The sequence below is a fragment of the Akebia trifoliata genome, chromosome 10 (assembly GCF_017979445.1).
Source record: "Akebia trifoliata isolate Shusen 1 chromosome 10, ASM1797944v1, whole genome shotgun sequence".
NCBI lineage: Eukaryota > Viridiplantae > Streptophyta > Magnoliopsida > Ranunculales > Lardizabalaceae > Akebia > Akebia trifoliata.
Window position 1 is genome coordinate 866,538 of NC_141384.1, and position 69,849 is coordinate 936,386.

Genomic DNA, 69,849 nt, shown 5'->3' on the forward strand with positions numbered 1-69,849 from the left:
CTCTTTTTCTTTTCTATGCTCAATTTATGATCATGTTGTTTCTTGATTGCACAACATTCGGCTCCATTAAGCATGGTTGGTTTTATTGTCGTCTTATAAAAAATTTCTTTTAATTTGATTAGGATGTATTGATCACGTAACTCTCTACGAGCATACCTCTACTTTAACTATCCAGCTCTAATTCTATGAACATCTCTCCCATTTTTCATCCTTATGGCTTATAATACCAAGGTAACAAAAATGTTTCATAGAGGTATTTCCTTGTCATTAATTTCATTGGCTCTTTTGTTTCTCTTTGCGCCACTCCACTCCATATGCTTTGTCTCTTGGTCGTAATTATTCTGAAGCTTTTAGAATCCAAATTAATGCACTAGAGTTCTATTTTTTCCTTGACTGCTTTTATAGTCTCATCAACTAGTACTATATTATTTGCAAATAACATACGCCAATGGGCGTACTCTTGAATATGATTTAATTCATCTATAAATCGAGCAAACATATGTGGACTGAAATTGATCCCCGATGTAAATTAATTGTAATTGGGAACTTATTGGTCTCCAAATATTTTGTTTTAATTCTAGTCCTAACTCTTTTATGCATTTCCTTAATTATGTTAGTCCATTCACTTACCCATCAACTTGGTACACTATCATATGCTTTGTCTAAGTAAAAAAAATCATATGTAGATTCTCTCTCTTTTTTCTGAACTTCCCTATAATTTTTCCGAGTTGAAAAACTGCCTTGATGATTGACTCTCTTGGCATGAAACCAAATTTGTTAATTGATATCTTTGTTTTTTGGCTTAGTCTATATTCCATCACTATTTCCCATGATTTCATTATGTGACTCCTAAGTTTGATCCCCCGATTGTATTTCTCTTCAAATCGTAGGGAATTTTAGCCCATATTAATCATTCGTTTGAAATTGTGTCTGGCATCAATGCACACAACAGAAGTCCAAAAGAGGTTGTCATAAACAACGAACAAGAAAGGAGTAAAAATTTTTTAGAGTCCAGTGAATAGCTGAGATTAGAAGAGATTCCTTATGGATTCAATTGGAAAACTGATCTGTCTTTCAATTTGAATCGCAAGAGAATTTCTTCTCATCAGAGTTGTTTATCAGACACACTTTGTCCAAACATTGTTGTAAGCTAGACAATTTTAAAAACTAATGACTAAATAGATCATTTAAGCTTCTTTTAGTCAGAAACTCCAAAGGGATGTATATATATATATATATATATATATATATATATATATATATATATATAGTTGGGGCAATTTTGCATATTTTTTTATCACATAATCCATTATCTTCCCTAATATCTTTAAGGATTGGAATATTTGATGAGTAGTTTATGGACCCTTAGCCCTTTTTTCTTAATACATTGTTTCCTAAGGTCTATATTTTCTCCTTTGAAGGGGAAAACCTTGAACCCTTGCTTGTGTTTAGTTAGAAGCTTGTGGGTTGTGGTTTCCCTTTTTTTTTAAAGAAATAAAAAACAAACCACAACCCACAAGCTTCTAACTAGACACAAGTATGGGTTCAAGGTTTTCCCCCTCAAAGGATGATGGGGAACCTTACATTAATGCGATTTTTTGGGGAATTCAGAGTTCAAGGAACTAAATGGTCCTTACAATGGTCGACATTAGGGGCAGTCTTGGCTTCTATTGATCTTCTTCAAGAAACTCTCAATATTAGTAATGAAATTTCCTCGTAATTGGGATTGGAAGAAACTTGAATGATTGGGAATTGGAATCTGTTGAAATGCTGATTGACCTCCTTTTGAACATCCTGTTTTCCCTAAAAAAATTCCACCAATAGTTATGTTCTTTGTATGGTGTGCTATCACCACTTTTTTTTTGTGGTGTGCTGTGCATCAAGCCTCATGGATGGTTCATTTTTTAGCTAGGAAAGGAGTCATTGTTGATTTCTGTGTCGTGTAAAGAAAGTGGTGATAGCATCAATCATCTTCAAATTCTTCATTCCAGAGCCACTAGTATTTTGTTCTCACGTCTTTTCCTTATTCAGAATTTTATGGATTCTTCCTTCTTTGAATCCTCGTTGATTTTAGTAGTGGGTCCTCTCTTTTGTTCAATGCTAACAGTGAGATTCTCTATGGTGAAAGCAAATTTGTTGGCTTCTGCAAAGATTCATAAAGATTTCAAAGGAATTTTCTTTGGGGATTTTGTCTTTATGTAGGATTTATCGTCTCAAATCCAATTCCCTTGAAATGTCATGGAATGTAAGGGTTCGGTTAGTAGAGATGGAAGACCTCGTAAAAAAACTTGATTAGGTGGTGCCAACGTTCTAGGGTTTGCAGGAATCGAAATTAGAAAAATGGAGAATGATATAGTAGGGAAACTTTGGGGGGTATAGGAGATTTTGGGTGGAACATTCTTCCGAATTTGGGAACATTAAGAGGGCTACTTATTGTATGTGGGATAAGAAATCTATAGAGGAAAACCCAAAGAGTCGTGATTTTCTGATGCCTCCTCTGACACATGCCCCTTGACGTGGCATGGACTAGAACCATAGATTTTTCCCTCGGGATACACAACTGTACATCCCCATAAATATGTGCAGTTGTGTATCCCCGAGGAAAAGAATCTATGGTTCTAGCACATGCCACGTCATGGAGCATGTGTCAAAGGGGGCGTCTTAAAATCATTATTCAAATCCAAAAGAACGTGGATGGAGATAGTGAAAGCATATATAAACTCATTCTCAATAATAGAAGACTTGGCTATGTTTAGCTGATCCCAATTTTTTTTTTTTTTTTTGTTGGGTGGGTTTGGTGGTTAGCCTAAGAAGGGGTTTGAACCTAAGAACTTGGGAACAACCTCCACAAGATCTTACCACTTAGCTAAGTGGTTCTTCTTAGCTGATCCCAAATCTATCTCTACTATTATAATGAGATAAGGCAGAGTAGAAGTGGTTCGACACCAAAATTTGGATTCCAAAAATGACTCCATCTTAACATTTAAATGTAGATATAATCAGAGTCATTGTTGTCGTTGTCGTCCTCCCCGCCTTCTTAGCCTATAAAACACTGAGTAATAATTTATTGGTTTTCTTGATGGAGATACCACATTATAATATATGATGATGCAATTTTGCAGGATATGCGAACCGGTGGTTGGTCTGTGCCCTACTCGATTGTGATTGTCGCTTGCGCTACTATGCTGCTTTTGGCTTCACCATCATAATCAAATAATTTTTCAGTTTTCCAATTTCCAATAGTATACAATCAATTGAAAGCAGTCAACTTCCTCGGTTGGATGCAAGTTATTGTAAGGAAATATTTTATTGGAATTGCTGAACGTTTTTATTTATTCAGCAATGTTTATTAGACTTTATGAGCAAAAATAGATCTTTTACTTCTTATGGTTACATTTCATCTGAATTTGATGTACATTGTTTGTGTCTCTTTCTTTTCTTTTCTATTGGTACAAGTATTCTTTTATGTACCATTTTTGTGTCAACTGTAAGATTTCTTATGATACATCTAAGCCAGCCATATCAGATGATCATATCCATCCATTTTCTTGACTTATTTTCTTTAATATTAACAATCCTTTCTTTGGTTTGAAAGAATTTGATATGTCTTAGAACGATGAAACATTCTGTTTTTGGGCATTTTAAGTTTTCAAACTTCCAATAATAATCACAATTTATATTTTACGTTGTCAAAGGATTGGATAAGATCCGAAATCTGATCCATTCTGATAATTTTGGGTCTGGATTGAGGATTTAGATTCCAATAAGGATCCCCGATACAATAAGGTCCGGATCTAATATCCTCCCACTAGATTGGTTTGGGTCAACCATGCATATAAATAATATTATTCATTTTCCTTTTAAATATATAAAATTTATTTAGATTTGTACATCATATGAGATTTGATTCAATCCAGATCCAATCTTATATTCATTGCACTGAGTTTGGATCCAAATATTTGCGGTTGGATAAAAACCAGATCTGATAAGGGTCCAATCCGATAAGTTTCGACTTGGTACCAAATCGATCCGGATCCATTGACAGCCCTACCATCATTAAAATAAAATCTCTTTCAAAATAACAAGGACAACATTGAGGCTACGTTTGGATTGAGAGAAGTGGAGAGAAGAGAAACTCATTTTCTCCCCATCATGTTTAGATTGACTCGAGAGAACTTGGGACAATTTTAGAATTTAAAAATATCTTAAAAAATATCTAAGGGTAGAGTTGGAATTATAAAATATTTTAAAACACTTTCTCTCCATTTCTCTTCAATTTTGGCGAGAAAGAAAACTCTTCTGTTTTTCTCTCCTCGTCTCTCCAATTTTTTTCTCTTCTCTCCCCACTTAACAATCCAAATAAAAGAGATGGAGAGAAATTCATTTATTTTCTCTTCCCTTGTCTGCAATTCTCTCAATCCAAACACAACGGCATAACAATTCCATAAGTTTATGGCAATTGCAAAAATAAAAGGGCCACTTTTTTTTTTTTTTAATACTCAAAATTGGTAACTCAAGTTTTTGGACAGAATTGCCCTCACCTATAATTTCTCTAGCAACCCTTTGAAAAATAATCTTCTAAATTGTAATTTCCTCCTTTCCAAAATTTTATATCATATATATATTAGGGGTGGCGTTTGGAGGCCCTAAAGTGAGTCAAACATTTTCAAAACATGACTTAGAAGTTTTGGAATGGGCTGATTTTTTATGAGGATGATCTCTATGATGAGGAGATCATCCTCACCAAAAATCAGCCCATTCCAAAACTTCTAATCCCATCAAAAGTGATTTACAAAAATTGGACGGTCCACGATTCTTCAACTTGTAAACTAGGGTTAGAAGTTTCAAAATGATCTGATTTTTGGTGAGGATGATCTCTTCACTGTAGAGATTATCCTCACAAAAAATTAGCCCATTCCAAAGCTTCTAAGTCATGTTTTGAAAAATGTTTGGCTCTCTTTAGGGCCTCCGAGCGCTCCCCATATATATATATGGGTCCCGTTCAGCAACAAACATTTTGGCAAAACATTTTTCAAAACATGGGTTAGAAGTTTTGGAATGGGCTGATTTTTGGTGATGATGATCTCCTCATTGTAAAGATCATCCTCACCAAAAATCAGCCCATTCCAAAACCTCTAACTCATGTTTTGAAAAATATTTTGCCAAAATGTTTGTTGCTGAACATTTCCATATATATATATATATATATATATATATATATATACGGGAAATGTTCAGCACCCTAAGTTTTACCACACACTTTAACAAATGTTTTTTGTCTTACATGGGTTAGAAGTTTTGGAATGAGCTGATTTTTGGTGAGGATGATCTCTATGATTAGAAGATCATCCTCCCCAAAAATCAGCCCATTCCGAAATGTTTAGCCCCATGTTTACACGTTGAAAAATCGTGGACCGTCCATTTTTTGTAAATCAATTTTGATGGGGTTCGAAGTTTTGGAATGAGCTGATTTTTGGTGAGGATGATCTCCTCACCATAGAGATCATCCTCACCAAAAATCAGCTCATTCCGAAACTTCTAACCCATGTAAGACAAAACGCGTTTGTTAAAGTGTGTGGTAAAACTAAGGGTGGCGAACGTGACCCTATATATATATATGGGTCCCGTTCGGCACCCTAAGTTTTACCACACACTTTAACAAACGCGTTTTGTCCTACATGGGTCAGAAGTTTCGGAATGGGCTGATTTTTGGTGAGGATGATCTCTATGGTGAGGAGATCATCCTCACCAAAAATCAGCTCATTCCAAAACTTCTAACCCCATCAAAAATGATTTACAAAAAATGGACGGTCCACGATTTTTCAACTTGTAAACATGGGGCTAAACATTTCGGAATGGGCTGATTTTTGGGGAGGATGATCTTCTAATCATAGAGATCATCCTCACCAAAAATCAGCCCATTCCAAAACTTCTAGCCCCCGTTTACAAGTTGAAAAATCGTGGACCGTCCATTTTTTATGGGGTTAGAAGTTTTTGAATAGGTTGATTTTTGGTGATGACGATCTCCTCACCGTAGAGATCGTCCTCACCAAAAATCAGCCCATTCCAAGACCTCTAACCCATGTTTTGAAAATGTTTTGCCAAAATGTTTGTTGCTGAACATTTCCCATATGTATATATATATCCCGTCAGACACTCAACCATTTACCCAAAAAATTGCCTAACATGTTTTGTCCTATAAATGGTTTACAAAAAATGGACGATCCATGATTTTTCAACTTGTAAACATGTGGTTAGAAGTTTTGAAATGGGCTGATTTTTTGTGAGAATGATCTTCTAACCTTAGAGATCATCCTCACCAAAATCAGCCCATTCCAATACTTCTAACCCATGTCAACAAAACATGTTGGGCAAATTGTTGGGTGCTAAACATTTCCATATATATATGGGGGCGGTTCAACAACCTTAAAGTTTGCCAAACATTTTTCAAAACATGGGTTAGAAGCTTTTGAATGAGTTGATTTTTTGTGAGGATGATCTCTATGATGAGGAGATCATCCTCACCAAAAAATCAGCCTATTCCAAAACTTCTAACCCCATCAAAAGTAATTTACAAATAATGTTTGGCACAATGTTTGACAAACTTTAGGGCTGCCGAACCGCTCCATATATATATATATATATATATATATATATATATATAGAGAGAGAGAGAGAGAGAGAGAGAGAGAGAGAGAGAGAGAGAGAGAATTTCATTTTCTTCCAAAAAGTAATTGAAGTTCACTAAAGAGGCTCTAGATTTCAAGAACAATGGTGAATCTTGTAGATCTTCACACTCTTGTGTTTGATCCACGATCTATTGAAGATTTTCACCAAATGTTGTCAATCTCTTTATTTCTTTCATTATTTTTTTTAAATCCTTTATACATATTCTTATAATCTTAATACATTTCTCTTCCATAGTTATAGAAGTGAAAAATGGTAGCAAATATTTTTTGATTTCATGGAATTTTTATGGTTCATAAAATTGACCAAGTGTCGACGTTGGAATGCATTATAGCTAGTGTCAAGTCTCAACGACACCTATTGTCGAGGTTTGATGATGTGGATATTTTCATCTATAGAAATTTTTGTTAGACAATTTTGTTGAGGCTCGTTTAACCATAGGAACCATTGAGTCTCGACGCTATAATACATTCTAGTGTGTAGGTTCGATGCTGGGTAAATTTTTTGAACAAAACAATGAAATTTCCATGAAATCAATCTTTTTTGTTTTGCTACCATTTTCCATTTATATAATTATAGATAAATAATATATCAAGATTATAAGAATGCATAAATGATTTATAAAAAGGGTAAATTACACTTTGACCCCTATAATTTGGCATAAATCCATTTTGACCCGCAATGTTTTGATAATTTCACTTACCTTCCCTTTTACTAATGGGGTTAAAATTCAGATGTTACTTTACTATTTTACCCTCTTATATTTTATTTTTATTTTTATTAAAATTTTTTTGAATACTCCCGTCTAAGCGGGCATATTGTTATTTATAAAAGGAATTAACATTTTAAAGAAGGCAAAATGGTCTTTATAAAAGGATCCTAATAGCTAAGTTGGGTTAGATAACTATACAGGGTGTACGTGCAATTATCAAAATAATAAGGGGTCAAAATGGAATTACACCAAATTACAAGGGTCTAATGTGTAATTTACTCTTATAAAAATGAAGAAAATAGAAGAGAAATTTATTATCTTGATGGAAATCTTCAATAGATTGTGGATCGAATGCTAGAGTGAGTAGATCTACAAGATTCATCATTATTCCTCTAATCTAGAGTTTTTTTGATGAACTCCAATGACTTTTTGGTAGAGAAAATAGACCTGTCTCTGTCTCTGTCTCTCTCTCTCTTAGAGAAATATAGGTGAAGGTATTTCTATCCAAAAAACATAAGTTACTATAGCGAATAATCTGTTTTTGAGTATTGAAAAAGAAAAATTGGCCATTTTTTTCCATTACCCTAAACCTAATAAGGAATTTTTATGCTAAAAGTCCTAATAACAATACTTGAAAATTTTAAAATATAAAAAGAATTGTGATAAAATGGCTCCCTCACGTCGCTTACTCAATTGATTCCTTTGATGTTACATAAGCTAGAACCGTATATTTGCACTTCTTGGGATGCACAATTGCACATCCCTATAAATATGTGCAGTTGTGTATCCCAATAAGTACATATCTATGATTCACCCACATGACATGTATATCTCGAGGAGTACAGATCTACAGTTCTTGCACATTTCACGTATGAAGAGTCGATTGAGTATGTCACGTGGGTGAGTCATTTAATCATTACTCATATAAAAATGTAGTCGTTATAATTTGACTACCCCACATGACACACTCAATCGATCCTCCTGACATGACAAGTTTGGAAATCATAGATTGTATGGTTGGGGATACACTTTTTTATGGGAAAGTGCAATTTTGTATAAAAAAATACAAAATTGTGTTGATCTTAGGATTCAATAATCACATAGCTACATCCACCAAATGTTGCCAATCTCTCATCTATTTCTTTTATTTTATTTTTAAAATCGTTTTTATATTCTTATAATACATTTCTCATCCATAGTTATATAAATGAAAAAATACTAGTAAAAAAATTTGATTTCATAGAAATGAGAGAGAGAAAGGTCTATTTTCTCATACCATTAAAAATAATGGTAGCAACATTTTATTCTAAAGACAAAGAGAGATCTATTTACAGTTGAGTCTCAATGCTATAATACATTCCAATGTGTAGGCTCAATGATAGGTCAATTTTGTGAACAATATTTTTAGTAAAAAAAATAGATCTTTCTCTCTGGAATAAAATGTTGGACTGGAGAAAGTTACAATTTAAAAGATCTATTTGTGAGGAAATACCCCACTTATATTTCAAAGGTAGAAATACATTCCAGCCTTTTATGATGCTCCTGTAGCAAATAATTCTATTTTCAATATTTAAAAATATTAACCCCTATTTGCCATTATCATGAATCTAAGGAATATTTATGCTAAAAGTCCTAATAACAACAGTTGGAAAATATAAAATATAAAATATAAAATTTGAGAAATGATAAAATGTCTCCCCCACATGGCATATTCAATCGACTCCCTGAAGTGACATGTGCAAGAATCGTAAATCTATACTCTTTAGGATATGTAACTTCAAATCCACATAAAAATGCACTTGTGCATTTTAATGAGTACAAATCTACGATTTTAACACATGTCACGTCAGATGGAATCGATTGAATATTATCACGATTCACAAAAATTATCATAGACTAATGAAGAATAAATCATACACGATCCGTACACAATTGACGTGGCAATTAAGGGCATAGAATCGATAATCTTTTTCCTTGTGTATCCCATACAAAAAGATCTAAAGTGGTGATAAATGCACACTATTGGTACGTGGCTGACATGATAAGAAGACAGAATCATAGATCTTTTTATTCGGGAAAAAAATATCCCGAAGTAAAAGATCTATCCCTTGTCAACCGCGTACTTAAAACAGTGTACAATTCATCATTTTGAAAGATGTATGGTTCTCTGTCCCTTCCCACATAATCGCGTACGACCGTGTATGATTTATTCATCATAAGGTCCAACAAACTATGTTATTGAGTCAGGCAACCTTATAATATGTACACGTGGAACGTTATCATACCCTTACTGAACAAGGGTAATGAATTTCACATTATTGAACATTATTGTACAGATAACGATTTGCTGTTTTGAAAGCTATGTGTGATAAGCAGATAAACCAATGGTACGATGCCATGTGTGCTGAAAAATTTACTAAAAACAAAGCACGTAAACTGTTACCAAATTTTCTCATGGAATTTTCTCACAATGCCTTATCACTTTTGCAAATTTAATACACATGGCGTCATGCCATTGGCTCATTAGCTTAGCACATATATAAGTTTCAAAAGAGTACAGCAAATCTCAGTTCACATTATTACACAAAATAAAAATAAAGTAAAATAGAATAGAATAGAATACAATGAAGACAGTTGATCTTACGCGATGGGATTCGCATCAACTTGATCTCCATCGTAATCACCGTTGATCCGATCAAGAACAAGCACCAAACCCATAGCAAAAACTCGATCGAACCCAGGTTTGAGATACAATGAGAAAACGTCTTTCCCAAGCACCACATGATGAGTCGAAGCCTCCACTTTTCTCTTGATCTCTGCTACTATCTCTCTCGAAGAGTTGTAGAAAGTACAACTTCTCTGTGTGAAAGAGCCATCAATCTGGTACTCCTCACCTGGCTTATCGTAAACCTCTACAGTCACGCTAGATCTATCCATTATCGATGATCTACGTACACTGAATATGGGATTCTGTCCTTCGGTTCTCTCTCCTATGAATCCTTCCCACCTATGGCGAAGACTTGGTCTCTGATTCACAAATCGACCAAGAAGACTTGAGTCAACTCGTTAGAGATGAAATGGTTTTAACATTTATAAGGATAAGGATTCACTAACTACAAACCTTTTTATTGACGGTGAGGAGGCAATTTCCGAAGGCGTCCATGAGAACGAGTTCATCTTTGTGTTTAATATCGGGACCGTACGATTCGACTCGGAAGACAAGCTCACCTTTAGAATCGTAAACTGTGAAGCCGTCACCAGCGAAGAAAAGAGAAGTCTTGAGCACAGTCAGCTGAGTTTCTTCTTCGATGAGAAGCTGAGTTTCTTCATCGATGAGAACGCTTCCTTCCATCTTCTTCAACTTCAAACCCTAAAATCTCTCGAGTCTTCACTTCAGTCTCTGTCTGTCAACTCAACCATGTGAAGTTGAGAGATAAATAGATAGCCATCTTATTCGTCCTCACGTCTCTCTCTCCAATAAAGACGTGACATTTGTATCAAAAATATCTGGATGACACTTTATTTCAATAATTGACGAAGATGCCCTCTAATTAACCCTAACCCTAAGGCCTTTCGTGGGTGCCCGCCCCAGTCATCGAATTAGGTGATGTAATCCGATACCCATTAGTTTCTTTTGGGTTTACATCATGGACCCATTATTTATTCGGTTTGGTATTGGGTACCAATCCAATTTTTTTTATGTCTTGCTTATAATTTACGTTTTGTATAAAGAGATTCAGTAACTGTTTTAATTAAATATTAATAAATAAGATAATTAGAAGTAACCTTCTTTTAATGATGAATGGAGGCGGTTTTGGGTACGCGGTTGATACGTGGAAAGGTTCCAAAATCATAGATTTTTTCTTCAAGATACACAAGAAAAAGATTTGCAGTTTTGTGCCCTTGCGCGTACCCAAAACAGCATGTATTCTTCATTATTTTTTAGTTAAAATAAGGAAAATGCTTTATTACCTAACCTTGGACATTGGGTCCAATACTGAGTTGACATGGTAGTGTATAGAGATTCGTTGATTTTTTAACTTGTATCTCGAAGAAATAAATATATGGTTATTTGTGCACTATCAAGTCAATTCAGTGTTGGACCCAGTGTCTAACGTAGTACAACTCTTAAATATAAGCAAGGAAAATTACTTGACGGAGAGATTTATTTCTAAATAGTCCCAAACTTTTGTCCGGTAGCTAGATTGGATATTTAGTAAAATTTTATTTCTTAATGATCCCTCATTATAGGCAAAGAACACACCACTTTTTTTATTATTTATTGTCGAGTTCACCAATTTTTATTTATTTTTGAATTCGACACTGTTTTATTTAGTGTCAAGTTCACCACTTTTTATTTATTGTCAAACTCGACACTGGTAAAATCCATCCATTTTCAATTTTCAAGTTTTTTCAACTAAAATACATGGAAATATTGACTAAAAACTTTAGCTGACGACTTGTTTAGATGATTTCAACCCAAAAAAGTCATTATTGATCGATTTTCATCCAAAAATTGAGAAAAAAGTGAAAAAAATCCAAATTGTTTACATACATCTTCTAAATATTTGAAAATTCCTTGAAAATGACTTCTTCTTCCTTCTTAAATTCTTTCCAACGGAATGAAGTCTCCGAAACTCAATTGAGATATTAAAAATCCAAATTTTTTGGGTGAAAACAATGAGTTCAAACAATAAAGGTATTCAATAATGAGAAATGTGGGAGATGAGGTCTAGGGATTGTTAAGAAAAGAAAATTTTATTAAATGGACTAGTAAAAGACCGCTCAAAACTTAAGGATTATTTAGAAAAAAAGTCCCTCCACCAAGGTCCTTTAAGTAATATTCTCAAATATGAATCAAAAGCAATTAAACAAATGATTTTTTTTTTTTTTTTCCTATTTTCTATACCTTCCTATTCTCAACTACAAACAAAGACTTCCAATCCTAATTTTCTTTTCAAAAATTTGATTTTCTTGAAGAATTCATTGTAGATAACTTGGTATCACCTATTAAGTGATGAGGAATTTACATATCATTTTTTTATTCAACAAATAATTGTTTATCTCATAGGATATTAGAGGGTATAGGTAGGGTCAGTTCTAGACTAGTTCAAGGGTTTCATATCGAAAATCAGAATTGATAAGAATTGGAATTGATGTTTTATTTAGGTTTTAATCCTGTTTATATGTGAATTCTAATCAAAATATACATTTAAGAAAAAAAAATGTTTTTATTTGAAGTCAAACTGTTGCATTTTATTACAAGAACTCCCTTAGAGTTCTGACAACTCCAAGGAAACCTTACTTTATGAAGTTTGTTTCCCACCAAACCTTACTTTATCAAGTTTTTTACCATCCAAACCTTGGAGGGGATCCACGTCACAAAATTCAAATTGATGTTGTTAATTTATTACTTAGCATACGTTGGAGGGGATCTAATCACGTCACTTTGTAGCATACAAAAACATGATCTAATGCCATAGGGTTTTAAAGGATAAAATTCTAAGAATTTTGAAGAAAAAAAATCGAAAAAATAAATAAATTTTAACAGTTGAATTTTAGTTTTAAATTTGGGAAATCACCATTCATTTTCAACACCTTCGATCAAGCCCAAAAGGGATTTTTATTTTTTGAATATGAGTTTTTCTACGGAATATAGAAAAGTGTGGTGTTGGAAAGCCAATTTGATAATCCATGTGTCCAACGGCCCTTAGTACGATTTGATTAGTCATACTAGCCTGATTCATAAAGTAAGGTTTGCTTAGAAACAAACTTGATAAAGTAAGGGAGCTTTTGCTTAGCCCAAAAAAAAAAAAAAAAATTGCAACAAATAGGTTTGCTCGGTATTTATTTTTTGTGTACACTTATGCCCTTTGTAATGAGGCATATATATATATATATGCCCCAAGGGAATTGGCCCATCAAAAAAATTAGTTAGTGACAAGGTTTTGCTCCTTCAGGGCATGTGTTCAAAATTGGGTAGCCTTGTGACTTACCTTCTTTCACATTAATATCAAAACGTGCGTTAATAGGGTCAAGTTGCATCCCGGAAGGCTGTGAGAATACCTTACAACATTAAAAAAAAAAAAAAAGTATTCTTCATGTTAAATTGACAATGATTGACAATAAATTAATATCAAATTTCTACTTGTCTTTTATAAACATAAATACTTCAAAAATTCTAACCTGCCTATGTTAGTCAGTCTCATCCCACTATATATATATTTGGGTGATGTAGGCTTGCCCTACATGTTTTGGCTGATATGATTCTAGAGATATTCTTTGTTTTTTTAAATTGATGACATGTTTCCCTTGACTTTAGTCATCTTAAATGTACTGGTAGTCAACCTCCAACCAAAAGCCATCGAAATGCCCTTTTAAAATCATGTCATCTTCGAATTTTTCAACCACTATGATAAATTATTTTAATTTACACAACCCCATCATCATCAATTCGTCATTTTCAACCTAACATTAATTCTTTGTAGAAAACCCAATCTAGATTTTTTTTTTAAATTCAAAATTCCATTCGCTTTCTACTCTTTCAACATTCCTATATTCTTATTGAAGTCTAATTGTTGAAGTAGATAGAATCTTAAGGTTGAAGATGAGAATTAAAAAGTTGACATAGGGTTTTGAGCATAAAGGTTGAAGACAAGTGCATTTAAGTCTTTTTGCATTAATCTCTCAAGTAGACTGCGGTCAAGAAAGGCATATCATCAGTTTGAAAACACAGCCATCTTTGATATTATTCACACTTAAAATAAACTTTTTTTTTTTTAATTGACACGTGGCAGATTCTTATTGATATAACCGTTAAAAACAGGTTCATTAGTTAACAGCAAATCCATATAGAAAATTTTTCATTTTTGCTTCATAGAAGACAGAAAGAATGACTCGACAGATTGAAAATAGATTACAAGTCTTCTTCTTCTTCTTCTTCTTTTTAATAATAGAGAGATAATGCCACTGAGACTAAAAGAAATCTATAGAGTCATTAATGCTTCAGTGCTGCATGGGATACCTAACTTCAGCTGCCATCACTCGCTGTTGTTCTATCTAAACAAACATAAACATACAAAAAAACCATATTAAATTATTAATAAACGAACATCAAAAGTTAATCTTTGATTCATTAAAATTATTTAATAACATAATATAAAATAATAAAGCTGATGATCGATCAATCAATCTCTTTTACTTGAAAAAACTCGTGCAATTTATTTTGGAGATGACAGTATTCGTGCTCCAGTAACTCCAATGCACGCAAGCAACTATATAAAATAACATCAGATGGTCAGTTAACACGACACGTGTCTCAACAATTTAAAAACAAAAAAAAAAAAAAACAGAAAAAAAAAAAAAACAAACCCAAGTCTGTTTTTTTGTTCAGAAGCGGCGCGAAAGGCAACACAGACACTTTTAACTCTTTTAGCACCAATGCTGGAGCTACTACCCATAAACTGGTTCAGATGTATTCCCATTTTCTTGTAATCTGAGAACTCTCTATCCATCCTGTCCAATATTCCATATAATTAAAGAAATTCCTCTCTTATTATTATTTATTAGAAAATTAAAATAAAATTATGTACCTTGTATGATTGGTACATGATGAACAATTCTATAATCCAATGGTTTTAATTCAACAATCAGATTGTTTTTATTTTATTTTATGAAGGATAGGATCATAAATCATAATGGGTGGACCAATTATTCAATAATTAGTCGGTCCAAATGAAGATTCAAGCATTGTCAAATAATTTGCAAAATCTCAGGAAATGGGGTCAACCAACCCATTAATTGGCTGAGTTGAGAAAATAGGAGTTTTTTTTATGATTTAAAAAAACAATTCGAAGCCCTTTTCTTTCAAAAACTCAAAGATTAATATAAAAATCTGTGATTTTATGACACTATCCTCATTGCTCAAATTTTTTTATTTTCAATTTATCCTTCACAAGAAAAAAATTTCCAATTTTTTATTTAAAAAATATTGTTGATCGAGCTGACCCTTGCAAATTAATTTCCAAATTCAAAATGGGTTAGGTGCAAGGTGAGTACCATTTTTTGGTAAAATAAACCAACTCCAAGTCTCAATTTTTTTTTAGGAATATTTATGAAAGATTGATCAACTTTTGATGAATCTACGATTCCGATTAACGAATTCGGAGATTTTTAAGTGACAATTTTGCAGGTTTAAAGTGACTATCTCGCAAGTTTTGCTAATTTTTTAGCGAGATAGTCACTATAAAACCTGTGAAATTGTCACCTTAAACCTTCGAAATAATCGCTTTAAAACATCCAAATTCGTTCATGGTTTGATAATTAAAATCAACAATGAGTCCGAATCGTAAATCCTTCAAATTCAGCTCACCTAGCCATTCACCCAATTTTTTTTTTCACATGGCACCCTCTTCATGATATCTCATGACCTTTTAGTCAACCTATATACATTAAAATGGCTTGATTGGTGATTGGTGATTGGTGAATTTTAGTAATTGGACTTTAGCATCTCTTTCTCATACAATAAACTCTATTAAAGGCTACGTGTGCTCTAATTTGGTTAGACCCAATTCGAAAATCAAGATTTCTGCTACTGAGTACTGACCTATCTAATGGCTATAAATAATTCATCAAAATTTGACAGAGAGAGAGAGAGAGAGAGAGTCAAAGATGAGAGACTTACAACTGTTCTCTTAGATTCTTTAGAAGCTTTTCTGACTCACGAAAGTAAATGGTCACAACCTCAGAGACGAAGTTTGGAGAAGAATCATCTTGAAGCTGTTGGAGCTGTAAGAACTGCTCATCCAATACTCCCTGAACCACAGTATCATAACCAACTTAACTAACTCTTTAACTAATTAACAACAACAACAACAACAATAACAAAGATCCAAGAAAAGATAAGAACCTCATGGAAGAGTAATGCAAGCAAACGATTCATGTCGGATCTCAAATGATCCAAATCCAACCCAAGCATCCACAGTGGAAGACCCGTTTTGGCTAAACTATAATTGAAACTTCTTCAAAGCTTTTAATTAAAGAGTTACTTACTTCTTCTTCCTCCTCCTCGAAGAGCTGAAATTTAAATAGGTGAGAGATGATGGGATGTATGTGGGAGTAACATATTAAAATGAGAAAGCGTGCGTTGGATGAAAAAATCGAGGAGAATGTGTGTGGGGTATCTACCAGACCAGCCGCAGATAGGTGACCTGCAGTAGCCCGTACTCGGTCACCTCGCGTGCTGTCTGTTTTGCAGGTGAAGCGGTCACCCTTCAAACCGACAACTGACTGCAACCGGTAATGTCAGCTCACCATTTAAGTCGGCTACTTTTCTTCTTTATTAGTTTGTTTATATTTTACTTTGTACGAGTTAGACTCTTGATACGTACGTGTCATAACACGTGTCGAATCTTTTGGATTATTAGCTGACTTTTGAATGTTTCGCCGTTGCTGCAACTTGAGAGAGCGAATAACGTTAAAAATCATGAAAGATAATCGTGATCGTTTAATTATTCTTGAAAGGATATCAGTCCTGAAATCAAGGAATTGAAATCTTGATTGATTTGACTTGATTGGATTTGAAGGCGACTCGACCCATATTCAATGGAACGAATGTATAATATTTTGGCTGATTTACCACAACTTGCATGGAAAACTATGAAATTACCATTTCAACACATTAGTCATTAAAAAATTATGAATTATCTATTTTAGAATTTAAATATTACTTAAAATTATATATAAAAAATTATTATATAAAGTAGAATTATTTTATCGACTCAGTAAAATTAACGACTAAGACAGTAAAATATAGGAAATTTTTCTCATTTTAAGTGAAATTTTAGAAAATAATAAAATAAAATAAAAAAATTAAAATAATAACATGGCTAATGTGTTAAAATGAGAATCTCACAAAAAAAAATTTTAATCTTTAAAAAAAAAAATTTGGAGGATGATTGAATAGTCCCCAGTTTTGAATTGTTTCACCTAGGGGTCGTTTGGTAGAAGAGCTTTTTTTTTTATTATTATTAAAATATCAAAATTACTACTTAAAGGACTAAAGAATTAATGAAATCACTTGTCCTCTCACATTTTGGTAAACCAAATCATTTAACATGTGTCCCCACAAATTTAATTTGGTGAATATTTGAGATAAGCATATATTTTAAAAATTATTCTCTTGAATAATGAGGAGGATGTAATGATGATGTGATGATGACGATCACAATAACCAACATCATCATTGTCGTCGTCGTTATCTCTATCATCATCATCATTCAAGAGGTTAAAGAGGACTTGTTTTGAAAGAAAAATCAATTCTAGCTAATTAATAAGAAAAGAACATAACCTCGAGAAGTTGGTTCAATGACAATTATGGACCAATAAGGGGTTAATGCTTGTAGGTCGTGAGTTTGATACCTAATATGAGCATCAATTCCTCAAATGCCACCCGCAAGGGTGTACCCTCACTTATATGGTGTTGCATGTGACCCGAGACTAGTCCTTGTGGCCAAGAGGTTGGTTCAATGGCAATTATGGACCGATAAGCGATTAATGCTCGTAGGTCATGAGTTTGGTATCTAATATAAGCATTAGTTCCTCAGATGCCATCCGCGAGGGTGTACCCTCACTTATCTGGTGTTGCATGTGACCCGAGACTAGTCCTTGTGGCCAAGATGTTGGTTCAATGGCAATTATGGACCGATAAGCGATTAATGCTCGTAGGTCATGAATTTGGTACCTAATATAAGCATTAATTCCTCATATGCCACCCGCGAGGGTGTACTCTCACTTATCTGGTGTTGCATGTGACCTGAGACTAATCCTTGGACAAAATCATGTTCTATGGACTGGGCAAAGCTCAGATACAGGCCTCGTCTCTTATCTATAGGGATACCCAGTTATCAAAAAAATACATGGCCAAGGGCAAATCATTTGTTTTAAAACTTTTGAAAAATATCTCAAATATTCACTAAAATGTGACAGATGAAACGAGTTCTTTTAACTGATATTTGGTATGGTTAATTTTAGTATTTTATTAAAAATATCCCAAAAGATCTTGATAAGAACAAGGTTTAAAAATAAGGGCTTTAAAAAAATACCTGTATTTGCAAATGAAGGACTGATTGGTGATAGTTTTCAAAGAGTTGGTCTACACAGTCGTTTTTAAAAAAAAAAAAAATCCCTCAGAATTAATATTTAATATTTTTCTATTTACTAATTTTAGTCAACTCAAGGATTGTCAAGTTGGCTCGACTCACTCTATACTTCAGATGATAGTGTGGACCTGGTGTTGGATCAACTATCAAACTCTCTGCAGTACAGGATCCGCACTAATTGGTAACTCTTTCTACTCGGGTAAGAAGGTTGAGTCCTCCCCCGAAAACCAAGCTGTGTGGCAGTTGATGATTACCTACATTTGCAGAACGACACGTGGCATAAAGTCAGCAGTTGATATAGTAGCCCTTGTTGCTGTGGGGATGTGTCCTGGTGCTTTGGCAGGGTATGGGAGTTTCAGTGCTTCAGTCAACGAGGAAGTCTTTAGGCTTTATATTTAACACGTGTCATAGGTTGTGTTTAGCTACAGATCTAGTCTGACCGGCCAGAGCTAAATTATTTTTAGTAAGATTTCAAGTCTTAGTAAGGAGTTGGGCTCTTATGGATTCTCAAATTGGTAACCCAACATCATAGCCATCTAGATTTCAAGAGAAAAAAAAAAAAAACTCAGATTAAAAGAAGAAATTATTTTCGAACTTTATTCAAGGTGTTAAAATGGCCATCGAACTCTCAAATTCAAAATTAAAATTCAATGGTGAATCGATAGTTTGATCTGCAACAACCCACTCCTACTCTATGTATAAAGGTTGTAGATTGACATATGGGATTAACTAACAATTCTTAAATTATGATATATTTTGTTCTCTTATCTTTTATTTCAACGGTGTTTTTTAATTAAGATGTGGATAGATATGATTGTTCTGGTAGTATCGACGAAGATGGATTAATTTGGATTCTTTAAATCTTTGATGATTGTCGAAAACCTAATATGATTCTTGTGGAGGATATTTTTCATGAAGCACCAAGGAATCACACGTGGCATGTTGGGATTGTAAACAAAATGAAGAGTGTCGAGGTTTCACCTCCAAGTCCGACTTAGAAGAAAGTCGGATGAGATTGAAACCCATAATAATAGAAGGACAAAATGTGGAAGCTTGGGGAATAAGAGACGACAAATCAAGGGGAAATCTAGTCAAATGAATCTTCGAAAAATCAGGGATTTGATTACAACAAGAACAGGAATTGAAGAGAAAAGGGAAAGATCACTAAATAAAATAAATGAATATATGAATATGGATTGAAGGATAAATAGTCTTAAATAAAAGAAACTACTAAAACATATAAGGATGAGTTTAGAAAGGAGATTGTGAATGATCAATGGGTTTGAACTCTACAAATAAAAGGGAGATGTGCATTAAAAAGGTACGCCATTCTTTCTCCTGAAACTCTATTCCATTTTTTGTAGTAAAGTTCTGACTTGAATATTGAAGAGGTGTTGTTATAGGCACACCCAAGAACATTGGAGAGAGAAAACAATCAATCAATCAATGAGAATCTCGATGTAGTACACATTTTTTTGCATCTACAATTCTAATTTTAATTATGTTCTTCACTATGCATTAAAAGATAAGCCTAGAATTTTATACAACACGTGCACATTTCTACAACAAATACTTCTCTAACGATTATACTCACTTGAACATACACTCCAATCAAAGATCATCAAGAAACTTCATCAGAACTCTAAAATGCTTACATCAAGGATTGTGCATATTAGAAAAAATAATTCCCCACACTTAGAACCATCAACCTAACTGATTTTCAATGAGAAGGTCAACTAAGGTGTGGACCCAAAGTTCATGGGGTAAATGGGCACAATAGAGTAAGCCACTTGGCAAATATGTGTTTGTGTAATTGAGGTTATTTGATGACAAAAGTGGTCATTAATCAAATAATAATAATTATTTGTACATAATGACTCACCATGTTTTTTTAGGGTGTAATTAAGATGGTGAGATCATCAAGAGAGGCATCAACCTAAAATTATTGTCTCTACACAACAACAGAACCCAATGTGGAAGATGGTTTTCCATTCGAAAGCACAAGTCATTTGCCATTTATCTATCCAAGGAGACCTCGACTGTCTCACTTCCTTAAAATAAACAATTTGACGTAAGCATACTGTGTAACTAACATAAAGAAACCTATGGGCTTTGTCTTCATCATAATTGCTCATTCATATATATATATATATATATATATATACTGCTTTAGCTTTTTTTACAAGTGAGCTTTTGTCTCTTCTCTCTCACCTCTTTTTTTTTTTTTTTAACTCTCTCTCTCTCTCTCTTTCTCTCTCCATGGGAACATAAGGTTCTACCATATTTAAACCCATGTTTTAAATTTCGTGGAGTCATCTCAACTTGATTAGATCTTGAGGTGACTCAGCTTTTAAATCTTCTTTGAACCACTTTGTACAGTCAACTTGTTGGCGATTGACATCGAAAGGAGCTAGATTAGAAATTTGAAACAATGTTACTTTGGGTGAAAATATTCTTCCATTTTAATGTCGAGCTTCCTCTCAGTTTGGTGATGGATTTCAATTGCCAAGTTTTGTTTCCATTGACTGTTATTATATTATGATGATTAATTTAGTAGAATTTTTTCAAATTAATAAAATATATATATTTTTTAAAAATGCATATTATTTGTCTTTTGACACTTCATTTAGATATAAAGGTAAATTATTATTTCGTGATCAACTTTTGATGAATTTATGATTCTGGTTCACTGTTCATTTTAATTACCAAAACTTGAACAGACAATAAATTTGGAGGTTTTAAAGTGACAATTTTATGGGTTAAAAGCAAAATTATTATTTTAAACCTGCGAAATAGTCACTTTAAAACAGCAATGCCTATTCACGTGTTGATAATTAAAATGAACAGTGAGTTAGAATTGTAAATTTGTCAAAAGTTGATCACATTTTCGTAAATATCTCTAGATATAATTCTTAAAAAAAAAAAAAAAATTACTGATTGTTTCACATTTTGACTTGTCTACATTACTTCAAATAAGAATTTCATCGTGTAACCCCTATGAAATTTTGCGCAAAGAGGCTCTTTTAAATGTGATGGGCACTTGTTGATAGTTTGGCATAAGTATACCTCTTTTATGCTAGTTGACTAGAAACGTCACCATTTGCTGGTCTCTTGGGGTGAACGCCATTGTCAAGTCCTTCGGACTCCAACATTTTTCTTATTAAGACAATTTTGCAGATTGCATGGTGGAAAATTTCAAGAGTTAATTTTTCTAACTTCGACTCTAGGATGATGGATGTGGTCTTCTTCAAGGTATAGTTAGTTATTGTCGAGGTTTCAAACTCTAGAAACTTTACACATTCCTACAATTATATTTTACATTTAAGTATTTAATAAATTTACTATTCTTATTAGATTCATGCTTGAGTAAGCTCAAGATTGTACCCATCTCACACATCCTGACATGAAAGTGTGTAGGAACCATAGATTCTTTTTGACATGTATCTTGGTGAAAAGCATCTATGGTTCCTATTCACTTTCACGTCAAGATGTGCGATATGAGGTAAAATCTTGAAGTCATTGCAGTATTATTAATAGGGAGAATTACCACAAATACTTATATTTTGAAAATATATACCAAAAAATCCCTTCTAAAAAAATATGGACTTTTTAGTACCCAATTGATCAAATATTAGTTTAAAAATGATTTTTGAAGCAAAAATATCATAATTACCCTTTCAATGATTTTTAAAGTTTAATAGAAAACATATTTATTTAAGAATATTTGAGTTACTCCCATGTTTTATAATTAATGGCATGGCCCTTAACTATGGTCATTTCTTGTAAATAAATTGAAAAAAAAAACAAAAAAAAAAAACTTGTTTCTCTTACCAAAACTAATAATCTTTAAAGCACATAGATGATGCTAATTACCCCAATGATGATGATAGAGATGAGGATGATCATTATCAAACTAATTTGGTCTATAAAATTTAGATTTATTAAAATATATAAATAATTTTAAATAATTAAAAGATAATTTTAAAATTCGACTTGAATGTTCATCGAATTGATTCAACTCAAAAATTAGCAAGTTGACGCAAATATGTCAAATAAAATTATATTGAATTTAATTTTTAAAAAATAAATTTTTTATTTTTTATTTTTCACAAAAATATTAATAACTAAATAAATTGAGCGAGTTTTTTAATTGACTCTTGTATAATTGTTAAAAGGGTATTTCAGATATTATTTTAAAAAAAATCTTCAAAAGATCTTTAATAGACTAATGTTTTATTAAGTGGGACTCAAATGGTCCTTATTCTTTATTATGGGACCATTCGGTACATATTTTCAATAAAGAGTCCTTCAAAATCATTCTCCCTTATTATTATTGTCGCTGTTGTTGTTGTTGACGACTTGACCAGATACTAAGTCACGAGTCTTTGAGTTGACTCACTAGTTTGGACAACCGAAAATGTTTCAACTCTCTTTGTGATGAGGTGTATATTGTTGATTATTTATTTACCTAAACAGACATCGAGTTGCGAAATGGGAAAGCATGCGTTCGTTTGACGTAAGCAGTGTGTAACTGTGTAAGAAGAAATCATTTTTTTTTTTATATATAAAAAGGAAACACATTATTTTTTTAAGTAGACATGAAACATAGGCTTAATCATCATGCTTTGTATGTACTACACTGCTTACTTACTCTTTTAATTTGATGAAAAAGCTGTATGAATGAGGTCATTAGGATTCTTAATTTTAATTTATAATTATTATTATTATATATTAGAGGACCCACTGCTCGAGATGCTCCGCATGTTCGATTATTTTTTATTTTTTATTTTTTTGTCTCTATGGTTTGATTTGATTAGGACAGTAATTGGACCTCTCATACCACCATGGCTCATATATGCTCTTGTTTGAAGGTTTATTCTTGATTTCTCGAGCAATATTCTCATCAAGATACCGAACTTGCATTAAATTTGTTTATATAATTTAATCTTGATTAAGGATTTACGATCTAATAAATATAGGAATAACTTCATTAAATGATAAATCAAGAGAAACCCGACTGATATGACTTGAGAGATGGAAAAACATTATGGTTGAAGGTCTTAAAAAGAATATTAGGTAATCTTAAAAGAGTTTGCATTAAGAAGGTGAAAGTAGCTATGAACTCATTTTCAATAATAGAAGATTTTACTTTAAAATGAATAAATAAGATTTGGTTAGTCCATCCAAATCTTTGGGATAGGAGTGCTGATATTCATGGGTTGCAACACTCCAACCTTGCTATGCAAAATGACTCTCCATAAATATTTTAATGTTTTTTTATTTTTATTTTTTTTTAAATTATACTAAAAATTCAGTTACAACAAAATCCAACCCAACGGTTGTCCTTTGCCTCCAAAAGGTAGAGATTCTAAATCTCAGTTTCTTCTTTTGCCGACTAGACACTCTACTCTCCAAAATGTTCAAAAAATGGAGAGGAAGGTGTAGAGTGCCAAAACGGCGGTTGGGAGGGGATGCAGAGTGTGTTGGAGTTGCCCTAACATTGCAGAACTATTGAAACAAATTACACAGATATATATATATATATATGCAAACTCCAGAAGCTTCATAATCAATAGCCAAGTTTTATCAACTGTGCATTATGAGAGAAAGGACTTGCTGCCATTCACCAACAAAGGCAAACAGTTCATTGAGTGAGCAATATAAAGAGAGATCTAAAAATACTTGTCAGCTCGAGCCATGGTTTAGAGATATATACAGAGGGGAAGACAAGGACATCTTCAAAGAGCAATAATTCTAAAACCAAAATCATTTAAAACTTACCTTCTGAACCAAGAAAAAAAAAAAATTGGACTGGGCTTTTGGCTGGTTTTCAAAAAGCTTCATTTCAGGATTCTTCTTCAAAATTGGTCAGGTTCATGTAAAAGCTTTGAATGTAGAAAAGGTCAAGAAATGAAGAGTGTAATACACCCACAAAATCCAATCCCTGCAGAGAAACAACGAGTTCTAAAGGTGGAGTTAGTTGATTTAGAATCAGAGTTCTCTCTGCCCCCAAAATCCAAGAACATTATACAACTACCAATAATTTGAACTTAGTCCATGACCACAAGCCCAGTAAGCAACGCGAGAATTTATAAAAAGAACATGTATTTGATCTGAAGTGCTCTCAAAAGTGAGGGAATTACGATAAAATCAGTCTGCTTGAGAACATTTCTGCAAAACTTTAATTACAAGACCATATGTTAATTTGTGGTGTCAGGCTCGGTGGACATGGTGGTCATATGAGAACAGAAAAGAGCACACCACAATCAGATTTGGGGATTTTGCCTATTCTCTCAGTCTTCAAACTTGGATTATAAAAATCTGCTTGAGAGGATCCAATGATAGACGGGTACTGCTAATTTCTTGGTCGAACTCAAGCTGGACTACAGTTATATTGCATCCCAAAGGATTTAAAAGTTGTACTAGGCATGCACCAAGTATACCAATAAACTTCTACTGTAGCTTTTTCCAGGTCACGACGAAGGGTACTTTCAGTTCATGTCTAGCTTGTGCCCACACGTACAAACCTTTGAAGCTCAATTCCATTTGACTTTTCTACCGGGAAAAAATACCAAATAATGGTAAGAAACACAAATGACTGCATTTTCAATAGAAGTTACTTGACAAAACCAAAATAAAAATATAAAACCGTACATAAGTTTTCCACACTTGGTATTCAGTGAAAGAACCGTCGACGACATCGAGCAGATCCATGTTCTTCATACTCGGATTTGGTGACACACATTGCCTCAAAATCGGGGCTAGATGCCAAAAGCGATCCCCCTCTCCACACACCTAAGATTGGACTGCACAAGAAGTTAGATAAATATGAGCTTTTTTTACAAATGGGAAGTAATTATATCCTTTCATTAATCATTAGGGTGAGAAATTTTACTCTTCTTGAGTTGTAACCTTCACTTGGTATTCATCAGGTACGAGAGGTCGGAGCTCCTTTTCTCTGAATGCAGTTAAAAAATCTTGAGCAAGAGATTAATATTTTCCCAAGATAAATTTTAGCAGATAATAAGTGTCTTTTCCCAAGAGAAGAAAGCTTACAGTCTTTCAGCAAATCGAGGGAACAAAGTGCTTCCACCGGTCAAGATAATGCTGGACATTCATACAATAAGAATGAGCATACCACTTGAAAGTGATAATTAGAAAAAGAAAATAAAACATCCATAATTAATATTGGGAGTATGCAATGTTATCAAATAGAATATGCGCACAGCGTATGCTGGTCGCATATTGCCAAAAAACAATATTAATGAATAAAAATAGTAAAAAATAAGAAAAAAATGGGGAAAATGTTTAAAAACCCAGAAAAATATAAGAAAATAAAAACAAATCTATAACAATATATTTGGATTTTGGATAGCACTCATTTTTCCTATTGAATAAAATTGATAACATTTAGTCATTTAGTAACAAGAATAAAAGAACTCAAGAAGCTAAATAGTCAATAATATATAAACTATTCATGATACGAAGGTGGCCTACTTTAATTATCAAGTTCTAGTTTTAGATAATTAAAGTGGATTCTGTTTTAATAGTTTAATCATTGGATACTATGATCTTATGTAAGAATGCATAAACTCAATATTTTGAAAAAATAAAGTAAAAAATAAGATTTAAAGAGAATATATGCGAGTGAAAGAATAAAAGAAATAGCTTAGAATAATGTATGAATAGGGGGTGGAAATAGGGTAGTTCTATGAGAAGATATATTTAAAAAAAACCTGAATTTAATGCTCCAATAGTCAAATCACTGCCCATTGGAGTGATATACTATCACATAATGAACCAGAAACCCTAAGTCGCATATGCAATCATGGCATATGGGATTTACTCGTAGAAAATAGCATATGCGATCGCACTTGACAACACTGGGAGCGTGTGTAAGAGCACCTTGCATATAGAACCGGATGAAGATGAGGATGGCAGGAATTAATAGCTCGAACAACACACTCAGCTAGTCCTGCCTGGTTCATTCCTGGAAAAAATTACGAACAAAATTTGTGGAACATTATTCTAAAATAGATAAGAAGATTTTTATAAATGTAATTAAAGAAAAAAGAAAGAAATTATTACACATGCACTTCCACACTCCATTGTGGGGATCACATGGAGAGAATTTGAGGGCTGATTCAAGGTAAAGACGATTTCAATGAAAAAGAAAACCAGCCCATTGCTAGACGTAGTAAAAATGTATTCAAGGTAGAAAAATTCTAGACCAACTATTTCACTATGAAATTCAAGACAACATTCGATAGGGTTGGATTTTTTTTCTTTTAAAAACAGTAGGCCCTAATCTATACCACTTGAATGTAACACAGACCCAAATCAGCAGGACGGAAAATCATCTCAGGGACAAGAAAACGCTCGTTGGCCAGATTAAACTCCTGCAAAGAAAGTAAAAGTAAACATTTGTAAGATGGCAATGTTACGTACAGAACACCATTTATATGATGGGAAACTAAATTTTTTTATCGGTTACTACATTTTTTGTCAGGTCAATTCTGTTCCTGTCTTCTGATTTTTCTTTATGGCCCATTTCTTCCTTTGTTCCAGGTGGCAGAGGTTGATCCTCATCTGCCAAAGTGAGGTATCTCTGTGCTTCATCCATGTCTTTAACAAAACCCTTTGTATGTTCGATACCATCAGGGAGGACATACGTACACCTGAATAGATTGTCCTTTCCTGGTCTCCTATAAACACAATTATTCAAAATGCTATAAACTCAGATAAGGTGCAATTTTGTTCATGAGAAATTGTTAAATATAAATGATACAATTAGAACTAATGCAACAAAAAAAAGGTTATAGAAAGTAATATCTAATAAAGAAGGAAGAGGCAGTCTATAAAACCAAGCAACAATGAAGTATAGGGTTTGCTTAGAGGAAATTGTAATACAGATCAAAGTGCCTTTACCATTTTTATTTATTTTTGGTGGGTGGGGTGAGGGATCATGAAACACTTAGGAAATCTCAAACATACCCAAATTGATTGAAGAAAGCTCCTTCAATATATAGGCATGCAATAACAGGCTGAAACTTGGACCTTGAGGCCTAAGCCCAACCCAGTTTGTGAGTTGTGCATGGAACTAATTCGTTAACTCATGAAGAAAGGGTGTGGTTGGAAAGGCAGATTGGGGAAGATGAAGTGAGATTAGTTGTTGCTTCCATGGGTGGGAACAAAACACCGGGGCCAGATGGTTTTACAATGGAATTCTTCAAACATTGTTGGGAAATTATAGCCGAAGATTTCATGAAGGTGGTTTGGGAGTTACAGGAAAAAGATTGTTTGGATTATGCCCTTAATAGTACCTTTGTGGTTTTGATTCCCAAAAAAATGGGGGCGGTTGACTTGAGTGATTTCAGGGCTATAAGTTTAGTGGGATCGGTGTACAAGATAATCTCCAAGGTGTTGGCAAACAGATTGAAAGAAGTTTTGAAGAAATTAATTGGCCTTGAACAAGGTGCATTCCTTAGGGGAAGACAAATCCTGGATGGTGTGTTAATGGCTAATGAATGTCTAGATTCTAGGATTAAAGATAAGAAGGTGGGGCTAATAGGAAAAATCGATATGCAAAAGGCTTATGATCATGTGAGTTGGGATTTTTTGGAGTATATGTTGGGTAGGATGGGTTTTGGTTCTAAGTGGATTGGGTGGGTTATGAAGTGTGTAACTTCGGTTTCTTTTTCTATCTTAGTCAATGGTAGTCCGGCAGGGTACTTTAGGAGTTCCAGGGGATTGAGACAGGGCGATCCATTATCCCCATTTTTATTTCTTATAGTGACAGAGGCCTTGGGAAAACTGTTCAAGAGGGGGGTTGAGATAGGGAGGTTATCTGGCTTTAGAGTGAATATTGAAGGCCCATTGATTTCGCACTTGCAATTCGCAGATGACACCATAGTGTTTTTAGATCCTTCTAGAGAACAAGTGAGAGCTCTTCGGATTTTATTATGTTGCTTTGAAGCAATTTCAGGTTTACATGTCAATCTACAGAAAAGCAAGTTGTTTGGGGTTGGTGAGGTGCCGAACCTTCCAGTTTTAGCAGCTACTTTGGGGTGCAGTAGTGATACACTCCCTTCTTCCTATTTAGGTTTACCTTTAGGGGCGCCGTATTGTAGTAAAAACATTTGGGAGGGAGTTATCGAGAAAATGGAGAAGAAATTGAGTACTTGGAAGACAAAATATCTCTCCAAAGGGGGTAAGGTTACGTTGATTAAAAGTACTCTAACGAGTATGCCAATTTACTTCTTATCCCTATTTTCGTTGCCTAAATCGGTAGAAGTTAAGATTGAAAGACTCATGAAGAATTTTCTGTGGAATGATAATAATGGTGGTAGAAAGTATCATTTGGTGAATTGGAAGATGGTGTGCACTCCAAAGAAGAATGGAGGCTTGGGGATTAGAGGGCTAAGAATAACTAATAAAGCTCTCCTGGGCAAGTGGCTTTGGAGATTCGGGGAAGAAAGAGACAACTTGTGGAGGAGGGTGGTTCAGGCTAAATATGGAGAGAAGAGGTTTGGTTGGTATAGTGATGAGGCTAGAGGAACTTACGGGTGTAGTGTGTGGAGAGGTATATTGAAGGGTGTTGATAAGTTTGATAAGGAGATTAGATTCAAGGTTGGGTTGGGGGACAAGGTTAGATTTTGGGAGGATCTTTGGTGCGGAACTTCATCTCTGTCTACTCAATTCCCATCCTTGTACGCTTGTTCTTTAAAAAAAAATAACTCAGTAAGACAGTGTCTGATTCGGGACGAAAACACGGAATCTTGGGATCTGGGATTTAGGAGGAATTTTAATGATTGGGAATTGACGGAGGTTACATCTCTTCTAGATCTCCTTAATTCGATCCAATTTAGAGAGAACGAGCAGGACAGAAGGGAATGGTTCAAGGCTAAGGATAAGAAGTTCTCTGTCAAGTCTTTCTATTATTGCTTGCTTCCATCGAGTGAGGTTTCTTTCTCTCCATCTATCATTTGGTCCGCTCTTGTTCCTTCTAAGGTGTCTTTCTTTTTATGGCTTGCCTCTTTGGGAAGAATCCTCACCTTAGATAATTTGATCTGTCGAGGGTGGATCACCCCAAATTTTTGCTATCTTTGTTCGAGGGACGGGGAGTCTGTCAACCACATTCTTATTCATTGTTCTTTCTCTCGTGTTATTTGGATGTTCTTTTTATCTCGTTTCCAGGTGGATTGGGTTCTTCCTTTATCTTTTTTTGCGCTTTTAGAGGGTTGGAGCTTTAATATTTTCTCTTCTAGAAAAATGCATCTTTGGGCTATCCTTCCTTTCGCCATTGCTTGGGGCCTTTGGAGAGAGCGCAACAACAGGGTGTTCCATAACAAGGAGAGCTCTTCTCACACTGTGATTTTAGAGATTTTGGGATTTCTTTTCTTTTGGTCAAAGTTGAGTAAAGACTTTGAGGGAGTGTGTTTCCAAGATTTTGTATTTAATTGGGAAATCGTTTGTGACTAGTAGCACCCCGTCAGGCTTGTATTTTTTCCTTTCTTTCTTTCTTTCCTTTTTGTTCTTTTTTTGTCTTGTTGTTTGGGGGCTATCTCAGCCTCCTCTTCTCCTTTTCTTCATTAATAAAATTTATATTATCAAAAAAAAAAAAAAAAAAAGTCCCACTTAAAAATGGCCCAGATGAGCTAGTGTTTCCATGCTCCATATCTGATGTTATTAGGTATGGATCTATTTGGTGTCCCTTTTTTCTTTTTCCCCCTTTTGTGGCTTCTAGAGTGTATGTAATATACCGAGGCTTGTTCCTCGTCAAATTCCCCTAGAAAAAAATAACTCCCCTATATAGTGGAAATTGGAAAGGATAACATGGATGTCATCATGCTGCTCACTAATCTTTATTCTGTCAAGGGGATGATGACTTCTTCACGATGTGGTTAGAGTTGATGTGTGGATGAATTTTTGATATAGTTTTTTTTACTTCTATTGGATCCCACTGGACAACATGTAATGAACTCATGATTCTTTTTTGAAAGTGCAAGAATACTTTGGCAAATCATGCTCCACACCTTGATGACAAACATAGGATCTCCCTAATAAAATATGGAGCAACTTAACCAGAAGGACATCACACCACAAATAATCAGAGTAAGCTACTACCAATTACTAAGAAACCAAGCACTGATTACTCACCAAAAGTACTTTATTGTTTTGATCCATGTGATCACATATAATTTCAAAGGATCCACCCCAAACAGAGATTTGATGAGTGTCTCTGAAATATTATTCATGGTTCCACTCGTTTTACTAAAAGCCTTCAACTTATGGTTTGGATCTTGTGCTTGAAATTGTATCTTAACCATAACAATTCGAATCTTACGATAAATCTCTTTAGAAAGAATCAACAACTGTTTGTGTGAATCCATGGTTCGAGTTCAATTCATGATCTAAGTCTTACATCATCATCATCGAAGCATCACCCCAAAGATTGGGAGTAGGCTAAATGAATCATGTTCTCCCATTCAACTCAGTCCGGAGCCACATCTTTTGTTATTTAAAGAATGTCCATATCCATTAGCGATATCTCATGATTGATTGAAAGAGTGCTCATAATCTAAATCTTATAATTTATGGAGTGCATTTTCAAGTGAAAACAACCACTCTAGTGTTTGTATCTTTGTTTTCCATAAAACCTACAGCATTAATGGAAATCTAGGGTTGTTTTTACTAATTTCCTAACATCACCCAACAGGAATGACAATAATGCATGCTTATACAATTTTTAAAAAAATGCGACTTGAGATATCAATGGCCATACAAATTGAAATTTGTTTGATTTGATGATAAAGTAATTTTGATGTTTCCTTTTGAGAAACAATCTTTTGTCTGTATAGCCATGGGTTTAGAACAAAGTTTGTATAGTGCATATCAAGATTTCCAAGCAAACTTTTTTTCTGCCATTATTGTAATTTTTTTTTTCCAAAATGTTTATCATAATCACCATACAATGAGTTATGGAACAACGTTTGCACTAATTTCTTGGTCATTATTATCTCTCTTTCAAGTAATTCTGATTTTGTTTCTATTCATCTACTCCAATCTAAACTCATTGTCACAGGCAAAGCCACCCCAAGAGCAGTGCCCATGCAACATTGAGTTAATCCCCTATTTCTATTCATCTACTCAATTCTAATCTCACTGTCACAGACAAAACCTCCTCAAGAGTAGTGCCCATGCAACACTTGAGTTCAAATGTAGCCCAAATAAACCTTCCCTGAGCTGTCCTAAGAGTTCACCTCATCAAACTATAAAGATGACTCGGCCACACAAGTGGTTTGGGGAGTGGACTTGTTTTCTCTCAACCATGAATTATCTGAGTCATCAATGAGAAGAAGGTATACAGAGGAGGATCTCTCCACTTTCTATATCTCAGCGGGCTCTTAATGAATTTTACCATTATATACATTTATTGGAATTTTACTAAAACAAATCTTGAAGTCCCCAAAACTATTCTAGAACACTCCTCTCCAGAGCCTGCCTACATTATGTAAACTATACACAACTCTAATGGTATAATAAAAGAACTTCTTATATAATCCCATCTATTCCATAAAAATTCCAAAATTTTCCAGACCCTACCAGAACTCTCTAGCTTCTTCAAGACCATGTGATGACATCACAATACCTAAAACAGTAATATAAAAAAATTCTATTTATCTTTGGCAACACTGCCTTGTAGTGAGTTGGAATTGGCAACACTTTATTGACTTATTTGGTGTGGAGGTGGTCTGTTCAAAGTGTCTTCCAAGCTTGGGCCGCGTGGGGCAACTTGTTTGTTGATTCTAAGAGAATCCTTTGGAGTATCACTCCCTTTGCTATTTGTAGGGCGATATGGAAGGAGCATAACAGACGTGTCTTTGAAGGAAGGAGTGAGCCACTTAAGAATCTTGTAGTGTTGGTTTTAGGGTCTTCTTTGAAGACATTTTGGTGAGATGGGATCAGATTTGTTGTATTGTGTCCTCTTGGGTCAGCTCATTTGCTTGTATTATTTCTTTCAGTCAATAAGCTCAACCACATTTTAATGAAATGGTATTTTACTGATAAAAAAAAAATTTGCTTACATGAAATTAGGATTTTAAATGTGTCTACCAAGAATTGATACACAACATTTGTTCTAGAAGATTACAAAGTTTGTAATGTAAATTATTAGTTATAAGATCACATGTTATGCAAATCGACATCAATTAGAAACAATAATTTCTATCAATCATTCTTCCAAGAAAATAAAATCTACTATAAACCCTAAAGTTTGGGTTTAAATTGGTTACCTGGCAATCTGGAGATCGCGGGGGACATCGAGAGAAACGAAACAGAGTTTCTCCTTAACATCATCAATAATAAAACTCTCATCCATAACATTAATCGATCGATACGAAATAAGCTCCTTAAGATAATTCGTTAAAGCCTTACCACCGAGATCAAGCCTCTTAACACCATAATTAATAGTAAAATTCTGAAGAACAGGAGCAGCATGAGTGAAGGAGAATCCACAATCGACAACAAGACTACACTGAGCCCTAGAAACGAGTCCATCAGGTCGATGACTAGCTTCATAGAGATGAACAAGAGAAGGAGAATCGGCAACGAAGAGAGATCGAAAACCGAAATCTTCAAACACAATCTCATCTGTAGATCTTTGAATTGAGGGGAGATTGAAAAGAGGTTCAACGAGGAGGAGAGAAGAGAGTGAGGGATCTATGTGGAGGAGAGATTTGAAGATTCGATCCCAGATTTCTTTTTGGATTTCGGGATTGATGAGGTAGCCTCGATCGAAGGGGCGACGAATCGAGACTGATGTGAGATCTTCGAAGGATTGAAGTTGATCGGCCACGAGCCATTTTTTAGAGGAAGAAGGTTTGGCAAGGCAGTTGGGAACTACTGTTGATGGGTCTCTGTTTCCACCGATTCCAGCCTTGCAGAGACCAGCACCATTGTCAAGGACCACCACGTTCGACATTAGAGACTAGAGAGTCGACACGAAGACGAAGATGAAGACGATGGTTCCCGCGTTTTTTTTTTATGCGGCGTGTGTGATGACTGATGAGGTGAGTTGCGGAAGGGAGGGAAGTAGAAAATGAGTAAAAGATTAGGGTCTTAACCCTAAGAAAATAAAAAGGATTTTGAGTCTGAGAATTTGCATTCCCACGTGGCACACTGAATCGACTCTCCTCATGTGATAAATTCGAGACCGTGGATCTGTATTCCTCGCGATACAAAATTTTTGAACTTGTCATGTAGATTGAATGTGCCACGTGGGGTAGTCAGATTATCACGATTCAAATTAAAAGGGTAAATCTCCCAATCGTGCACTGAATATGCCAAGATTCCAGTTTCGGTACATTGTTCACTTTTTAAGTAAGTTCGTCACGTTTGTCAAGTTTAATTCACATTGGATACTTATTGTCTTATCTCTCTCCTTATAAGTTTTTGGGCCTCTCTAGTCAATTAGCTTTAAGTTAACCTCTTAAATTTATCATGGTATCAGAACAGGTCTTTCTCTCCTACAAGTACAAGTGCATTAGCATAGTTTGACCCACACATGCAGGGTGTGTTGAGGTAAAATGCATGGGTGGTGTTTGTTTTCTTGGGAAGGAGAGGATAAGGCAGAACCACTTAGCTTACAGTACAAAGTGAAAGGGTGAAATATAAGATCTAGATATTTCAGGCTTTCAGTCTCTTTCATCCTCTCTCTCACTCATTTATCTAATATTGTCCACTAATGAGATATTTTGTGGAGTTGGTGGTTGAATTTTGCTCTCTCTATATGTATCTTCTTTGCTTATTAATGGGTTAGACTGAGTCTCTCTCTCTCTCACACACACAAACACCTTGTGGTAACTTTTGGGCAGGCAAATTAAGCAATTCAGATGGCTGTTTCGACGGCTTCAATAATCTCACTTCCGTCGCAGCCTCTCTACACAGTCCAATCCAATTCAAGTTGCAGTACTAGCCGATTAATTTCCAATCTTAATGGTATGTCTCTTGTTTGTGCTTCTGTATTCATTGGTTTGTAATAATTTGTATTTGAGACTCAAATTGGTAGATTTCACAATTTATCAAGTTGAATTTGCTACTTTAGATTCATATTTCCGAAACCATTGGATGAATCCTCAATATTAATTGCTTATCTTGAATCCATTACTACACATTCTTTGGGTTATTCTCTTATTTGAATAATTCAGTCTTTGTTTCCTTTCCAGAATTAGATTTTAGTTATTGAGATCTGATTCAACTGTAGGTAGCGATGGATACTCGAACGATAACAATTGCCCATGTGAAAATAGCGAGACTTAAAGAAGATATCAACTACTTAATAAGATCACAGTTCTGGTTGAATATAATTCAGACTAAAACTGTAATTTTAGCAATAGCGGAGATATCAAAATAAATAAAGATTGTCATGGAAATAGATGAAGAGCAACTAGGCCATAGCTCAGTTGGTTGACATATTGCAATGCAACTTTGATGTTTTGGATTCAAGTCCATCTTACCCAACAAGGAAAAAAGATGAAGAAGATAAGAGTGTTGGGAAAAATACGAATTTATGAGGTTTATCATCGAGTTCGGACAACTATATATTTCCCTAGCCCCTTAGATCAATCCACTAGTTTAGTTTGAGAGTCCATAAATTACGGTTGCATTATAAAATCATCAATGAATGGATTTTATAAGGACCCATGTTAAAGGCATCCCAATTCTTAGTAAGGGCACCCGTTTAACTTGTTTCTAGACTCAATCGATCTAGTCTGGAATTCTTGAAATGTTTGTCACTATCACTTAAAGTGATTGTATTTATCCCACTAGGAAAAAAAGAGAAGACCATGTTATTAGACGTTCAATAAGTATAATTTTTCTTCCCTGATTGAACCTTACAAAATTATTTTTCAATGCAGCTAGTAGTTTAATGGGTGCTCCCTTGAGGGGTAATCCTCCAAAGAAGGGGATGGTTGTCAAGAAGAGTGTGAAAGTAAGCGCTGCTGTCGTTGCAACACCTGCCGAAGAGGAACTCAAAGAGTATGTTTCCTCACTAGTGCTTGTAGCTTTCAAATTCTGATTTCATGCTTCACATAAGGGGATGTTTGCAGTAGTAATGTACTTTTGTCATTAACTAAATTACTTCCAATCCACTTCACGAATTTACAAATCTTTAGCATTTTTTTTTCCTTCTGAAAAACAAAAGGGAAAGAGGAAGATCAAAAAGGATGTGGATTGACGTTATGAGACCGGATATGAACACACATGAATTAATGGGAAAAAAAAAGGGCTTTGGATTTTCCTTTGGGCTTATACCCATAGCTCAGTTAGTTTGACACATTGCAAAACAACTTTGCGGTCGTGGGTTCAAGTCTTTCCCATAAAAAAGTGTGTGTGTGTGTGTGGTGTGGTGGGGGTGTGGGGTTGCTTCAGATAGTATTGAATTGAGGAACAAGATTCGGACTTTTTTCATTTCCGGGGCTGATGTTTCACACAATCCTCCTTTTCAGGTATTCACTTCCTACATGGGCTGCATTTGACATAGGAAGGGCTCCTGTCTTCTGGAAAACCATGAATGGACTTCCTCCTACTTCTGTATGTTGGACACTGCTTCTGACTCTATAATGCTTCTAAGATTAATTTTATTGGTTTTACAATTACATTGACAATGCACTTCAAACCTTTGACAGGGAGAGAAGCTACTGATCTTCTACAATCCTGCAGCAAAAAAATTAGTCCCAAATGAAGAATTCGGGATCGCATTTAATGGTACTATATATTATAAATTCCACATACAGTTGTTTTTAATTTTGTAAAAAAATGGGTTGAATTTGTTGTTAAGTTATGGCTTCATCCTGCTAACATATAAAAGTTTGGAATGTCGTTTATTTGACAAATTCAATTTTATCGTTGATAGGAGGTTTTAATCAGCCAATCATGTGTGGAGGTGAGCCAAGACAAATGCTAAGGAAGAACCGAGGCAAAGCTGATCCCCCCATATTTACCATCAAAATATGTGTTCCTAAGCATGGTTGGTGTCGTTAAATGAACGTTTTTTGCTTGCTAAGACTTCTTAAATTTTCTTGTGAGCTTATATGCTTAAATCTTTTTGGCAGCTGTGAACTTGATCTTCTCATTCACTAATGGAGCTGACTGGGATGGTCCATATAAATTGCAGTTTCAAGTTGCCAAACCATGGAGAAACAAACCCATCGAATTCTTTAATGAGGTAACACTTGTATTCATAGACATGCATCACTCCGCCTAAACTACAAGTAATATTATTTGGACTATTGGCTTGGTGGTATTATATTAGCAGAATGGACTGTGCTCCAACTTTTTCCTCAATTTCGTAACTTTTTCCATTGGGGAAATTTCTTATTTTATACGGACTATAAATTCATAGCCAACTCGTTTTAGGGTTTCTTTAGGGTGATTTTTGAAGGTGAATTTGAGAGATTTTAACCCTATTTTCACCGAAATAGTGAAAGGTTCTGTTGAGCTTAGTCCCACATGGGACACAAATTGCCTAGTCTCTCTCTCTCTCCTTATAAGCTCCTGGGCCTCTGCACTCATTGCCAATTGGTTTTGAGTTGGACCCCCAAATTTATCATGGTATGAAAGTGGGCTTTTCTCTCTTCCACGTCACCCAGTTCAGATCTCCACGTGCTTTGGCCCGGTCAGGCTCACACGTGGAGGCGTATTGAGTTTAATCCCACATCGGACACAAATTGCCTTTTCTATCTATCCTTTTAAGCTCCTAGGCTTCTCCATTCATTGTCAATTGGTTTTGAGTTGGACCCCCAAATTTATCAGGATCTCTCAACACCCATGCATGGACATAGGCAATCTTACCGAACCATGCAAATCTTTCATTTTTCGATTGTTTTCTTATTTGTTTCATTGTATACATCACTAAATCTAGGGATTTGTGCCTACAATTTTCAATTATATCAGTTTATCTAAATATTAATGTAAATATTTGTGGTAACCTTATAGTTTTTCAATTACTAATGAGAAAATTTTTGCTAAGCCCGAGAAAGGGTATTTAGAGAGTTAAACTCCAAAACCTACAATACGTGTAGTCGGCAAATGAGTCTTTAAAGAGGAATCCAATTAATTATTTGAATTTTTTCAAGATAGACTAAGGAAGAATCATATCTTACATGCAGGGTCTAGCAGAAGAATTGGGTAGAGACGGTGCATGCGATAGAGCAATATTTCCAGAATCCGATATCGTTATCAACCGTTGTGCCATGATCGGTAATTTATCTGTCGAAGGGGTAAGTACATAAAAATTTCATTTTATTTTCATATCATATCATACAAATTGTACGAAAACTGAGAACTAATAAACATATAGAGGTCATGGCCCCAAATTTTACATGCCAATGGTGTGAACTTGTTGTTATAGGGCGACCGCTGTAATTTGGACCTCATACCAGGATGCACGGATCCTAGCTCACCGGATTTTAACCCGCTCGCAAATGTTGATGATGGATCATGTCCGTTGGATTGAGACTCCAAGGAATAGTATCCACCACCCATGCATCCTCTCAAGGTTTACTTATATATGAATGTAACAGTACATACATGCATGTCAGCTGACCCATAATTTTTGTGACAAGGCTTCGACTATGATAAGCATTCGTGCCTTGTAACAAAGTTACTATCTAATTCTACCATATTGGTGTAAATGATTGAAATATCCCTATTTGCAAGGAATGGGTTCTCTTTGATTGTTATTCATTTTTTTTCTTTTAAAAGATCATTATATTTCAAAAAGATATTATAGTAGACTTAGGATCCAACACGGTGTCTTGTTCCTATGAAATAGGATAGGTGTCTATGTGGCACGTTTTAATTGGTGTTCAAAACACATCGGACTCCTAATCAAGTCATTCATGCAGGAAGCAGGTCCTCTGTAGCACATGGTTCCGGTAGGAAGAGCACCACATCAGCAATAAAATTGGATCTCAACCCTAAAATCGGGGGGAGTTCAGTAACCGTTCATTTTTAAAGACATGGATCTTCATAAAAAAAAACTTATTTTCTGTTTTTTATTTTTTTAATCAGATCTAAGTCATGAACACAAGAGGCTGAGATGTTAATTTTTTTTAAAATACCTCTCTCAACCATGTAAAGTGTGCCACAGAGGATCCGCTTCGGTTCATACAGCCCAAGGTGTTTGAATTTCAACAAAAATATGTCATGTAGAGACCTAACGTTTTTATAGGAACTAGACACCATTTTGGATCGCAACTCATTATAGTATCTCGTTGCTTTGGACACAAAATGTCCAACGCCATTAAATGTTCAAAAAAAGTAGTGAAAAGATTTTTGAACAATCAATTGATGGAACATGATTCAAAAAAGATGAGAGGAAAAGAAAATGGAGATGAAAGGTTTTAGAATTTATTCAAGGAGGGAAAGCCAATGATTTAGGGACCATTGGACACTAATCAAGTAAGAACCCTATTTTTTTTTAATGGTTTTAGATGTATTGTTTCCCACACCATCAGACAGTAATGATATATTTTGATACACATTGCTAGACTCCAATAAGCAAAGAGAACCCATTCTTTCTACCAGAGTAGTACGAATTTGTTGTTTAGAATTTCAGTGCTAAGCTGAATGGCATGATGCCACGTGTGGAGGGAGATTTTTAAATGACATGGACTATCTACACCCACTTAGAAGTTAAATGTCAATAATGTGTAAGTACGTAAATACACCCACTGAGCAAACACAAATTTTCCCTCCAACTACCGAAAAACTCTATCAAAATTCAATCAAATCCACATAATCGAATGATTTTTCTTTAGAGATTCATCAAAAGACCGCGTTTTGATCTATTTGTGGGGGACATTATTCACTAAAACATGATTTTTACCATTATTTGGTATAATTAAGCATTTTGATAGATGGAGGTGGATTTTTATAATTTATTTTCATCAACTTTTGTTCTTGGAATTATTTTTAATCGTTTTGCAAATAAACCATTTTAAAAACTAATTTTATCTTTATCATTTGCATAAATAAAAATAAAAAAATTCAAAATCCCGAGTACATTCAGTAAGTCAAGACCGAACTCATCAGCATTATTTCAATAGGCACATACAGAATAATTTTTTCATATGGGATCCCTTGTAAAGAACTGTTCGATATATACTTACCGTAAGATAGTGCATTTTTTTCATTTTATTTCTACTGAATTTATAATTTTAGATCAATAGTTACATATCGGACACTTCCTTCCACGGAATCCCATGTGAAAAACATTCAATATGTTATTACCGAACCTTTTTGAAAATATTCGGTATGTAATTACTGAAAATTATTTATTATATTTTAAATAAATCAGTGGGTGAAACTAGCATATAATTTTTTGTTGCATATACCCACAAGTACAAAGGGTGTATACAGTAAGTGGGTGGGTGTATATATTGTATGGGAGGATATGAAAATGTTGCCTAATAAAGCATTATTCTATTAAAAAAATTGTCAAAAAAAAAAACTTATATTTCGGTCCAACTACTTTGGTACAAACAGATGGAGCTCCATAATTCTTCTGAGAAAGGGGAGGATTTTTCTTGAGGTAGATATCCTAAATTTAATCCCAAAAGAAATCTTTCCAGATAGAGAAAATCTTATCTATGATAAGATCTTGATTCCCTCCCAATATTAGCCTCTATGTTTAAAAACAATTCCTGGACTGTAGGTCCAGAAAAAGTTAGAAGTTATTGGTCATAGAATACAGGTTGTTGGGCCAATTTAAATCCAGTAACCTCAGCCACTCATCTGTGTGGAAGAAAAAGTCAATTAATAAAACATAAAACATAAATGTGAACAACCTTCAAACTTTAAACCTCCCATATCTCCCCCTTCCACATGTCTACATTTTACCAACAAGCACTTGCAATAATTGACTAATTTCTTTGTGCTCCTTACATTGTTGTTGTTGTTGAATGTGTTGTGGAACTGGGTTTAGTTGAGTACCCTTGATGATGAGGTCTTCTCTTGCTCTCTTCATACATTCCAGCAAGAGAATCGAACAAGATTCCAGCACCGATTCCGACGGCTAAGTCGATTGTATAGTGACCCCTTGTTCCTAATAGTCTCACCATTTGTAGTACATTTAACACGTCGAATGTAGAGGCCATCATCCATCGTTCCATGCGTCGCATGTCGAGTGATGCAATCATTGATCCTGCAACGTGTCCGGAGAAGAACAAGAAGAACGAAACGTTCCCCACTGGGAAATCCATCCCAGAGCCCAAGAAACCCTGAAACATCAAAACTTCAAAAATGTAGAATAATAGAATTCTATTATAATTTAATTGAATTATAATGAACCTTTGATAGGATTAATGTAGAAAATAGGGAATAATCCGAACTTGGTTTTAAAACTTGTCGGAGACTGAGATGACTCATCCAAGTCATCTTGACCTTGGAGGCTACTGGGTGAGATAGTCAATGTGAATCGTCCATCACATTGACTTGTTTGAACATATCGGTCAGAGTTGATGAAAACTCGATTGAGTCAACCAATTGTGTTTTTGATGTAAAATTATTAATTTTTTGGACAGTTTAAACGTTAGTTATGTATGGAAAATAAGATTTTGTAATTGAACATTAACTAATTTACCTTATAATAAGAAAAAAAAATATAATGTATATTAATAAATATTTTAAAAGATTTAAAACGAGATGAGAAGACTTGGTTGAGCCAACTTGGCATCGGTGGGGAGTAAGACGACATGAGAAATTGGGTTTTAAAACCATGATCCCAAGCAAAATTCTATTTAAGAGAATTGATCTAATCTAATCTTACCTAAAAAATATCATAATCTTCATGAAATGTGATGGTGTATCACAATATACCTTAATCTCATACTTTAACACCCTCCCTCAATCTTGTTCTGATCAACGATTATCGTGAATTTGTTTAAATTTATATTTTAATGCTTCTAGGATACTAAATATATAGATTTTTTTTTTTTTTACTACAACTATCGTTCATTCGTGATGAGATACATAAATAATGATTCAATGTATTTCATGCATCCTTATATGAGTAACATCGGAGCTTAGGAATTACCTGAGGGAGTGGGAGTTGTGTGGTGTAACCCAATATTCCTCTACAAGTGAACATGAAAAGTGCAGAAATGGTGGCTCGCGGTCGACCTTCTACGACCCAAGTCCATAGTATGTATGTTGTTTGCATGGCTACAAACACCTGCCCCATCAAAAATGTGGATCTCATCAATTGCATATGTAATACATTTTTTTAAATAAAATAAAAATTATATCTACTTTATAAATAAAGATTTTTATGGGGTGCACTCAAGGGGGAATGTGTGATAAACTTGATAAATTTGGGGTGTTGGAAGAATTATCTCAAATTCAGGAACTTGGTGGGTCAAATAAATAAGGCATATTTCGTAGATGCCTCCTTTAATTGGGAAAGGTTGAGTTGCTTATTCGTACTTTCAAGTTTCAACATTGAATAATTCAAAGTTGAAAGAGTTCGGATTCTGTACTTCTGGGAATTATCTAGTTATCTTGCATCTGGACTCCACTACTCAATATCTGGAACATATTTAGGCCCATAGATCAGGCAGATGGTTATGATTGATCATGTAAAAACATGCTTGTATCCAATGGTTAGGATTTATCCATCAAGGTGGTTTTGGGTGTGAAAGTCTACAAAGGGTGTACCAAATATTTATGGGCTGATAGACCCTAGATGATACCGTGTGGCATGCAAAATTAGTTGCTTTGTACATCTTTCATGAGTTGAGTACCTACATAACTACCGGAACTACAGGATCTAAATTCAATTGTCCTTTTCATTTTCACCGATAAAGACCATAGATTTAAGGAGAATTCAAATAAGGGAGTAATATAAATATTCCTAACTATTTAGGGAGGCAAATAGAAAAAAATTATGTGGGGGCGGGGGTTTAAATTACCAGGACAGTCCTTTACTGATTTGGGAATTAAATATTTTTTTAAACGGTAAATTTATTTCTGTGACTGTTATATATAATTAACCTTTTTAAAATTAATTCCCAAATCAGCAGACATGAATTGGTAATTATTTTAGAAAATGTACTGCCCCATAATTTTGTAATCCTCGAGTCATGAGTAGATAATTACAGCTTTACAGTTAAATAGGTATTTCTTTGACTTAGCTCCCTGAATAATGAGCATCCTCGAGGGAGGCATTTCAAATATGTCTCACTAAGTAGGGACGTAAATGAAAAAAAAAAACTAATAAGCCTGAAATTACCGTGTTGAGAGCCGCAAGTAGAGAGTTGAGAGCAGGCCTAGTAGCCAGAAGCCGATGAATGGATCGGGTCAGGACGAAACCCAGATCAAATGGAGGAGACGAAGGAGGGATCATAAGTAGGGTGTACTCTACACCCATGAAGAAAAGAAGGGACACCGCAAACGCACACGGGATCGGATGGAACTTGACCAAGTCCACCGCGTCGTCCATCGTCCAACTCATAAAGAACGCGTTACTGAGTCGACTCGCTATCCCCATGCCTGATTTCTTCGTCATCGCAATGGTATTATTTTCTGAATCTCCCTCAACGAAACCGATACTAGAGGCGTTAACACCGTTAACGTCGTTAGTAGATCTCTTATTTCTACTTTTGAGACCATTGCTTCCGTTGGAATTCATGGCCGTTAAAGTTAACAGATATCGACATGAGGAAATTGTGTGAGAGGTGATAAAGCGTTATAAAGTTTTGGAGAGACAGAGGGGTGGTTGGCGGAGGACGGAGGTTTCAAGGGAGTTAATTGTTGAATCTAGAGATCTGTGTTTTGAGATGGGAAAGGAGACACGGCGCATTAACTATGGGACTGTTTCTAGGGTCCAACGATGATGTACACGTAACGTCCGACGAACCAATGATAAAACAACAAGTTATGTTTTTTTTTTTTTTTTTTTTAAGGAATTGGTTCCCATAGATGTTCTGTATTCTATTCCATACCTTTTACGATGTCTTTGTATAGTGTCCATCGACATTGTACCTTAGAAAAAAACCATTTAAGTGAGAGGCACGTTGCGACACGTGATTCGCCACTATCGCTATTGTCGCTGTATCACACATAGGGTTGACAATGGGTCTGATAATATCTACTTACCGACTCATTCAACTGATTTATTCAAATATAGTTACAAATTTTTTATCCATTTAAGAATTTGGATAAATTTAACCGTAATTTTTTTTTATTAAATTATTTTTAAGGTCAGATATACATATAAGTCCTATCCAACCCAAATATCTATTTATCCGAATTTAATACGATAAATTCTAAATTATATATATAAATAATATATATATATAATATATATATATATATAGGGTCCCGTTGGCCTCCCTTAGTTTTACCACACACTTTAACAAACACGTTTTGTCTTACATGGGTTAGAAGTTTCGGAATGAGCTGATTTTTGGTGAGGATGATCTCTATGGTGAGGAGATCATTCTCACCAAAAATCAGCTCATTCCAAAACTTCTAACCCCATCAAAATTGATTTACAAAAAATGGACGGTCCACGATTTTTCAACGTGTAAACATGGGGCTAAACATTTCGGAATGGGCTGATTTTTGGGGAGGATGATCTTCTAATCATAGAGATCATCCTCACCAAAAATCAGCTCATTCCAAAACTTCGAACTCATGTAGGACAAAAAACGTTTGTTAAAGTGTGTGGTAAAACTTAGGGTGCTGAACATTTCCCATATATATGGGAAATGTTCAGCACCCTAAGTTTTACCACACACTTTAACAAACGTTTTTTGTCCTACATGAGTTCGAAGTTTTGGAATGAGCTGATTTTTGGTGAGGATGATCTCTATGATTAGAAGATCATCCTCCCCAAAAATCAGCCCATTCCGAAATGTTTAGCCCCATGTTTACACGTTGAAAAATCGTGGACCGTCCATTTTTTGTAAATCAATTTTGATGGGGTTAGAAGTTTTGTAATGAGCTGATTTTTGGTGAGGATGATCTCCTCACCATAGAGATCATCCTCACGAAAAATCAGCTCATTCCGAAACTTCTAACCTATGTAAGACAAAACGCGTTTGTTAAAGTGTGTGGTAAAACTAAGGGTGGCGAACGGGACCCATATAATATATATATATATATATATATCATCTTGACAATGAGGTATATATCTCTGACTTAGATATCCTCTTAAAATTTCAATACAAGTCGGATACAAATACCTTTTAAAAAAATGGATAAATTGTTGAATATGGGTATCCTTAGTATAAGTGGATAAAAAATCGAATATAAAGTTGAATAAAGATATAAAAATAGCTTCATCCGACCCGTGTCAAGTCTAATCCTACAAATGCCTTGAGATGCATGATCAAGAAAATCTAGAGGTTTGATTAGATATTGTCTTTTTGAGTCGTGCTGGAATAACATTGAAATTGATATTGATTCTCACATTGTTGATGTGGGTGCACACATAGTCATAGATGTTTTTCACTTGTATCTCAATGAAAAGCATCTATGATTTTGTATATACATCCACGTCAGCAATGTGAGGATTGATATCAATTTTAATTTTTTTTCAGCATTTCAACAATAAAAATATTGAACTCAAAACAAAAATTTGTCGACCTTGACTTGTAAAACCACCCACCTGTTTTTTTTTTTTTTTTTTTTTTGAGTTTTTTCTACTAAAATACATGGGAAGATCAACTTAAAACTTGACATATGGATTAGTTTTAGATGATTTCAAACCAAAATAACCATCCTTGATTGATTTTCATCAAAAAACAAAGCAAAAGAATTTAAAAAATCCTAATTTTTTTACATTCATGTTTGAAAATGACTTCTTCTTCTTCTCTAATTCTTTTCATTGGAATGGAGTCTCCAAAACTCAAACGGGATGTCAAAAATCTAATTTTTTTAGATGAAAGTGACAAGTTTAAATGGTTAAGGCAATTTCGACATTTCTAACATGAGAAATTTCTAAACTGTAATTCAATGACTAATTAGAAAAAAGAGATTTACTTAATGAACTATTTAGCTCACCCTTAAAAGTCAAAGACTAATTAGAAAGAAAAGTTAGTGTCGAGAGTAATTTTCCCAAAAAAGAAGGATAGGGAAGGCCTTGATCTTGAGTTCGCAAAGGTATAGTCAAGATCAAAATTCGTAAAATTGTTAAAATACAGATTGAACTAGGGTTTAACATTGCCCAATATATCTATATGTGATTTTCTAACAATTGATAACTAAAATATTTATAAAAAATAATATTTCATCTCTAACCATTTATCCAATATCAAACAGCTCCAAATGATTTTCAAATAAATGCATGAATTTAATTTTTATAGAATCTGGAAATCATTACGAGCTCAACCCAACCCATTAGGTTAGGTTCGATTATAGCCAATTCATGCACGATAAGAGTACATGACTGGTCTAAATATAGCCTGCCTCTTTAAGATGGGGATAGGGTTCAACCCAAACTTACTCATTGACAATCCTATCCACCTTTTGGTAAATATTTGAGACACCCTATTATTTACAAACTAATGACATGTTTTGCTTGACTTCAATCTAAGACTAACACAGAATAACCTAAAAGTATCCATCCTTATCTCTATAAAAAAAATCCATCATTTTCAATGATCCTCAACCTCGAGATTACTCTAATCTTTTAAATGAACTATTGATTACTTTTTTTATCCATAAATTTCGGGTCTCATACTTCCTCCAAAATCCTATCTTGTTCATGTGATTGAAGGTTAAAGGATATAGAATCTTTTAAAGTTGACGGTTTTTGTCTCTCATAGTTCAATTGATAAGTGGTAAATGTTCGTAGGTCGTGAGTTCGATACCCAGTATGAGCATTAATTCCTTAGGAGCCACCAGTGAGAGAGCACCATCACTTACCTGGTGCATGTGATGTGTGGGTGTTGCATGTGCCCCCGAGACTAATCCTTGGATAAGATCATAATCTATGAACTGACAAAGCCCAAATGCAATCCCAGTCTGCTATTTACATGAATACTCAATCATAAAAAAATAAAAATAAAAATAAAAACAGTGCAACTTTAAGTTTGTGGTTTTAACTTTTAAGACCATCTTACCTAAGAAAAAGAAAAAGAAAAGAAAAACTTTGATAAAAGTAATTCCATTGTGAGCAATGACAAACATGTTTCATGTTTTTTTGTTTTTTTGTTTTTTTTTCATAGGTAATTGTTTTTCAAAAGATGATTGAAGAAAGCAAATCGAATGATAGTGGGTGATGGTGATGGTTAGGTTAGGTTAGGTTGGGAGGTGATATTGACAGTAGGGTGGCATATGGTTGTGCGATGGATCCATGTTTTACTTTATTTTTCATTTAGGAAAAAATAATGGGAGATAGTGACTTTGAAATTATTTCTATTTGAGTGGAGGATACCAAAATGATTGGGAAAGTGTGGGCTCCTAATTAAATGTATTCATTTAACTAAAATAAACACCAAAAAGATAATAGAGCCTATGGGTCTGACTTTTATTAGTAATCCCCCGTCTAATTCTTAAAAAATTCACAATTTTTTTATTTTTTCAGTAAAAGTATTATTTTGCGGATTATTGAATTATTCTTAATAATTCATGGATTTTAAGTTTGAAAAGAATAAAATACGGATTTTTTGAATTTTTATAAAACTCGATGACTATAACTTGTTGTATGTTACAAAGTATAAACTTCGAAGTTGTGACGTGTAACAAAAGTCGACTTTGAAGTGACCATGCTTCAAAATTTTGGAGAAATCCATATTTTTACGTGTCAAATGTCTCCTTTATCTTTAAAAAAATATTGATATGACCATGTACATTTATTTAAGATTACACTTTAATTTTTCAAATTAATGATTTGTCCCTTGACTTTCGTCTTCTTTTAAAAATTAATGGAACAATAACCTCAATGTCCTCTTATTACCATCACTATCATATGGCCGAATTTTTTATTTTTGAATTTTTGAAATGAAACAGATAGTACACGTATGAAGCATATGTCACATATTTTCCATTTATTGAATTTTTGGTCGAATTTTAGATCATATTTTTGCAATCCAAAATCGAATAAAAGTCAAAATTTTCACAAATCGAATTTTTGTTGTATTGTGAATTGCTAACAAGGGGTTGGACAGTGGTACTCAGGGGGGTGGCACACAAAATTCAACATTTATAAGGGTTTCTAAACTATTACAACAAATAACAGTGACAGATAAAAAAATCCGTCGCTATTGCCCCCATATAAATTCTCCCTCCTCTTAGTTGTCCTCATAATTTTTTTTCCATAGTTAGTTTCCTCCTTGCATAAGCCCAACCCATCCAAACCCAAAACACCAACTTGCAAGATCTTATATGCTTGTAGAAGAGATGATCCTATCTCATGTAAAAGCCTTTCTTTAAACTAAACTTCACCAAAGATATAATAATCACAACTGTTCAATTTTCGTACTTCTTTCTCAATTTATACAGTATCCATTGACACTGAGGCTTTTAATGGATTGGGCTGGGTCAAGTTCAAGCTACTAGTTGGTTGTTTTTTAACTCTCATTCTTAGTTTATAAACCCTAGGATTGTCTAAGGTAGATTGTTAGATTCCCATGGATCGTGAGTTTAATACCCAATATGAGCATTAATTTCCAAGGGGCCACTCACAAAAGGACCTTTCACTTAACTGATGCATGTAATGTGTGGGCTTGTCATGTGCCCCACGACTAGTCCTTTAAAAAGATCATGGTCTATGGACTGGGCAAAGCCCACATATGATCCCGCTCCATTGTCTATAGTGACATTCAATTATACTAATAAAAAAAAGGATTGATTGTTAGGCCACTATAAATCTATGTGAGGCTGTTATGTGTGAATGATGCATCTAGTTGAAGTAGTTTTCAAAATTACAGAAGTATTCATTTTACTATGTAGTGTCCACTATAAATCTATGTGAGGTTGTTACGTGTGAATGATGCATCTAGATGAAGTAATTTTCAAAATTACTGGAGTATTCATTTTATTATGTAGTGTTAAAAAAAATCATTTAATTAATATTTTAAATTATAAATAATTCCTTTTGATAGATGTGTGTTTGCCCATGTTACCTTCTAATTTTTCATAAAAAAAAGATATAAACCCTTTCTCTTATTAAGACAGTAAGATTTTAAGTCTTACTAAAGGTCATTTTGCTCAAGTGAATTATCATATCGAGAATCCAACACCACAACCCTCTAAATTTTAATAAAAAATTTATATTAAAAAAAAAATTAAAAATAAATTCTTTTGCTGTTTGATTCAAGATTTTGAAAATGGACAATTACTGAACTTTCGTATAACTATCAAACTTAAAATTAAAAGTCAACGAAGAAAAATTATTTTTTTCAAAATTAATTTTATCCTCCACGACAACGAAGCATCTGATCATGTTGTTCGATGCCACAAGGTGAAGAAAATTATGGTAGTAATAAAGATATCGCTTTTCCCAAAAAATTAAGTTTTTTTTTTTTTAAACGCTTCATAAAATCGACGGCTCAGGTGGTTCGATTTTAAGATACAAACGTCACAGTCGATTTATATCCCTCGTACGAACACTCGCGTTAAACACCTGCGAACGAACAGTTACAGTTACATGGTACATAAGTAGAGTACACCCCGAAGCCCCAACTGGTATAATTTTCAGATTTCGCTCCACCGAGTTACCTCCGATTCTTCCCCACTCAGCTATGTTCAGCCTCCGAATCCACTCGGTGGACATCAACCACCCTGTCATCATATCCAACAGAGAAGAAGAAGGCACCATTACTGCAGATTCCACCTCTAGAAACCCTAAACCTAACATCCAAGAGCGCCGAGGGATCATCCACCTTTATCGCAAAATCTCTTCACCAAACCCTATCACACAAGAGACAACTCTCCTCTTCGTACTTGCAGTTCCGAACCGTATGTCCTACAAAGATTTTCTCAGCTTCTTTGGATCCTACATCGATCTTGTTTCAGAGATTCTCATAATCAGGTAGAAATAACGATCGATCGATCGGATTTGTAATTGTGTTCGAACATCACCAATTACTATAAGAAATTCACCCTAATTTCTTTGATTTAATTTTCAGAAACGATTTGTTGGAGGATCGATATAGTGTGTTAATCAAGTTTTTTGAACAAAGAAGAGCTCATATTTTCTATCAGAATTTCAATGGAAAGCGGTTCTCGATTACTAAGGTTCTGTTTTTTTTCCTTGATTTCAGTTTGGACGTTTCGGTAGAATTTTCTTTTGATTTCGGGCATTTTTCAATATTTCAAACATTATTTGGCAAATTCTTGTAAATTTTTTACAAAGTTTCATTAAAATCTAATAATTTTATTCGAATTTCTGCGAACGACAAGAATTGCTAATGGAGACAGAATTTTGAACTTAGTCTACGAGATAAACCATTGAGTTCGATTTATAATTATTAAATAAACTATATTTAAATTTAAGATAATCAGGGTCATTTTAGTCAAAACACCAGAAAATTGCAACCCATCACACAAGAAATAGAATCACGTTACTTAGTTTTTAAAATTATAAAAATATCCTGAATTTACTATTTTATTTTTAAAAAACCTTTTAATCAATATTTTAAAATACAAATAAGCCCTTTTAATGCGTGTGCATTTGCACATACCACCTTCTAGTGTTAATAAAATTACAATTTTTTTATTATAAAATTAGGTGTATTAGAAGATGCTTCGGTACAAGATCATATTTTTATTCAGATGATAAATATTTAATTTAAATTACTAAGAAATTAATTATTAAAAAAAAAAAAAAAATCAGGTTGACTTGGCCGAGTTTTACTGACTCGGCTGATATTTTGAAAATATCCTTAATTGATCTCGGTTATTAAACAAGAGAAGGTGAGGGATCCTGCTCGATCTCGGACAATATTTGAAACCATGGGCAGAGCAGACTTTTCAAACGAGTGGACATTTTGAACTTCTTGATTTCAGTTTGTGATGATCATTTGGAAGAGATTTTTATCTTATTTTATTTATTTATTTTTGTGGAAATTTAGTGCAATTTCAATATCAACCAATTTGGGAAAGTCTTAAATTTACAGAACTTCAAAGAAATACAACGATTTCATTTCAATTTGTGAGACTCTAAAATTACTAAGAGCAACTCTAACGCACTCGAGCTTGGGCTAGGCATCCCCACCCAACTACCATTTTGCAGAGCCAAGGCCTCTTAGAAGAGACTCCAACGCGCTCTATATTTGGAGAGCCATTTTGAATTTTTTTTGGAGAGTGAGATTCTCTCCCCCTCTCTCTCTGCTTGTTTTTATTTTTATTTTTATTTTTTTTTATAAATATAAATTATATTAATGAAAAAAGAAGAAGAAGGGGAGGCTGAGATAGCCCCCTAACAACAAGAGAGAAAAATAACAAGAAACAAAAACTGCAAATAGAAAGAAAAAACACACCCAGTGGGGACTTACACGTCACAAACGGTATCCCAATTAAATACAAAGTCTTGGAACGATAGTCCCTCAAAGTCTTTACTCAATTTTGACCAAAGAAACAGAAGACCCAAAATCTCTAAGATCACTGCGTGAGACAGGTTCTCCTTACTATGGAATACCCTGTTGTTGCGCTCTCTCCAGAGACCCCAAACAATAGTGAAAGGGAGGATAGCCCAAAGATGCCTCCTTCTAGAATGGAAGATGTTGAAGTTCCAACCCTCTAGAAACGCACAAAAAGATAAAGGAAAGACCCAATCCACCTGGAAGCGAGATAAGAAGAACACCCAAATGGCACGAGAGAAAGGACAATGAATAAGAATGTGGTTGACAGACTCTCCATCCCTAGAACAAAGAAAACAAAAATTTGGAGTAATCCACCCCCGATAGATCAAGTTATCCAAGGTAAGAATTCTACCCAAAGAGGCAAGCCAAAGAAAGAACGACACCTTCGAAAGAACAAGAAAGGACCAAATGATAGATGTAGAGAAATAAACCTTACCCACCGGAAGCAGACAATGATAAAAGGACCTAACAGAAAACTTCTTATCCTTAGCCTTGACCCATTCCTTTCTGTCCTGTTCGTTCTCTCTGAATTGGACCAATTCAAGAAGATCTAGAAGAGATGCAACCTCCGTCAATTCCCAATCATTGAAATTCCTCATAAATCCCAGATCCCAAGAGTCCGTGTTCTTAACCCGATTCAGACACTGCCTTACTGAGTTATTCTTTTTCAAAGAGCAAGCGTACAAGGATGGATATTGAGTAGACAGAGCTGAAATTCCACACCAAACATCCTCCCAAAATCTCACCTTATCCCCCATCCCAACTTTGTATCTAATCTCTTTTTCAAACTTATCCACACCCTTCAGAATACCTCTCTCTGCTTGTTGGCGGTAAAAAACAATGACATTTGGGAATTATTTTACTACAGATGAATTTTGTGTAAAATTTAAAAGAAAAACATTAAAATATTTGTAGAGAGCTGTTTTGGCTGGTACGGTTGGAGTGCGATTGAATAGGCAAAATGCCTCTCTATAATAAAATGCCTACCAATTATGCCTAGCCTGTATGGCTATTTGCGTTGGAGTTGCTCTAATGGAATAAGAATTTGGAATTTGGTCTGAGATTGATGTGGATGAATTATGTAGGCCGAGGTTTGTCATATATTCTTTACAGCATCTGTGGAATACACAGAAGTGCCAGATATTTTTGGTATACCCCCGCCGGGATTCACTGAATTACCTACTTGTCCCATTTGCCTCGGTCAGTTCCTTGTCCTATGGTTTGATTTGTTCCATTATTTAGCCTTCTTTTCTTTGTGAGAATGAAATTCTTGTTAAATTCCACTAAATATAATAATTATTTGATCATGTTTAATTGCTTAGAGAAGTTGAACCAAGACACGAGTGGAATTCTGACAACAGTTTTTGACCGTTATTTTCAATGTTCCTGCATTTCAAAATGGACCAATTCGTCTTGCCGAGTGAGTAAATCTGTGCTACTACAATGATATTCTTGAGTGAGTAAATCTGTGCTACTATAATGATATTCTTACGTGCATACTATTGCACTAACCGGAGAAACATGGATCGTTCTCTACTGAGTCCAACTTTGAAGCGGGCAGCCCACTTCAAAATTTCGGTAGAACCCTCTTCCCAATATGACACGTGGACTTTGTATTTATTTCACATCCCTACTTTTTCATCAATATTTGGGATACCTCCTTGGATACACCAGGTGTAATCCAAAGGAGGGTTCTACCAAAATTTAGAATCGGGCTGCCCTCTTCAAAGATTTTTTTTCCTTCTCTACCTAACCAAGCATTGTGACAATAATTCGACATTAAAGCGCAATACCTGTTTGTTATTCAGATATGCAGATTTTGTCAGCAGCAGACCAAGGAAATAACTTGCTCTGTTTGTGGAACATCAGAGAGTCTCTATATCTGTGTAATATGTGGTTTTGTAAGTTGTGGAAGGTGGGTACTAATACTTAACTGTTACTTGTACTTTGAATGGTCGCCCTATCTGTAATTAAATTGACGTAGCCTTTTTCTTTCTTTCTTGTCTTTTTATTCCTTTTATTTATGGAACTTTGTTTGTTGATTTTAGGTATGAAAAGGGTCATGCTATGGAGCATTGGAAAGTAACCCAACATTCTTATACTCGTGATTTAGAAACACAAAGAGTTTGGGATTATGTTGGCAATACATTCGTTCACCGATTTAATCAGTCAAAAGATGATGGCAAGTTTGTTGAGTTGAACTCCAACTGTAGATCATTTGATGGAGCATTTGAAATGCATGAACGCAGTGAGGAATCTGGAATTACTAGGCCCAATCATAGCAGTAAATTCAACATGGTGACAACTCTTTCCTTATGTCAAAAATTTATTTCAGCTATCTTATATGGGTCAGGTTCAAGGGCCATATGAGAAAACATATGTAAAAACAATGTAACATTTATAAAATTTTAAAATATGGGTTAGAAATTTCGGATTGAGCTGATTTTTTGTGAGGATGATCTCTATGATGGGAAGATCATCCGGAAAAAAAATCAGTCCAATCTGAAACTTCTAACCCCATTAAAAGTGATTTAGAATGTGGACCGTCGATTTTTTGTCAATTTTTGTCACTAATTTGTAAATCACTTTTGATGGATTTAGAAGTTTCTGATTGAGCTGATTTTTTGTGAGGATGATCTTTTCATCATAGTGACCATCCTTGCAAAAAATCAGTTCAATCCAAAACCTCTAACCCTTATTTTGAAAAACCATTGTTTTTTCATATGTTTTTACATATGGCCCTTGAACCGCTCCCATCTTATATATTGTATGACACTACATATATTTTCTTGTTATTGTTATTTTTAGTTCACTTATATTCTATATTGGACCTTTGGTGTACTGCTAGGCATAATGCCTTTGTTACTTGTTAGGCATAATGGCAATTTAAATGCTAGATATATTTTGGTTATTTTCTTTTCCCCTAGTTTCAATTTTCGGTGCTATGAAACTCTACTTGGACAGGCCAAAGTGAAAAGGGAGAAATCTATTTCTAAAGCGGTGAAAAAGGCTGTGAACTCTAAGTTGCAAGAGATCCAACTTAAAATTGAAAAATGTCTCGAGGAAAATAAAGTTGTTGCCAACGTAAGTCACGTTTTTCACGTAGTCTGAATCCTGACATTTTATACTAGGATTTGCATGTTTTGTGCTGCATCTCTATGAACTGTGTTGACAGAATGTATAGAAGAATTACGATATATTTATACCTTGTTTGGTATTCTTGTATGTCGATTTTGTCAGCAACAGCATGCTAAGAAACCAATTTGCTCAGTTTGTGGAACCTCGGAGAGTCCTTTTATGTGTGTAATCTGTGGTTTTGTGGGATGTGGAAGGTTGGCATTAATGCTTTATTGTTTTTTTTTATCAGCTATATTTTTCTGTCAATTTGAATTATTGATTCTGGGACCTCTGTTGTTTATTTTAGGTTTCAAAAGGGTCACGCTATGAGGCATTGGAAAGATACCGGACATTCTTATACTCGTGATTTAGAAACAAAGGCAGTTTGGGATTATGTTGGTGATACTTATGCACACCAATTAAATCAATCAAAAACCGATGGCAAGTTTGTAGAGGTAAACTCCCAGAGTAGATCGTTTAATAGATATTGCAACACATACAAATGCATCAAGGAATCTGGAATTAGTGAGGCCATCCATCGCAATAAAATCGAAGCGGTGACAACATATCCTTCATCTTTAAAATTTATTTCTCGTTCACTTTTCAGGGCTTGGACTCATGTAGGAATGCTCGTTTTTCAGGAAATAAATTCGTAAATTGCGGTATATTTAATTATTTATGCCTTGTTTTTTATTCAGGTATGTCGATTTTGTCAGCATCAAGCAAAGAAATCTAGATGCACTGTTTGTGGAACCTGGGAGAATCTCTGGATCTGTGAAACATGTGGTTTTGTAGGATGTGGAAGGTGGGCAACAATACTTCACCGTTGATTGTAATTTGACTAGTAACCTTTAGATGCTTAAATTAATGGAACTTCTATTGCTTCTTGTTTCCAACTTGGCTTTGTTGTTGATTTTAGGTATAACAATGGTCATGCTATGAAGCATTGGAAAGAAACTGGACATTCCTATACTCGTGATTTAGAAACACGTGATGTTTGGGATTATGTTGGTCATACCTATGCTCTCAAATCAAGTCGGTCAAACACTGATACTAAGTTTGTGGGGTTGAACTCCCAGTATAGATCATATGATGGAGATTCTGAAACGTCTGAATGCAGCGAGGAATTTGGATTTAGTGGGGCCGTCCATAGCAGTAAACTCGAAGGGGTGAGAACACACTCCTGTCTCAAGAACCTTCTTGTTTTAGTTCTCTTTTAGGACCCAGGTTCATGTAGGAATGCTACTTTCTCTGGAATTCAGTAAAAGTGGCTAGATGAATTGGAATTCAATTGACCTTTTTACAGATGTCTGAAGAAACCGTGCATTAATTTGACATGGGGTTGACTTGGTCCGCCTTATCGAACATGGTCCACCTTGCAGGCTACGTAATGTATTGTACGATACTACGTATTATGACCCAAACCAATGCTCCAAAAATAACTAGGCGTTAATGGAGTGGAAAGTTTTAGTCTTAACCTAAGGATCGTAACATAACCCCACGTTTCAAGGGGTGACGCCCTCATTGGCCAACTTTATGGCAAGCCCACCAAACCATCCTTAGCCTTCTTTCCAAGTACCACGTACACCTTTTTTCTTTTTCTGTAAGTCGCCTCTTCATAGACTAATCATGGTGGCCTACTATGGCGGTCCCTTCCATATCCCATACTAGAGGAATCCCTTTTTTTTTCCAAACCCCTTCGATATCTTATACTGTAGAGGAGCCCCTTTATTTTCCATTTTTTTTCTTCCATAATTGCCTCCCCATGGCTCAAACCCTGGACGTGGGGTTGCCTCTGATACCAAATGTTAAGACCCAAACCAATGCTTCAAAAATACCTAGGGGTTAATGGAGTGGAAAGTTTTAGTCTTAACCCCCAAGGATTGTAACATATTGTTTTTTTTTTTCTTTCATACTCTTTTCCCCTTGTTTTAATTTTCAGTGTTATGAAACTGTTATTGTACAGGCCGAAGGGGAAAGGGAGAAGTTGATTTCTGAAGCGGTGGAGAAGGTCGTGAATTCAAAGTTACGGGAGATCGGGCTTATGATTAAGAAATGTGTGGAGGAAAATTAAGTTATTGCCAAAGTAAGTTGTGTTTACTTACCTAGACTGAGTTTTGACATTTTATGCAAGGATTGGCATATTTTGTGCTGCATAACTATGCAATGGGTTGAGAGGAAAGTATGGAAGAATTATTGTGATTTATTTGAGCCTTGTTTGTTAATCAGGTATGTCAATTTTGTTCATATCTGCTTTCTTTATGTCAATCCACTTTCCTGTGATTCTTCCCCTCTGAATCTATCGTAGAACAATCAACTTGAATAGTTCTTCTATTTTTATAATCGATCTCAGTTGAACAAGCTAAACCATGTTGATTGAATTCCTCTTAGTTTATCTCCTATTGGAGCTACTCCAACATTTTCATTATTGTGCTCATTTCTAATTTATTAACATGAATCTTGACCATCCCACATTCTACTCCACAAAGCATAGTTGGTATTCCTGATATCTTATAATATCTTTCTTTTAATTTCATTGGTATGCCCCAGTCACCATACTGCACTCTCCGTAATATCCTATAAAATATTGTAGTTTATTTTAATTAAGAGGTTTATGGGTAAACCTTGTTTCAAGGATATTTGCATGTTTTGAAAACAACATTTATTGTTCTCTCACTTTGTAAGTGATTCTTAGAGAAGACTGTAAATTAATGGAAGTTGTTCACCCAAAGGCTTCCATTATCCGGCATTCTAAGCTTTAAAGACCATAAAGGGAACGTTGAACAGTATCACCAAGATGTATATAACGACTGAACAGAGAAAAATGGCCATCGACATCCTTTTAGACCCAAATATGGCCTCTGGTCAATACAGTTGAACATCTTGAATTCTTGAGATTTCTTTGGAAGACCAAACACCAATGATGAAACCACCTCCCATGGATCTTCCAATATCATGTTTGTTTCTTGTTCCTCCTTTATGCATGTCACCCTCCCGAGATTCCACAACATTGCTCGACACCTCTCTCTCTCTCTCTCTCTCTCGAGTAAGCTGGACTTGAACCCACGAACTCAAAGTTATTACGCAATGTGTCAAACCAACTGAGCTATGGGTCTAAACACTCGACACCACTTCTCTCATCACCATATTTACCACATATAAACCTTTTCGAGAAACTGCACCATATGAACCCAAATCCCCACAACCATAAATCCTTGCTCATTTTACTATCTGACCCATTCTACTGTTTTACGTATCGATACTTCACTCATATTGGATTTCCTTCATTAACTGATCGGAAGAAAATTTCGAGCCCGTGATAGGTACATAACCTTCAGCTATCAACTGCTTTGTAAGCCCATCTAGGGTAAAATAGATTATTGGACTTTGCCTATGAGACTTGTCAGAAGTCGAAAAATTGTGGAGCTCCCCGTTAACCTCAATCCAACTGCACCCTGGAAACTTTTTGACGCCTATGTCTTTCATTACTGCTCGGACTTGCATGGCATCATTCAATCGATAAGCATCTTTATAGACGTTCGATAGCAACACATGGTACCCAGGATGTTGGGGCTTCAATTCTATCAGATGCCTTGAAGCAACTTCAGCCATAGAAATGTTCCCATGTATCCGACAAGCTCCGAGTAGAGCACCCCAAACACAGTCATCAGGACTTACTGGCATGCTTTTGATCATATGGTAGGCCTCGTCGAGCCGACCAGCTCTCCCGAAATTATCAACAATGCAGGTATAGTGCTCAACATCTGGAATGATACCGTATTCATTAGTCATGGTTTGGAAGAAATGTAAACCTTCGTCAACCAAACCTGCATGACTACATGCTGATAAGAGAGCGATGAAGGTGACACGGTTCGGTTTCCACCCATGTTTTCGCATCTCGTCAAAGAGAGAGAATGCCTCGTGGGGTAGAGCATTGACACCATAACATGAGATCATGGTGTTCCAAGAAACAACATCTTTCAACGTCATCTCATCAAAGAGCTTCCTAGCATCTTTTATGCACCCACATTTCCCGTACATATCCACAAGAGAGTTTTGAACCACATAGTAGGCTTCGGAAAACCCACTTCTGATTAAGTACCCATGTATCCCCACTCCTTGTCGATGAGCCCCCAACTCTCCACATCCACTAAGAACAGAGCTGAACGTAAATTCATCTGGTTTTATGTCTTCGGAGTGCATTCGGTGGAAAAGGACGAATGCCCGTCCAAAATCTTTGATATTGGCACAGCTTGAAATCATGGTGTTCCAAGAAACAACATCCTTCTCAAGGGTCCTCTGAAAAACTCTTTCAGATGAATCAATATCCCCTCTTCTTGCGTACATGGCAATCAAAGCGTTTTTTACCGAAATATTGGATTCAAAACCAATTCTATAAGCATGAGCATGGATCTCCAAACCAGTCAAAGATGAAGGACTGCATTCTGGGAGGAGCAAAGTTAGAGGAACCTTGGAGAGAGTTTCCAAATGACCATCACATTGAATTACCATATCTCGAAAGACACGAAAAGCTTCATGGGGTTGTTTACAACCTATGAACCCCGAAATCATTGAGATCCACAATTGAGAAGTTTTCAAGGAGACTCCATCAAATAACCGAGATGCGTACACCATAAACCCGTGGGAGGCATAACCAGCCACAATTGAAGAACGCAATCTATCATCATCAATAGAATCCATACCTATAATACCCTTCTGCTTTAATGCCAATCCATGGAGTTCCTTTAACTGAACCAAAGAAGTGCCCGTGGGTATCACATGTAAAATAGTATTAAAGGTGGCTGAATTGGGCTTCACCATTGACGACGCTGACACCAACATCCTTCTAAGCGTCTCGAATGCTAATTCACCGTCACCGCACCGAACACAACCAGCCATAACTGAATTCCAACTACTTACATCAACTTCAAGACCCAACCGCTCCATAAGCTCCAATGCTTCCAAAGCCTTCATCCAATACCCATTCTGGGCATACCCGGAAACCATTGAATTCCATGTGACTTCATTTCTTTGAGGAATTCTATCAAACAGTTTACAAGCATCCCAAAAGCAACCCCATTTTACATACAAATCCAATAAAGCACTCACCGCAAAGACATCATGCTGGTACCCATTAACAACCATCAACCCATGAATCACCCGACCAAGCTCGAAAAATCCAACGACAGAGCAAGATTTGAGAACAAAAGGGTACGTGAATTCGTTTGGATGGAAACCCGAAACCAACATTTCAGTGAATAATTCAACCGCATCAATGTACCGAGCAGAGTCTACATAGGCTCGGATTAATGTGTTCCAGAAGAATTGATTGAGATGGACTAAAGGGGTGGCATCAAAGATCGAACGACCTGCATCGACATCTCCAATGCGGGAATAGAAGTAAAGGAGTTTGCTTGACAAGTAGACATCTTGGGAGAGACCGAGATGAATGAGTTGAGCATGAATTTGGGTACCCTCTTTGATGGAAAGAGTGGCTGCATATCCATCGATCACTCTAGCGAGAGCGTCGATGTTTACATGGGTTTCTGGTAATCTCTTTGAGGATTTCAAAGAGAGATGGGTCGTTGTGGTTTGTTTCAAAGAGTAGAGTTTCAAGGAACTTCTATGTCTCAAATTGGTAGGAGTGAAACAGAGATTTGGGATTGAAGAAGTTGAAGGAAGGAGGGATTGGTGATGGGTTTTTGCCGCCATTGATGTTGAATTGATCTGAGACTTGATTACTTTTATGATCAAAGGTTGTTTTACATTTTGTTACAGAGAATTTGAAGAAGAAGAAAGAACGTTTGGTTTTGTGGGGGAAAGAAGTAAGATTTTTTTTTCCTCTCTGTGTGGTGTGTAATGATAAAAATTTAAAAGAAGTTATTCCCACATCATTCAAAATGTCCTAAAGATGACAAAAAGAGATTAGATTTCAGTTTCTCTGCACCACGCTTGGATTCACAAGAGAGAAATTGGGACAACTTTGAAATTTAAAAATGTCTTAAAAGGAGTATTTCTCTCCAAATCTCTCCACTTTAGAGAGAAGGAAAACTCATCATTTTTCTCTTCTCTTCTCTTCTCTCTATTTATCTCAGTCTAACCACAGCTTCTCTCAAATCAAACAAAGTCTAAATGAAGAAAAATCCATGTTGTGTTCAGTAGGTGAGTGAAGTGAGATCAAATAGTCCAAAAATTATCATTCTTGCATGTTCGCAATTGTCTATCAATGGATTGTCGATTATTCGAATCTGATTCGATTTAAATAATTAAATACTATAAAAAAAATTGAATATTAGATTTGAATTCAGATAAATTTTTAAATTCAAATCCTTCTCAAATAAGATATCGAAATATCCATTTCGATAATATCCAATTTGAATCCAAACATTTTAATGCTCCCTAAAATCAAATATCAAATAGATCATTTGCTTCTTCAAATAGTTCTTTCAAGTCAGCTCAGTGCGTTAGTTCAAATGAGTTTTAATGTCAAGTCACATCAAAATTTAATTGAATTGAGTCGACTCAGTCAAATTTTCAATTTTAAAATATAAGAGCAAAAAAATAAAAGAATTAAATTCTAGTAATAAAATGATGGTGTCAGTTATGACACATAACCACCAAGAGGTTGACGAGATGTGTGTAGAGGAATTTCCCGTGAAACACATTAATACACAAATAATAATCAAAAACCCATTTATTTCTATACTCTACATTCTCGTGACCCCTTTAATACCCCCTCTTCATTTCACACATCTCATTAACTCCAACACAACCCATTAATATAAAACCTCTCCCCCAATTCTACAACACAATCACACTCTCTACTCCTCTCCCTCTCCATCTCAAAATCCTAAATGAAGACCTTTCTCTTGTTAGTTTTATTTCTAGATCTACTAATTTTTGTTTGGATTCCTAGAGGATCATCGTTCACGGTGATAATGTCGGATTCAGGGAGTCCGTCTGCATTAGTTGATGCACCGCAGACGGGTTTCTCCATGAACAAGAATGGAGCTCGAACTGATCCTCGAGAACAAGAAGCAGTATACGAGATCATGAAAGCGACTGGCAACGGGTGGGCGACTGATATCCCCGATGTATGTCGAGGTCGATGGCATGGGATTGAGTGCATGCCCGACAAGGACAACATCTACCACATTGTGTCGCTCTCATTCGGGGCCTTGTCCGATGACACAGCTTTTCCCACATGTGACCAAAAGTATTCCTTCATATCCCCTTCTCTCACTAAGCTTCATCACATAAGAACACTCTTTTTCTACCGTTGTTTTAGTTACAACCCTCAACCCATCCCTAAATTCCTGAGTCAGTTGGGTCCCACACTTCAAACTCTAGTACTTAGGGAGAATGGGCATGTGGGACCCATCCCTAACGAATTGGGCAATCTTACCCGTCTAAAAGTCCTCGATCTTCACAAAAACAATCTGAATGGTTCAATACCGGTTTCACTTGGCCGGCTTACCGGTCTAAGGTCGTTGGATTTGAGTGGGAATAGGTTAACGGGTTCGGTTCCGGGTCTAATTTATCCGGTTTTGAATATATTAGACCTGAACCAGAATCTACTCACGGGTTCTATTCCTTCTATTCTTGGAGACTGCTCATCTCTCATAAAGCTGGATCTGAGCCGAAACCGCTTTTCTGGTCCAATACCCGATTCAATTGGCAGACTCAAGAACTTGATGCTTATGGATCTTAGTTACAATCAGCTATCCGGTCCACTCCCAGTTGCACTTGGGGGGTTAAGTTCTCTCCAAGCTTTGATTCTCAAAGGGAATCCAATGGGTTCGACGATGATCCCGGGCGATGGGTTCAACGGGTTGAAAGATTTAACGATCTTGATTCTCTCCGACATGTCATTGCATGGACCCATACCAGAATCACTAGGCCGGCTACCAAGCATCCGGGTCATTCATTTGGATCAGAACCGTTTGAATGGTTCAATCCCTGAGAGCTTTAAGGACTTGAAGGATCTAAGTGAATTGAGATTGAATGATAACCAGTTAACGGGTCGAGTTACAATTAGGCAAGAAACGGTTTGGAAAATGGGGCGGAAGCTAAAGCTTAGTAACAACTTGGGCCTCTGCTTTGCAGCCCATAATGGTCTAGAACAAGATTCGGATTCATCGTTGGTATCGGGTATCGGATACTGCCAGATACCGAAATCAGGAGCAGTGGGAACAACACAACATTTTTTGTCAAATACAGGTCATGGATCGACATTTGATCAGAGATCATCGGCCCCACCTCATGAATTTCATTTTCTTCCAACTCTGTTTCTTCTAATCCTACTTTGCTTTCTCTCTTTGTAAAGCTAATTAGGGTGTATCAACTTTAATTATATATCTTATAAACAATATACATTAGTAGAGGAAGCTCTCTCTTTGTATGTGTGCCTTGCTTAATAGCCATCTTCAAATGGGAAATGTTGGAGTGACTGCATTTCCTACTGCACCATTGTGGAGGTGTGCACGGAACCATAGATGTTTTTCCTTGAGATATGAGTGAAAAACATCTATGGTTCCGTGCACACCTCCATGACATCATAGTGTGAAACGCAGTCACTCTAGCACGACTCTATTCAACTACACGTTCCATTCAAATCTTGGGGTAGTAGTATGTCTTCTTTGTGAAGTGTACATATTGTTCTACATTTTTTCCCCACAATTGACATAGGTTGCATTCCTCTCGTAAACTTTCCAAAATTTAAGTTTTAGAATTATTGACTGTTTCAAGTCTTTCAATAAGAAAAGACTTAGCTTTGGACAGACTGGAATGGAAGAACAAGATTCATTTAGCACCTTTCAACATTTATTGGGGCATTTAGAAAGAAAGAAACTCAACGATCTTCGAGAATCTTGAGCAATCAACTCTAGTGTTATAATTTCCATCTTTGGTTTACTCTTTTCCTGGTGTAAATTTTTTAAGGAGTACAAGGGAGGCCTTTTTTTTATAAGATTTCTTAGGAAGAAGAGATTGGGTCTAATATTTATGTGGTTTAGTGCCTTGGTTTTGTTGTAGATTCTGTTTTGTTTCCTTTGTTAGTCTCCTTGACCTCCTTTTTGCATTGAAATTTTACCTATCAAACAACACCAACAATAATGATGTTGCCTAATAATTAGAGAAAATGTAACATTAGTGATGCCAATGGTGTGCCTAGGTGTAGTTTAAATCACACTTGTGTACACTTGATCGATATCATATTTGTACACAGAAAAGCCTCCTAAATAGACACCAATTTCGTTTTCGTATAAGGGTTGCGAATTTGGTTTTAAGGATAACGGTATTTCCGTGTCTCAATCACTGATAAGTTCTTTCAATTTCTTCATGCTTTTACATTCTTCTTTTACTTATAATCTATCTGTTTCAAGACTACATAACCAGAATACACAACTAATAATTCATTTAATAGGAATATATGCATGAAATAGAGACATTGGTATTTTATGGAAGGTCAAATTGTCCCCACACCATGCATACTCATCCCCAATTATTGCAAGAAATAACTGTTGTTTTGTCGCCATCATCATCATCAAAGCCTTATCGCTAAACTTAGGGTCCATATACCAACTTTTATTCCTCCATTCAATTATTTATTGGTCTATTCACAAGGAATTTCAGTGTCTATTTTTCGAGGATTTTATTTTCAGATGGGAGTTTGCATATCATTACTTAAATAAATAAATAAAACAAAGCCATACAAAAGATTGGCATCAAGGGCATGGTTTCTCAAGAAATGCTTGTAATATTCATGTTCATCCCATTTTGAAGAAAGAAAATGAGATGAGAGGCTAAATATTAAAAATTAGTGAACATTTTATAATGAAATTCACATTTGTTGCTAAAGCATGAAAAGATAAAAATCTTGAACTGGACACGTTTCTACACCTATAACATAAAAGTGGAATAATAAAAGAATAAGATTAAGATACCCCCAATAAAGAAACATATGTGAAGTAACATAGGGTTTATTCCCAACAAACCACAAAGGGCACAACCGAAATATTAAAAATAACCCACACTACATATGGCTCCCACATTAATATTAAAAGCATCTTTAGCTTTTACTACACTATGGCATACCAATAAAGAGGCTCCACCACTTTTGGCAATCTTGAAACTCAATGATTCTTGATTTTAAAACCAAAATTATAGTCAGTTTCTACTTTGCTCCAAGAAGAACAAATTGAAAGAAGTTTGTGAGTGTGTGTGTGAGTGAGAGAGAGAGAGAGAGAGAAACATAGGGAGAGATGAGATTAGGTAAGATGGGGAGGTGTTAAAAGTAAGAGAAGAAGAGGGATTAAAGGAAAAGAGGTTTCTCCTTTGTGGTCTTTCGGTATTTTTAAGAAAAGTGGAATGTTAATTTCTAACATATAATATAATTTATATACTTTCTAACATATTATTAAATCAAGTCCTTATCGAATTAGGACTCAGTTGTTCCAAATCCGATTGAATTAGATATCAAGTCAAAATCTTACAAGATCAAATTCTTATTAGAATTCAAAATATCGATACATACCCAAATTTATCGGATCGGAGTGGATCAGATTTTGGTTATGCTCTGATCCATTGACAACCCTAAAATTTAAGACTATATAAATTTTACTATTAAAAATAAAAATAAAAATCTCTCCCTCAAGACCAACAAGGGCTTATACATGACTTGGTTGAGTTTTGAGTCAACTTGCCAGAATATTAAAACAGTGTCACCTTAGTCTCATTCATGTCTCCTTTACTAAGAATATTAAACAAAGCCCAAAAGAAACCCTCTCTCTCTCTCTCTCTCTCTCTCTCTCTCTCTCTCTCTCTCTGCACTTCTCTGAACCAAAACCTTCCAAACCATTTAATTATCAAAGTGTATTAATTCTCTTGTCTTCTACTAAGGTTTCAATGATTGGTTTAGGCACACCAACCTGTATTGGAACATTTCTGTTTCATGTGAAACCCTCTCACACATATCCTTACACCCAAACAAATCCCATTAGGAAAATTTTTACTTATTTTATTATATTCTACCTTACCCATAACAATATGATATTATTATCTTTAGGTCCTTATTATTGTTTTATTAGAATTCTTTTCATTTGCCTCTCTGGCTAATGATCATATTCAAAATGCCTCCCTTTATTTAATCTAATTTGAGTCACCTCCCTAAGTTTTTGACCTTCACCTTATTCTAATAGGTACATTAGTATGCGAAGTGTTAGAAGTTGGACCATGGTTTTAAAATACTATTCATTCACTTCATCTCATCTTTTACAATCCATAATTTAAAACAATATATTTGTATATATAAATAAGGGTTTTGTTAACGTGTCTCTTGGGGCACACTTTAAAGTGCAATAAATACACTTTGGAAATTGGTATGTGAGGGCATTTTGATTATAAAAAATAAAATAAAAAATAAAAAAATCCAAGGGCATTTTCAGTACAAAATTTAATTTTCAAAGTATATCTATTGCACTTTAATGTGTGCCTTTGTGCACATGTTAACGAGACCCTTTAAGGAGTTATACAATTTTCTTATAAACTCGAAACGATAGCTTGGTTGACATGTTGCAATGCAAGGCCTGCAAAAACCATCACCTCTCACTCTTTATCTTAATGTAAAATGTTTGACACAACCACATTCTCTCACAAAACATTTTTGGATTCGTTAAATATATATATGGGTTGATATTTAAATTGATATGCAAACAATCATCCTAACTGACTTTTAGTAAATGAATTTGAGAAAAAAATATTAAAAAGAGTTAAATATTTTAATATTTACGCACAAAAAAGATATATTTAAAATTTTTTTTTATCAGAAATGAATTAAGTCGCAAGACAGTAGTTCAACATTTTAGTAACTTGTTGGACTATCCGACGTTTTAATATGTTAGAATACATTGTTTTATCAAAAATGCCTTTTGAATGCTTAAAACGTTGGACTGTCCAACGTTTTAATAGTTTGCTTTAACACCCCCACAATTTAACCTCCATTTAAAACATTGGACAAACTAGCGAGTTACTAAAACGTTGGACTGTCCAGTGACTTAATTCATTTTTAATAATTTTTTTAAATGGTTTCTTTTTAGTAAATGTTAAAATAGTTAACCCTCTTTTAGTAATTTTCCCATAGAAATATATATTTTCTTTGCATTATTGGTTTGATCATTTTAAGTATTCAAATCCAATCTTTATACGTCTTTGATGTTAGGTTGCTGGTGATGTCGCTTTATATGAATCACTCGCATCAAATTCGCTCTCCATCGTGGGACCTCCACAAAAATAATTTGAGAGAGTTATAAGTTAATTTTGAGAAATAATATAATATTTTTTTTTAGAAAATTACTTTTTTTTTTTTTATCTTTTGGTTTACCTACCATTGTTATTTATTGGGCTATAAGTATTCTATTTGGAAACTAAAGACATTGGTACTAAAATTACTATCGAACTCATGGTTTTAAAACTGGTAGATGACTTCGGCCATCAAATGAGATAGTAGGTATGAATCACCCATCACATTGGCTCGTCGCATCAAATGTAAGAAAATTATTGTTCGGGACTTATAAAAATTTGTGGGGTCAATTGGATTTGTATTTTTAAGACATGAATAATCAATCTAATATTATTTAAATATTTGTGTCACCGCCGAGCATCTACTAATCTATCTTATAATAAATAAAAAAATTATACATTTAGATTTGACTATTGATATATTCAAAATATCTTATGAGTCTCTCTTAAACATCTCCATCTCTCAATTAAACCTTCGTCATTGCTCATCAACATCAATTTCTCCATCTTTTTCTGTAATAGAAAGATCACAAAAAATTAAATTATTTTTTTTTATAAGTAAAAATGTATTGAAATAACGAAGAGAGTAAAAGGAAAACGAGATAGTCAAGATGACCAACCAAGAAACAAAAGCACGTAACTAGCATATATCGTCGTATCCCAGCAAAATACAAAATCTTTGAAAAAGACTCCTTAAAATCCGGGCAAAACTTACACTAAAAAGGATAAAAGGCCTAAAATTTTCAGCACAATGTCTTGAGTTGTTATTGCTTCACCCTTGAAAATGAAAAAAAAAAAAAAAAATTGAAGCGGGCAGCCCGCTTCAAAATTTTGAAGAAACCCTCTACATTGGATTACAAGTGGCATTATCAAGGAGGTATTTCAAATTTATTGAGAATGCAAGGGTATGAAATAAATTTAAAATACCACCTGTCTTGTACTAAAGACGGTTCCTTCAAATTTTGAAGCGGGTGGCCCACTTCAAAGTTGGACTCCTTGAAAATTCTCCCATTTCTTTCTTACTATAAACCCAGCAAATGGCAAACGGAAGTAACCTCCCATTTTCTTCTTGTAGATTAGTATTACGAGGGCGAAGGGATCGGACATAAAGCAAGAAATTTTTTTTATCAAATTGACAATCTAGCCATCACTCAAAAATAAGTGGGGGTTGAGAAAGAAGTCTCTCTCTCTTTCACACACACACACACACACTCACTCTAGGTGCATTAAATAATTTTTCCAATTTTTAAATCATGGAAGGATAATATTTGGGTGTATTTGATTGCTTATGGAAATAAGTGAAAATTCATTTTTTATTTTTCCAAATTTTAAATCATGGAAGGATAATATTTTGGGTGTGTTGATTGCTTTGGAAATAGGTGAAAATTCATTTTTATGTTAATAGGTGAAAATTTCATTTTTATGTCCATAAGCGAAAATTCATTTTTTATTTTTCCAATTTTTAAATCATGGAAGGATAATATTTTGGGTGTGTTTGATTGCTTATGGAAATAGGTGAAAATTCATTTTTTATGTATAATAGGTGAAAATTCATTTTTTATGTCCATAAGCGAAAATTCATTTTTTATTTTTCCAATTTTTAAATCATGGAAGGATAATATTTTGGGTGTGTTTGATTGCTTATGGAAATAGGTGAAAATTCATTTTTTATGTCCATAAGCGAAAATTCATTTTTATTTTTCCAATTTTTAAATCATGGAAGGATAATATTTTGGGTGTGTTTGATTGCTTAAATGGAAAATTCATTTTTTATGTATAATAGGTGAAAATTCATTTTTTATATACATAAAAAATGAATTTTCACCTATTTCCATAAGCAATCAAACACACCCTAAATATATATATTTGATACATAAAAAATGAATTTTCACCTATTTCCATAAGCAATCAAATACACCCTAAATATATATATTTGATTGATTTTTTAATGGAAAATAGATTTTCACTATCATCCAAAAATTTAGTAAAGTGCGGATTTCATTTTCTCACTTAACCCAATGAAAAAATAAAATACACTCTGAAATCAAAATTATATTTTCTTTTTCTTCTTCAACCTATTGTCACTCTCCCCGTCGACAACCCCCTTCTCTCTCTTTTTTATCATCGTCTTTTGTATTATCATTGTTATCTCTCTCTCTCACTCTTCCTCTTTTTCTTTTTTCCTTTATTTATTTTTTTCTCAGGGTATGTTTGATTGCATGGAAAATCACTTTCCATGGAATTTGAAATCCATGGAAAATTAGTTATGAAAAATAGGTAGGGTTGGAAAATCAAATTCCATTGTTTGATTTCACTTGATAAAATCATGAAAAAATATGAGAAAAAAGAAGAAAAGGAGAAGGAGGAAGAAGATGAGAGGAAGGGGAGATGAAGAATAAGATGACGAGGAAGAGGGAGGGGGGAGGATGTGGCGACGGCGATGGGCGACGAAGGTAAGTGAGGAAGATGAGGGGAGAACGTGGTGGTGGTGGTGATGGTGGTGGCAGAGGAGGTGAAGGATGAAGAAGAAAAGAAGAAGAAGAAAGAAGAAGAAGATAGAGACAAGGTGGTCAGAGACGGAGCCAACGACGACGGTGATGGTGACGATGACGGCAAGGTTAGTGTAATGGTGGTGGTGTGGTGGTGGTGGTGGTAGGGAAGAATTGAGGATGGAAAATATTGGTGGATTTCATTTTCCCACCCATATGGGTGGGAAAGTGAAATTCATGATTTAGTGAACTTTTTGAATAGGGTGGAAAATGAATTTTCATTTTCATGTGCAATCAAACACTTGAAAAATGTCTTTTTCCATAGAAATTGATTTTCCACCCTATTTTCATATGCAATCAAACATACCCTTAGTGTTGTCTAGATGCATCTATACAATAAAACACAATAGCAAGACCCACTTATGAGTGATAAACACTCCCTCACCCAAAGTAACTCACTTTATTATTTTCCTCTTTGTTGTTCAATTTTATTGTTTTTACTCTCCTCTTCCCATTCCTTTCATTTTTTGAATAATGGTCCTTTAACTTTATTATTTTTCCTATTTTACCCCTTCAACCTCAATTGTAGTCCAACAATAAAATTTGATTTTTCCATTTTACTAGTTTTCACTATCATTTTCCCATGAATTTTTAAAAAATGACTTTTCATACAAGCAAACAAAGCCTGACTGTTTCACTCATTGGATAATGTCACAATAATTTAAACTTTTGAAAAAAGAAGGTATTGGAAATATGTCTTATTATCTAGGGAGGTAATTGAAAAACAAATA

The 69,849-nt window shown here is 34.8% G+C and overlaps 9 protein-coding genes across 11 annotated transcripts in view; 4 read left to right on the forward strand and 5 right to left on the reverse strand.

Annotated features, from left to right (window-relative positions):
• Positions 1 to 3,393, forward strand: part of LOC147392583 (glucan endo-1,3-beta-glucosidase 14-like) — a 7,058-nt gene extending 3,665 nt beyond the window's left edge. The window contains exon 3 of one of the 2 annotated variants that reach the window (XM_086456067.1): positions 123 to 2,842. In XM_086456067.1, coding sequence (XP_086312193.1) covers positions 123 to 140 — 18 coding nt within the window. In that variant the 3' untranslated portion in view covers positions 141 to 2,842. Of the gene's footprint in view, positions 1 to 122; positions 2,843 to 3,122 lie in introns of those variants that run through there. The other variant, XM_086456066.1, reaches the window with a different exon arrangement.
• Positions 3,394 to 9,836: 6,443 nt separating this feature from the next.
• On the reverse strand, positions 9,837 to 10,821 carry LOC147392584 (protein LURP-one-related 12-like). The gene is made up of 2 exons (XM_086456891.1): positions 10,521 to 10,821; positions 9,837 to 10,426 (listed from the first exon to the last, which is right to left on the reverse strand). The coding sequence occupies exons 1-2, from the start codon at positions 10,749 to 10,751 to the stop codon at positions 10,040 to 10,042; spliced, it is 618 nt and encodes a 205-aa protein (XP_086313017.1). The 5' UTR covers positions 10,752 to 10,821; the 3' UTR covers positions 9,837 to 10,039.
• Positions 10,822 to 14,252: 3,431 nt separating this feature from the next.
• On the reverse strand, positions 14,253 to 16,446 carry HP6 (histidine phosphotransfer protein 6). Its single transcript, XM_086456584.1, has 5 exons — positions 16,308 to 16,446; positions 16,083 to 16,213; positions 14,771 to 14,914; positions 14,601 to 14,673; positions 14,253 to 14,458 (listed from the first exon to the last, which is right to left on the reverse strand). The coding sequence occupies exons 1-5, from the start codon at positions 16,374 to 16,376 to the stop codon at positions 14,405 to 14,407; spliced, it is 471 nt and encodes a 156-aa protein (XP_086312710.1). The 5' UTR covers positions 16,377 to 16,446; the 3' UTR covers positions 14,253 to 14,404.
• An 8,200-nt stretch (positions 16,447 to 24,646) lies between these two features.
• ARP6 (actin-related protein 6) lies at positions 24,647 to 33,635 on the reverse strand. Of its 2 annotated transcripts, none has more exons than XM_086455230.1 (8): positions 32,853 to 33,635; positions 27,056 to 27,263; positions 26,894 to 26,957; positions 26,464 to 26,548; positions 25,615 to 25,665; positions 25,454 to 25,516; positions 25,213 to 25,364; positions 24,647 to 25,108 (listed from the first exon to the last, which is right to left on the reverse strand). In XM_086455230.1, the coding sequence occupies exons 1-7, from the start codon at positions 33,539 to 33,541 to the stop codon at positions 25,235 to 25,237; spliced, it is 1,290 nt and encodes a 429-aa protein (XP_086311356.1). In that variant the 5' UTR covers positions 33,542 to 33,635; the 3' UTR covers positions 24,647 to 25,108; positions 25,213 to 25,234. The 2 variants fall into 2 exon arrangements, with proteins under 2 accessions (XP_086311356.1, XP_086311355.1); XM_086455229.1 differs by having other exon boundaries at positions 24,647 to 25,113; positions 32,853 to 33,634.
• Positions 33,636 to 34,333: 698 nt separating this feature from the next.
• PIFI (post-illumination chlorophyll fluorescence increase) lies at positions 34,334 to 38,303 on the forward strand. The gene is made up of 8 exons (XM_086455231.1): positions 34,334 to 34,557; positions 35,478 to 35,598; positions 36,069 to 36,153; positions 36,249 to 36,327; positions 36,476 to 36,589; positions 36,675 to 36,787; positions 37,731 to 37,841; positions 37,973 to 38,303. Exons 1-8 carry the CDS (start codon positions 34,452 to 34,454, stop codon positions 38,075 to 38,077), a joined length of 834 nt encoding a protein of 277 aa, XP_086311357.1. The 5' UTR covers positions 34,334 to 34,451; the 3' UTR covers positions 38,078 to 38,303.
• A 2,057-nt stretch (positions 38,304 to 40,360) lies between these two features.
• Positions 40,361 to 43,422, reverse strand: LOC147392588 (phosphatidylcholine:diacylglycerol cholinephosphotransferase 1-like). The gene is made up of 3 exons (XM_086456826.1): positions 42,854 to 43,422; positions 41,660 to 41,797; positions 40,361 to 40,844 (listed from the first exon to the last, which is right to left on the reverse strand). Exons 1-3 carry the CDS (start codon positions 43,250 to 43,252, stop codon positions 40,506 to 40,508), a joined length of 876 nt encoding a protein of 291 aa, XP_086312952.1. The 5' UTR covers positions 43,253 to 43,422; the 3' UTR covers positions 40,361 to 40,505.
• A 5,749-nt stretch (positions 43,423 to 49,171) lies between these two features.
• On the forward strand, positions 49,172 to 56,633 carry LOC147392589 (BRAP2 RING ZnF UBP domain-containing protein 1-like). The gene is made up of 12 exons (XM_086455969.1): positions 49,172 to 49,603; positions 49,701 to 49,809; positions 52,241 to 52,355; positions 52,478 to 52,575; positions 52,964 to 53,070; positions 53,204 to 53,453; positions 54,120 to 54,239; positions 54,396 to 54,487; positions 54,580 to 54,727; positions 54,971 to 55,077; positions 55,192 to 55,441; positions 56,239 to 56,633. Exons 1-12 carry the CDS (start codon positions 49,314 to 49,316, stop codon positions 56,344 to 56,346), a joined length of 1,794 nt encoding a protein of 597 aa, XP_086312095.1. The 5' UTR covers positions 49,172 to 49,313; the 3' UTR covers positions 56,347 to 56,633.
• Positions 56,634 to 57,048: 415 nt separating this feature from the next.
• On the reverse strand, positions 57,049 to 60,294 carry LOC147392590 (pentatricopeptide repeat-containing protein At4g19191, mitochondrial-like). The gene has a single exon (XM_086455968.1). The coding sequence runs from the start codon at positions 59,982 to 59,984 to the stop codon at positions 57,537 to 57,539; it is 2,448 nt and encodes an 815-aa protein (XP_086312094.1). The 5' UTR covers positions 59,985 to 60,294; the 3' UTR covers positions 57,049 to 57,536.
• An 801-nt stretch (positions 60,295 to 61,095) lies between these two features.
• TMM (Leucine-rich repeat (LRR) family protein) lies at positions 61,096 to 62,695 on the forward strand. The gene has a single exon (XM_086456379.1). The coding sequence runs from the start codon at positions 61,127 to 61,129 to the stop codon at positions 62,594 to 62,596; it is 1,470 nt and encodes a 489-aa protein (XP_086312505.1). The 5' UTR covers positions 61,096 to 61,126; the 3' UTR covers positions 62,597 to 62,695.
• Positions 62,696 to 69,849: the final 7,154 nt, after the last annotated feature.

What these genes read in the sequence shown, in the direction of transcription:
- LOC147392588 (XM_086456826.1), bottom strand. Translation starts at nt 43,252, where the DNA reads ATGAATTCCAACGGAAGCAATGGTCTCAAAAGTAGAAATAAGAGATCT. An exon ending in TACTTGCGGCTCTCAACACG is followed by an intron (nt 41,798 to 42,853) that starts GTAATTTCAGGC and finishes TTGATGGGGCAG; the next exon opens with GTGTTTGTAGCCATGCAAAC. An exon ending in CACAACTCCCACTCCCTCAG is followed by an intron (nt 40,845 to 41,659) that starts GTAATTCCTAAG and finishes TTGATGTTTCAG; the next exon opens with GGTTTCTTGGGCTCTGGGAT.
- ARP6 (XM_086455230.1), bottom strand. Translation starts at nt 33,541, where the DNA reads ATGTCGAACGTGGTGGTCCTTGACAATGGTGCTGGTCTCTGCAAGGCT. An exon ending in CGCGATCTCCAGATTGCCAG is followed by an intron (nt 27,264 to 32,852) that starts GTAACCAATTTA and finishes TTGTGTTTATAG; the next exon opens with GAGACCAGGAAAGGACAATC. An exon ending in GAATTGACCTGACAAAAAAT is followed by an intron (nt 26,958 to 27,055) that starts GTAGTAACCGAT and finishes CTTTCTTTGCAG; the next exon opens with GAGTTTAATCTGGCCAACGA.
- LOC147392590 (XM_086455968.1), bottom strand. Translation starts at nt 59,984, where the DNA reads ATGGCGGCAAAAACCCATCACCAATCCCTCCTTCCTTCAACTTCTTCA.
- HP6 (XM_086456584.1), bottom strand. Translation starts at nt 16,376, where the DNA reads ATGCTTGGGTTGGATTTGGATCATTTGAGATCCGACATGAATCGTTTG. An exon ending in TTGCATTACTCTTCCATGAG is followed by an intron (nt 16,214 to 16,307) that starts GTTCTTATCTTT and finishes ACTGTGGTTCAG; the next exon opens with GGAGTATTGGATGAGCAGTT. An exon ending in AAGAATCTAAGAGAACAGTT is followed by an intron (nt 14,915 to 16,082) that starts GTAAGTCTCTCA and finishes AATATTGGACAG; the next exon opens with GATGGATAGAGAGTTCTCAG.
- LOC147392584 (XM_086456891.1), bottom strand. Translation starts at nt 10,751, where the DNA reads ATGGAAGGAAGCGTTCTCATCGATGAAGAAACTCAGCTTCTCATCGAA. An exon ending in TCCTCACCGTCAATAAAAAG is followed by an intron (nt 10,427 to 10,520) that starts GTTTGTAGTTAG and finishes TTTGTGAATCAG; the next exon opens with AGACCAAGTCTTCGCCATAG.
- LOC147392589 (XM_086455969.1), top strand. Translation starts at nt 49,314, where the DNA reads ATGTTCAGCCTCCGAATCCACTCGGTGGACATCAACCACCCTGTCATC. An exon ending in GGTTTTGTAAGTTGTGGAAG is followed by an intron (nt 53,071 to 53,203) that starts GTGGGTACTAAT and finishes TGTTGATTTTAG; the next exon opens with GTATGAAAAGGGTCATGCTA. An exon ending in CCGATGGCAAGTTTGTAGAG is followed by an intron (nt 54,728 to 54,970) that starts GTAAACTCCCAG and finishes TTTTTTATTCAG; the next exon opens with GTATGTCGATTTTGTCAGCA.
- PIFI (XM_086455231.1), top strand. Translation starts at nt 34,452, where the DNA reads ATGGCTGTTTCGACGGCTTCAATAATCTCACTTCCGTCGCAGCCTCTC. An exon ending in ATTAATTTCCAATCTTAATG is followed by an intron (nt 34,558 to 35,477) that starts GTATGTCTCTTG and finishes TTTTCAATGCAG; the next exon opens with CTAGTAGTTTAATGGGTGCT. An exon ending in GCCGAAGAGGAACTCAAAGA is followed by an intron (nt 35,599 to 36,068) that starts GTATGTTTCCTC and finishes CCTCCTTTTCAG; the next exon opens with GTATTCACTTCCTACATGGG.
- TMM (XM_086456379.1), top strand. Translation starts at nt 61,127, where the DNA reads ATGAAGACCTTTCTCTTGTTAGTTTTATTTCTAGATCTACTAATTTTT.